At 44.1% G+C, this 72,089-nt stretch overlaps 2 protein-coding genes across 2 annotated transcripts; one reads left to right on the top strand and one right to left on the bottom strand.

Moving 5' to 3' along the window:
* Nucleotides 1–5,401: 5,401 nt before the first annotated feature.
* Nucleotides 5,402–44,113, bottom strand: NFE2L3 (NFE2 like bZIP transcription factor 3). The gene is given in 13 exon segments (XM_048837202.2): nucleotides 5,402–7,296; nucleotides 7,298–7,315; nucleotides 7,317–7,556; nucleotides 7,558–7,593; nucleotides 7,596–7,637; nucleotides 7,639–8,217; nucleotides 10,662–10,765; nucleotides 11,184–11,271; nucleotides 12,616–12,659; nucleotides 12,662–12,788; nucleotides 30,599–30,931; nucleotides 30,934–31,423; nucleotides 44,061–44,113. Coding segments are annotated over 13 exon segments (2,484 nt in total). The 3' UTR covers nucleotides 5,402–6,966.
* A 17,478-nt stretch (nucleotides 44,114–61,591) lies between these two features.
* LOC125631551 (uncharacterized) lies at nucleotides 61,592–67,293 on the top strand. Its single transcript, XM_075125777.1, has 3 exons — nucleotides 61,592–61,686; nucleotides 65,741–66,128; nucleotides 66,673–67,293. Exons 2-3 carry the CDS (start codon nucleotides 65,744–65,746, stop codon nucleotides 67,170–67,172), a joined length of 885 nt encoding a protein of 294 aa, XP_074981878.1. The 5' UTR covers nucleotides 61,592–61,686; nucleotides 65,741–65,743; the 3' UTR covers nucleotides 67,173–67,293.
* Nucleotides 67,294–72,089: the final 4,796 nt, after the last annotated feature.

Raw genomic sequence — 72,089 nt, forward strand, 5'->3', positions numbered from 1 at the left:
AAATAGGGTCTTATTTAGAAACAGCTTTGCATTTAGCATGTAAGATGTAATTTAAAACTGTGATCTACCAAAACCCAAGTTGACTTTTTTTGTTTGTTGCTTACTGTGTATAATATTACACCTGGGGAAATTCTGTTCCACTGCGCACACACAGAATTCATGTCCCCTGTAGATCTCTCTGCTTCCCTGCAGGAAAAATTACTTTCTGATGGGGAAGCAAAAGGAAGCTGCAAGAACTGTCACATGACCCCTCCCCAGCAACCAGGGTAAATTGTTTCAGGTGTCCAGAGCATTCGGTGGAGAGAGAAATCACTGCAGGGCTGGTGGCTCCTACCCTGCCCAGGGCTCAGCTGCTAGTCCCGGCTGGGTTGGATGGGACTCTCTCTCCCCTTGCAGTGAGGGGCTGGGGCCAGGTCAGACCCACCCCCAGAAACATCCCTCAGTGGCATGAAGCTCTGCGCACACAACCTCTCCCCCTTCCTCCCTACTCTCCCTCCCCAGTTTCTGTCTCCATTCTTCCTCAGCTGCAGGGAGAGGAGTCTATATGGGGAGGTGCAACCCTTGTGCATCCAGGACTCCCACCCACTGCTGAGCCTCACCCTCTGTATCCAGTGTCCAGTTGCATCTGTACCAGCCCACCTAGCTCCTTCCCCCCGCCCCCCATTCTTGGACCCCCATTCCACCAATCTCTATCACCCACACCACACTGCTGAGCCCCTCTACTGATCTCCAGCCATCTTCACCTGGGCCCCCTCAGAGTCCCATTCCCCCTGCACCCGGAATCCCCAATGAGCCTTTGTGCATCCAGATCCCTCTCCTGAGCTTCCTGCACCCAGATTGCCCCAGCCCTGGATTCCTCCACACATGGATCCTGCCAGGCTAAGCCTGCTTGACCTGCCCCTGGGTCAGGGGTCAGGGCTGGGCATGCATGCAAGAGACTGTCCCTTTCCCTTGCTATCTTGGTGCACTTGGTGTGGAGGGGCAGGGCCAGCCATTGCACCTCAGAGTCACCATGGTGGAGCTGCAGAGTGATCTCCCACCTCTGTCCAGCCAGTGGTCTGTGCTCTCCACTGTCATGCTGGAGCTTCCACATTTATTTTGTGAGAAACTGCAGAGTTTTAAAATACTGTGTATGGAATTCCCTCGTGAGTATAATGTGTATCCTCTGAATTACACATAAGAGGTTGAAATACATTCCAGCTTAGAAGTTACTTGGAAAGCTAAAGCATTTCAGCCTTGTATTGTTTGACTGTCCACTGCACTGAGTTTAAAACAAAGTTGGAAGCTATTATGCTTAGCTTTTCTATAGTAATAGACATTCTTATGTCTTTATGCATTCTTGAAAATAGTTTAAAATAATGTTTTGAGGCTTTAGTATAAAATTTCTTTGGTAAAACAATGTAGCAAACCTTGAATTGCATAGTTAATTGCAGGGCTGCACAGGAGACTGCCACTAATCATGATTGACCTAGGGTCAGACCTGTAGTCTCTTGGTATGCTTTCTAATTACTCAGGAGGCTTCCTTCCCTGCTTGGACATGTAACCTGATTTGAGCCAGGTCCGGTTTACAAAAATTTATGTTTTGCGTTCAGCAATTCTGTGTTCGCATCCCAACTCACTTGGCGACTTAAGGTGCAAATTGGAAGAAAAACATTTGGGGAGGAATTCTTGTGCCTTTTGTGTTTGTATGACTCCTATTTTCTATTTGAGATAAAATATATATATATATATATATATATAGCAGTACTTCGCCATTGTGTGAATTTAGCAAAGGTGAAAGCATAATCTGTTTCTCTGAGGCTATGCCACCTTCTCTCCCTGTAAAGAGGGGGTGGGGGGCGATGGGGGTGACATAAATGGGGAAACATGATGCTAAAGCTGTGGAAAGCTGCAACATTTTAATAGATTTTAAGGTGTCTCACTGTAGCATACTTCATTTATTTAGGAACATTCTTAAGAATCTGGACAAACAGGATTCTTGTGTTCAGTGGTGAATTTAGTGGAAAGTTGTGGTTTGTAGTCAACATAATACTAATTCTAGTAATTCTCAATAAGTCCTGCAATGTGTGGTTATTGCTCCTCTGTCTGTAAATAACCTGTCTTCCTTTTTTCCTTCAAACTACTATGAAGCCACTTTTTTGCAGAGTAAATCTTCATTTAAAAAGTTATTTTGCCATTCAAGATACATGCTATGTCTCAGTAAAAGTGAGTATTACTGCTAGTACTTCGCTTTCATAAAACTGTACAATAAAGAATAAGGAAAGATCATGTTCATTCACTTAAACAACATCAATTTCTGAAATTACCTGTGTCTGCCAAGGAACTTCCAATATGCTGCAGACAACTGAGGACCTGGTTGTAGATTTTGGGATTGGGTTGCCTCCTGTTCTGTGGGGCATTTTAATCTTAAAATGGTCAAGAGTAAGGCTTTCCTCCTTCATTCTTCAAGGTGGAGGTGAATGAATGCATTACTTTGGATGGCTGGAGGCCAGCAATGGACCAAAGGAAAGCAAACTCCTAAGTTGTGCAGGAGTGTGGCATAGCAGTGATCAAAATTACAATTGATGCAGAGCCTGGTGTGTAGGCAGAGAAGCAGGAATTTGCGGCCAGTTGGCCCCTCTCTTTCCAGCCTCCTTTTCTGTGCATCTCCTAAGAGATGGATGGGATTCTTCAGATTCTCAACTACCCTGCTCTAAAGGATAAAATTTACAATCTGGAGATCTGACCTAGGACCCTCTGCACTACATAAGCTGGTTGGTTGAGCAGCAGCACAAGAGGGGTTGGTCTGGGCTGCTGGAGAAGGTCAGCTGGGAATTCTGCTCAGCCCCTGGGTCTGCTTTTGTGTGCATCCCACAGGCCCCTAGGGTGAAAGTTCTGTGGTTCCAGTCCAAGGGTTGAAATAGCAGCAACCCCAATCTGGGACCAACATGTGCGGGTGAATTTTTGCCTGTAAATAGTGAGTTTGGGTAGGGAGTTGGCTGCATAATTCAAGTCTATTGTGCTACGTATGGCATATGCACATTGGAATATGTTAGTGACAATTCAGATTTCACATCTGTTCCTTTTTAGGTGCACTACGTTTCTACTTAGGCTAATATTCTGGCAACCTGATTGATTAGGAGAGGCAGATATTGGATGGGAATGCAGTGAGGCAATAAGTGCTCCTTAAACTGTTCTTAAAGTGTGAAGCAAAGTGTCTGCAAGTAAAGGCACTTCCATCCCAAGGTGCATTGGAGCTCAGTTATGTACTTCATTATAAAATTATCACACTGATATTTGAAACGCTGTTCCCCATAGAGGATACATGTTGGCTCAACATTACCTTCATTTTGTGCCTTTAGGTTCAGTTTATAGTAATAGTCATTGCTTTGGCAAAGTAGGAAAAGAAATTACTGGAGTTGAAATTTAAGAAAGAGGCTAAGATTAACCTCTTCTAAAAGTGGTATAGGTAGTCAGCACTTTATTTCAAAATATCTGTATGACCTCTTCAATACTCCTTTGTTGCAGAAGTGAACAAATGAGGCTTCAAAGATGGGCACTAGAGGGAGAGGAGCTCTAAGAGAATAGGCTAGAAACCATGGGAAAAGGTGAGGACATGGAATCTATAATCACTATGTAGTATACTTGTAAAACCAGATTTCAAATAACCATACTAATCTAGATTAGCTCATAGCTACCAAATAGATCAATTATCTACCACAAGAGATGTCACTACCTGGTCAAGAAGGGGTTAAAGATTTAAGGGATAGGAAGAAGCAGGTTAGTTAGATTTGAGGTGCAAGGGCAAACTTTTACAGAAGCTTGCTTGCACTTGTACTTAAACAGTATTGGGTCAGGTCAAATAAGCCATTTTAGAACCTGATGGCCTTACCGTTTTCCATGAAACTCCTAGGTATAAAATATCTGCAAGTCTGATTTTGGCAAGCAACTACATTCTCCCTTTAAGATTCCTTTCTTCTGTGTGTCTACAAGTTAAATTCACTTGTAATAAGTGTTTTTTAAAGGGCCAGTCAGATTTAAAAACTACTGTATTGTAGGTACTACTGATAACTCTTTAAAAAGAGAAACCAAGTGTTAAAAAATGAATTTAGCAAAGTAATAGTCACAGGGTTACTAATGTTTCTATTTTGAGCTTGACATTAGCCTTTTTCATGGTATTCTATTGAATTATACTAGGGAAAAGGTAGTTCTCAGTGAAAGTGGTTGAAGCCCAGAGAGTTTCATATATGCGTTATGAAATAAAAAAGCCTTGAGAGACTTCAGTCATATATCCTCTTAAATGTTAATACAGGTTCGACTAGAATGGCAGACTTTTAAAGATCTAAAAGGGTAAAAGTTGTGGGTCTGTATACAGCTATTTTTAAATTGTATGGTGTGCCAATTAAATTCCTATTGCTGTGATCAATGCCAGTGATTAGCAGAGATTAAGATTTAATCTTCCTAACCTTCTTCAACCCTCCAAAGTTTTGTCTTCAAGGCTAGATCAAATCTTAATAATTCCTTCAGAGATGCAGAATGGGACTCTGCTAATAAGTCACCTTTTGAGAAATCGAAAATACTTGTATAGGAGGAAGCGGCCTGTTCTGTCCTTAATATTAGATCTTGCCTAGGAGCCAAACCTGCTGCTGGCCACTTCCGGGGCACAGTGCGGTCCGTGGTGCCAGGACAGGCGGGAAGCCTGCCTCTGCACGCCAGCTGTGCTGCTGACCGGGAGCCACTGGAGGTAAGTCTGTGCCCCAACCCTGTGCCCCAATCCCCAGCCCTGAGCCCCCCAAACCCAGAGCACCCTTCTGCACCCCAAACCCCTCATCCCAATGCCTGCACCCCCAGCCCAGAGACCTGGTCCCCAACCTCTTGTCCCAGCCCAGAGCCCTCTACCACATCCTGAACTCCTTATTCCTGGCCCAGCCCTGAGCCCCTCCCACACCCCCAAACCCCTCATCCCCAGCTCCGTTGGATCACGGGCATCAACAATTTTCTTCAACTGGGTCCCCAGGAAAAAAGCTTGAAAACCACTGTTCTGGGAGGTGTGACAGTTGTCCACTAAAAACTTGGACATATATAGCAATTTTTAATGCACAAATACAGTGTGAATGGAGTATTGTATAGGAGCAGACTGTTACTCTGTCAGGGGTAAGTTTTTTGCATTATGAGGAAAGTAGGTACTTGGTTAACAAAATATGAATTGATAGCCTTGCATCTGCTGCTCTAATTACTGTAAACATAGCTGTAGCAAATTTAACACTGTAGATTCGTGCCATGATAAATGGCATACCTTCGTCCAATTTTTCTTTGAAATAGAAGTCATCTTGGCATTTCCTTTGTATGTACAGCATCTTACTACTTTCGTATAGCACTTTTCTGAGTTACTGGACACTGCTGCTGTGGTGTGCTTATACTATTCCTTTTTTTTTTTTTTTTTTAATGAACAAAGTCCTAATTTTTGTGTTAGGATACCAGATATTCACATAACTACATTCTGTATCGGATGCTTATAATACTTAAAAGGTAACATTTTTGGTGTAAGTTCTTATCTCACCGCTACATACTTATTTCTTAAAATACCTTTTCAGACCTGTTTTAGGATATGTATAAGAAAGGGAAAGTGATCTATTGTGAATAAGGATGTAAATACCTTTGCAGATTTCATGGCACAGATAAATCCACTAAAGCTAGCATGTCTTCACTGTATGCAATCATAAGGCAAGTAAAATAGTACAGTTGATTTTACCTGGGAACATTTGAGAAAACTCTTGGCAAATCTGACCTCTAATTTGTTTTTAAACAGAATTTTTAAGGTGTTTACAAAAGATTTAATTTAGAACAATGTAAAAACTTAAAAAAAAAAAAAAAAAGTAATTTTCCTTAGGATAAAAGAGAAAAGTCAAGTTATCCAGACTTTAAAAAGACAGTAGATAGTACATTACATATTTGAAAACATACAAATCATAGGAAGTGTCTGATTCACCACTGCATTCTTTCATGTTTACATAGAAAAGTGAATGGTGTAATAGTGGCATAAGACTAGGGTAACAGATTGTACCTGCTTCAACAATTTCAATATGTACTTAGTGGAAAAAATGTCAAAATAAGTATAAAATTAATGAGCAATCCTAGTTTGCTTGAGACTACAAGTGTTTGTGTATGTGTATGTATATATTTTGTGGGAGAGAGGAAAAGTCTGAATAGCCTCCATGACCTCTTCAGAAAACTAGTACAAAAAGTATAATTTACACCCACAGAAAAGAGAAATACATAAATAATACATAAAACTACACAAAATTTAAGCCAAACCTTTGCAAATCTAAGCCTTCAGCTTTTTAAAAAAAAACTCTGCCAGTGCTAACAGACTAAATCAAAATCTAAGGCTTTACCTTCCAAGAGTCACGTACTTAGGAAGGAAAATACGTTTTTCCCCCTCCATTTGCAACTCCTCTCAATTTTTGTGCCGATCCCCCACCCCTTTTTTTTTTGCATTGATCCTTCAATTTCTCTACCAAATAGGGAGAACTCTCCTAGTTCCGACTGTGACAAAACTTATATACCTGTCTGCCCCCTACAACCCTTTTTCCATACAATTATATCAATGTAATATTTATTTGCAAATACTGTGTGCAAACTCATTTTAAAGGCAATAAATCCACACTAAGTAGAAATTATACTTCTGCTGGTGGCCTGGCATCCTCCAGTAACTCTAATTACATCTCAACAGCTCAGTCAAACTAGCAGGTTTTTACTGCTGTAGCTTCTAAGTGTTGACAATTTATTTATATATAAAAACTATCCCAATAATTAAAGATGCAGGCCACCTGCACAAGTCTCAAAATACTAGTTTGGGTCTCTCTCTTTTTTTTTTTTCTTTAACATGTTCATAAGCATTCTTGGCCTCCAGCGTTTGTTACTATCTCCCTCTCCCCCCCCGGTCAGCAGAATGAGTTCTAAATAATGTAGTGATCGTAATATTACTTATTTTTGTTTCCGTTCTTCTTGGTTATCTTGTTTCTGTTCTGATGTGACTGGTCTCTTAGGTATTATCAAAATGCTGCCATTACTACCACAATGAAGAGCATACTGGCTTGGATTAACAGGTCTTCCCTGGTCATCCCTTAACCTACTGAAAACTACATGATAAAGGTCACTTAGTTTTTGCTTCATAAGACTAATTGATTTATTACACTGAAATTTCTGCTTCTTAAGGCTCTCTTTTTGGGCATGAAGCTTGCACACATCCTCTTCCAAGTTCAGGATCACATCTAGTTTACATTTGCGGCAGTTCTGAGCAGCAACCTTGTTTTTTTCCTTTTCGCCTTATGTCACTTATGTATAAGTGATATTTCAGTATCTGTCAGATAGAACTTTGATAACAAGTTGTTGAACGCATCAATAGGCATGCTCACAATTTCATCTACAGCAAATGGAATTCTCAGGGCTTTGACATGGCTTTCATCATGGCTAAGATTATCTGTGCTATTGAGGCAACTGCCCTTTACTTTCTTTGATTTCCTAGATGATGAAGAATGATGCTCAGAAGTGGATGCTAATTCATTTGGCAGCTGCCAAATAAGTGTGGTTATGAAGAATATGTTGAAGTGGGGGGACTCCCCACAATAGTCTGAATCGCTTTGATAGTCCATATTGGCAGTGTTTACTATGCTCTGGGTAATGACCCCCTACAGCTCCTAAGCCATCATGGGAAGTATATTCTATATTGCTACTGTAGCCAACAGCACCTTCATTGCAGATTGAAACAGAAGATAAATCAGAATTGCTTGAAGAGGTTGTGCTCTGGCTTGAAAGTCCAGAATCTGAGTCAGGTTTTTCAAAAAGCTGAGAGACTTCCCTGGGATCAAAACCTTCCAATGCTAATGCCATTAGATTTATCTCCTCAAATATGTTCTCATCAAGGTCTGAAAGAAGATTCTGGTTTGTTAGGTTCCTAATGTCAATAGATGGTAATAACCCCCAATTAGTCCCATGAAGTAATGATTCAGGGTTTATGATGCTAGAATTTAAATGCAGAAAGGAATCCTGTCTCTGTATACTCCTTATTTCTGGATTTACCCTAGTGCTGTGGTTTGATCTCAGTAACATAGCTTCATGGAGGCTGACATCATGGCTAATAGCCTGGGTCAAATTTACAGTGTAGTGAGAGGATGATGAATTCATGCCTCTACTACTACTGCAAGCAACAGGTTGAGTAGCTCCCAGTGAAATTTCCTAAAAGGAAATGGAAAAAAAATACAGAATCAGCAACTTTTCACTCACTCACTCACTCTCACTTTTTTTTCTTTCAGTATTCTCCCTACTATTAGAAAAGTTTAGTGCTATTATGGATTCTATTACCTGATCTGGAAGCACTATGTCCTACTTGCACACAGGGTCTATCTAGTCTACGACTATAGAATTTCCCACAGACTGCATCCTTTAGCACAGAATTGTGCTCTAAAATTTAAGAGATTAAAAACATGAGCAGAGTCCAACCACTACAGTGCCGTCTTCCTAAATCTGCCGACAGCTTGAAACAAGCTGTGTGAGTTATGAACTACCCCATTCAGCATAATGGCTTGATAAATGGTCCTGTTTAGTTTTAAGATGTCAACATTAGCTATTTTACTGATCATTCTGGAAGACATACCCTGAGAGTGAGAGACAAGCACGTTGACTGGATATGTCCTCATTGCAGAGAGAACTCAGGTGAGCGGTACCTAATAGAGCCTAGCCCAGGCAAGAACAGCCATGCTGCAAAGCTTTAGTCAAATTACTGTGTCCTGACTGGTGCTGCACTCACCCATGTGTGTTGCTGGGACTTCTGGGGGCATGTCCCATAGTTCTTTGTACTTTCACAAGCTGAGCTGTGAATGGTGGGAGAACATGTCTCCCATTTTGGGCAGCTGGGGGTGGGCGGGGGAGAGGGGGGAGTTGTGAGAAGGCACTGAAGGACCAGCATTCTAGTGGCTTAGCCTGAGTCTTCCCTGCAAAATGGGCAGGGGTCCAGCCTCAATGAAAGCATCACTTGGACTTTAGTCTATACAGAAGGATGGACAGTTAGCCCAGTTTGAAAGCACCATCACGCTTGGGTCAGATATTTGAGTGTGTGGATTGTAAAGGTGTTAGCGGTAACACCTGAGTAACCGTGTGGGTTAACTGTACAGTAAAGACACACCTTTAAACTGCCTGCCTTCTCATCCACTAAAACAGTCCTCTCTCCTGCTGTCAAAACCTCCAGGTTACGGTCTCCTTCAACATTTATATATAAAACTTCTAGAATTTCCAGCTAACGTAAAATAGGGGGAGGCAAGATTGTATTATTCATTATCATATTGAATTCATTATTTTCTTTCAATATAAATGAAGCTGCTGCATAACCTCCAATTTCCAAGTGCTAGATTGCCAAAGAAGCCACGGACCTTTGTCATGGCATTTAGATCCTTACTGTTGCAGAGTCGACAGGCCTTGGTTATATTTTGTAACTCCTAATAGTACAAAATAATTATAACAGATTGTAATGTCCTGTTTATTGACTCAGGCTCTAGCACTCAGTGTAGCTGCTCTGATTTTTATCAAGTCCAATGTTCAAAAAAATAGTCTTAAGACTAACTGAAAGCTGGTGGGTGGTTTTTTTTTTTTTTTTTTTTTTTTTTAAATGAAGTAGCTTTAAGCCCCAGACAAGATCTGGCCAATGTCATTTTAAGCCACATTTTCTTTCTTGGGGGAGGGGGGGAACAACTTGCTATGCGAAAGACTTGGGCAAGCAGGAAAGACCACACTGCACTCTCACTGCATGCAAAATACTATCAAATGCACAAATTAAAAAAAAATTTGAAAAAATATTTTCCCCCTTTAATCTCTGTTACATACCAAATGTTAGTAACATTTATGGAAAGTCAGACAAAATATACTTTGAAATGTAAAGTAAGGTTTGAGAATTTAGATAAAACTCTGATTCCTTTACAGCTTCATTTGACGAACAGTGCTTCATTGTGAATATATCACAGTACATAAAGATAACACCTTTAGTAACATAGGATTTTTAAAACATTAAAAATTAGCTGAGAAGTGGGACGAGACCCTTTTATCAAATAATGAGGTTTTAATATTTTTCAGATTTATGTCCTCTGATATTCAGATTTCTGTTTACATGCTGAAGCTATGCCTGTCCCAATATTGCATATTTTGAGGGCCTATTTCTGCTTTCAGTTATGCAACTGCAACCCCCTTTGCAAACAGTGGGATTTACAAACACATAACAGAGCAAAATTAGACCTACCCACTGGTCCAGTTACAGAACCAAGTCTGGAGCCAGAAGCTGGATTTGAAACAAAAAGTATTATGAATAAACTAACAAGCATATAACAGGTCATCTCTACCAGAACAGGAAAATGTTAGGTTATGAAGTTCTGTCTTATGGTTATTTAGGGGGATGGTAGGAAGGATTTGTTTAAAGTCCGATGACAGATGCTTGGCTCCATCATCTAGCTGGAGTCAAAGATGTTCTCCACCTCACCAACTGTGAAGTGAATGTCAAGGTGTCCCCACAGTTAAATCCTACATATTTTCTCTTACAAGTGGGCTTATCAGACTGCAGCTCATTAAGCAAATAATCTCAGATGCATTTGCACAAATCAGGTGTGTGTATATATAAAGTTCTCTGCTACGCTTACCTGTAACTCAGGTGACCGAAAAAAGTCTTGCCATGTTTCTTCTACGGAGTTATCACATACTAGCCCTGCTGTAGACTGGGAGGTAGAGCTGGTGTTTTCAATTTATGCCCTTAAAAGAAACAGAAGTTTTTTTTCCAAGATCTGTTGTTATTTTTTTAAACTGTTCGCAGTTAAAAGGCCCACGGTTGCTAAACACAGACTGTGAAAATACTGTCATGAGTATCCTGTTTTACATAGATAAACTGTCTTGTTGAATATTACCAAGGGGCACTGGGAAGAACTGGAATTTTTAAACAGTTTTCAAATGATAAGTTATGTAATTTTACAGATTCAGGAAGCAGGTAAGTAATGACTATGCTAAAAGGTAATGACCAGAGTAGCTTTTTACAACAGAGTTTTCAGATAAATTACTGAACTGACTTGTGACATACTCTCTGCTTACTCTTTAATTAAATGGACTATCCCAGTTATCCAACTATGCCAGTTATAATCCATTGCTAATACAGCTGCGAGTTTTCACATTTACCTCTAGTGCATTTTCTGTCGGTGATGTCAGCAGCAGCAAATAGTCTCCCAAGAAGGGAGAGGAATCTATGGAATTTCTGTTGCTCTGCAGTGGAGGAAACAAAAACACTTTTTGAAAAGCACAATTCTTTAGAGACAAACAAGTAAAGTAAGGGGTGCGGGGGAAGGGAGCACAGTCCCTTCTCTGCTAAAAACAGAGGGAGAGCTCCCTCTCCTCCCACTCTGGTTTCAGTCCAGTGGGCTCTAATCATCAGACACAAATGAGTGCAAGTTAGCTAATGCAGATTCAATGGTTTGTAATTTTAAGCAAGGGTCTGAAATATAAAAACTTAAGCAAATCTTGACTTTCTATCACATCCCCACCATCACGCAGATGCCACACTAGCAGTCAGTGGCATCTCTAGGTTGAAGTTTTAGGTGGAACACTGTAATCCATTAAAATTTAAGGTGTCCCTCAAGCCCCTGATGGGGCTGCTAGAAGTACAAAAGAGCACAGGTGCTCTCCTTAGCTTGCTGCTGCTTTGGAACAGTGCAATATGGTGAAGTGTGCTGGAGCTGTTAACCCTGCATGGAGCCATCGTCTGGAAGAGAAAATGCTATGCTGTTAGGAGGGGCAGAATGATCCTATAACTAAAAGCATCACTCCTGCCCCACAAATGGCGCACTTGTGCTTTCCTCCTTGACAAAGTTGCACCCACCTGACAAACAGTGGGAACACATTTGAAGCCTCTAAGTCCAGTAAAAGACTGTAATAATAATATAATATACAGACTGGGTAATGACAGGCAGGGCTGCTGGCGAAATAACTGGAAATTAAATTCTCAGCTCTCTTGGAAAAGAAGCAATCCCTTTATTGCAGATTGCAAGGAGACATAGGCCACAAGTGCTCACTTGACTTTTTAAGTCCGTGCTTTAGTGTAACTGTAAAATGTGGCAACCTTAGTGTAACTCCCCCCCCTTTTCAGTATACAACAATACTTGGATATTGGCAACCAAGTCATCCAAAATTTAATCCTCTAGGGACGAATCCTACTTCAAACATTGAATCCTGTGGGCATACAGCACCATCTATACCTTGATAAACCACATAGTAAAGTGAAAACATAATTTAGCATCCTTGTCTCAAATATTTATGTGCCTAACTTTGAAAGCCTGGAGAGAGAAGGTCTGCTATCTTCAGAACTAGAATAAATAGAATAGAATAAAAACTAATTTTAAGATGACTGATTTTGGAAGGATTAGAATGTTTCAAGGTGAAACCATATTTGTAAAGGGAGCCTAACTTTTGAGAAGAAGAATGGGGATGTCCTATTTAGAGTATCATCCAGACATTGCCTCTTTACTAATTTTCCTAATAGCACTCACAGAACGAATGATAAACCATTTACCCAGGGGTTATGTGGGTTTTTTTTTGTATCATTACACTTACCTCAGTGTTAGAACCTGTATTTTCTCTCTTCCCCCTCAGTTTTAGCCTTTTTTTCCATTTTCTTCATCATTCACCTGCTTTATCTTCTCCCCGTCTTGAGATTCTGATTGTTCACTTCCTTTATGCAGATAATAGTAATCCAAAGCTTCCTGACCAGTTTTCAAGTCTACATCCTGAAGAGTCAGAAAAAGTATATTCATGCCAAAAATAATCTTTAAAAAGACACCCCTGCTTAATTCAGTCATATTATATAATTTCCAGTGAAACATATATCTGATCATATATAAATGTCATAACATGACAAGCTGAGAATAGGACTGAAGTAGGACAGAATCCTGCATGTGTAATACATTAATGTACGCTCTGTATCTCCAGTTTTATATGGGGATACTGAACCTCCTTATGGTATAGCTTGACATTCTTCTGCTTCACTCACCAGCAGGGGGTAGTTGAATTGCATAGAGCTGCAAACGATGACCCACAATTGCACTGGACATAAAAGCAGACACTACCATAATTTTTTAATATACAAACATGCTAAGCTGTGACACACAAATTACATGAAATTGTGCTCATGGTGATATGGCAGGAAGGGGTTTGCAACTGCTATTACAGTAACTATTTTGTTTCCATGTAGGCAAAGTCCAGGACGGAGGGGGTCAGAATAGTTACTTTTGTAATTGTCTACATATGACTTAAAACTCCATTGCACGGTAGATACATTGTGACTATATTCCATCCCAGTGTGTTATTGTGGAATGTCATCCAGAAGACACTGAAAGCAAAAACTTTTCAATATTCTGAAATCAGAATAATGTTGTTTCTGGTGTTTGAGACACGCATACTGGAACTTTCAAATGAGAACTAAAAAGACAATGTCTACAATGGATAACTCCATTCTCTAGAATGGAATGTTCTGCAACAGCAGAAAAGGTAGGTTCATATTGAATAGCAAGTGTTACCTTCTCTGTTCCAAAATCATATGTTGGAGCACCATGAATTTAGGTTTAAGGCTTTATTGATCCCCAGACATGAAGTGTATAAATTCTCCAACTTGAATCAGTCTCTCTCCTATATAAAGCTTTTTCTGAACTTCAAAAGGTGTCTGTTTTTTTTTAAGTACAACTTGATACAAAACATAATCAAAATCATCTGAAATGTCAAGAAGCTAAAAACATAGAAAGACAAAGTATTTTAAAATATACTAAATGTTCTTGGGAAACAAAGTAACTTAGGACCCTAATTTTATTATATGACTTTTGAAAAAGTTGTAAGGGAACCCTTAATTTTAAAAATAGACTTTTCCAATGGTAAACTGGCATCAAGTGCATTAATCAATTCCTCTGATGCAAATCTTTATCCAGTATATAATATACAATTCCCAGATACTAATAAGGAGACTTCAATATAACTGTAACTGAGAAAATAGCCAGATATCTGGAACTGATCAGAGAACTTGCTTGTTATGAACAAAGATCAGGAAGTGATTTGTTTTTCCAAACACTTGCAAATTTTTCAATATAAATTTCCCCCCCTCCGTAATGGAATGCCAGTGGAAGGCAGTTTAGGATGTGAGATTTTTAGTCTGCAATAACTAAGGTCTTGTTCCTGCACATGCTTATGAGTTCAGTGGAGCTACATCTGGTGCATGCAGTTATTCACACACACTAGTGTTTGCATGATCAGAGCTAAGTCTTTCATTCTAGAAAGAACTGGCCTATATTTGACAAATATTAATATAATTCATTACTATCTCAATCAAAAACTGAGATCTAAAATCAGGGGTAAATAGGTATAAAAACCTGCAGCAGCTCCCCTGGTCCAGCAGGTGTACAGCATGTTGAAAGCAATACAGAGTGCTCAGCCCCAAAGAAACAAACAGCCTAAAAGTGCTCAGCCCCAACAAACAGCCTAAAAGAGCAAATCCACCCCCCCCCCCCCAAGAGCAACCTTTCTGGATGACTGAGGAGTGGCATGAAGGAATCTTTAGCTTGCAGGATTACAGCCAAAACGTGGTATCCCGAAGGGTAAGCATAAATAGAAAATTATGAATGGGGAGGCAACATAGCATCCTCAAGATTCCTAGCAGAAAAGTAAAAGTTGCAACCTCATCCCGTCTCAGGGGGTGGGGTGGGGCGGGGCGTGGCGGAAATCGGCCACAGCAGCTTTGTGAACAGTAATGGACACGTGTTTGCAGTGTAGATAATGCAAAGCATTTGAAATTGCATTAGCCTACAATGGACATATGCAACAGCTGATAGCCTGCTATAAGCCTATTGTGGAGTTAGGCTAGCCTTTAACAGCTGTTCCATCATCAGGAAGACAACTCTTTTCTGATGCTTCAGAATGGTTAGTTCCTTTATAAGGGCAAAACCAGTGGTCAAATATTTCTACAATCTATAAAAGTCAGTAGTTTTCATACCTTTACTGTCACCACCAATTCAAAGATAGCTTTCAGATCCTTTCCTATCACTTCAGGAGGCCAGGACCAGTTTAGGCTTTAGCGTTCACATCCAATGAGATCAATGGGGTGGGAAAGTTCACACTTCTCAGAGCCATTGTTTCAGATTGTCCGCAGACTCAGGAAGACAACTCTGCAGGAGGCAACATTCAGTTCATATTTGGAAGATTTTCTATACAACCATAAGGGCTAGAGCCATATCATATTGCCTCTATATAAATCTATGGTATGCCCACATCTTGAATACTGCATGCAGATGTGGTCGCCTCATCTCAAAAGAAAAAAAAATGTATTGGAATTGGAAAAGGTTAAGAAAAGAGCAACAAAAATGATTCAGGGTATGGAACAGCTTCCACATAAGGAGAGATTAATAAGACTGGGACTTTTCAGCTTGGAAAAGAGACGACTAAAGTGGGATATGATTGAGGTCTATAAAATCATGACAGGTGTGGAGAAAGTAAATAAGGAAGTGTTAGTTACTCCTTCTCATAACATAAGAACTAGGGGTTCTAGAACTAGAACACCAAATGAAATTAATAGGCAGTAGGTTTAAAACAAACAAAAGGAAGTATTGCTTTATACTACGCACAGTCAACCTGTGGAACTCTTTGACAGAGGATGTTGTGAAGGCCAAGACTATAACAGGGTTCCAAAACAACTAAAGTTCACGGAGGATAGGGCCATCAATGTCTATTAGCCAGGTTGGGCAGGGATGCAAAACCATGCTCTGAAGTGTCCTTAGCCTCTTTTTGCCAGAAACTGTCAATGGGCAACAAGGGATGGATCACTTGATGATTACCTGTTTTGTTCATTCCCTCTGAAGCACCTGGCATTGGCCACTATCAGAAGACATGATACTGGGCAAGATCAGTGGTTCTGATCCTATTTATCATTGTGGGCCACATATGCAGCTCTCTATGTATTATGTAGGCTGCAGCCACATAATATATATACTACCTGTATGGCCCTGAGGATGTCACATGGGCTGCAGCTGTGTGCTGATTGGGCTGTAAGCGGCCCACAGGCTGGGGGTTGAGAACCACTGGGACAGATGGACCATTGGTCTGACCCAGAGTGGCCATTCTTATGTAAAGACTTACTCTAAAAAACAAAACAAAAAACAAAACAAAAAAACCCTTCAGATCTATAGGTTTCAGAGTAGCAGCTGAGTTAATCTGTATTTGCAAAAAGAACAGGAGTACTTGTGGCACCTTAGAGACTAACAAATTTATTAGTTAAGCTCACGAAAGCTTATGCTCTAATAAATTTGTTAGTCTCTAATGTGCCACAAGTCCTCCTGGTTTTTTTTTTTCAGCTCTACAGGTTCTGAAAATGCTTCATCATGTTGAACAGGTTGAGTGTTTGACACCTCTGGATTAGTGCACTAAGCACAATGCTGAGAGCCAGGGAATCCCAAATTCTGTTCTCACCTCTGACACTTGTTGATTTTAATTACACTAGACAATAGAATTTGGGAGTGAGTCTGGTTAGTGGATTAGGCATCAGCCTTGCATCTAGGAGACCTGGGTTCTTAATCATGGTTGTGGCATTTGCTTGGTGTGCAACCTAGGACAAATCACTTAAACTCTCAACTTCAGTTTACTAATCTTTAACATTGAAGTAACAATATGGACTTAGTTCATAATTAATGTTTAAAGAGTTGAAAGTATTAAGACACAGGTGGGAAAGAGGTCTCATCTCTAGTAGCAGCAGACAGTACAAACCAGCATTCACTGCCTTTAATTGCTTCAGAGCATGCATTTCACAGTGAGTCAGACGTTCCAAACTCGGCCCTCAGTTATTTGTGGACATTGTTTTTATTGCTGGTTATTCGCTTTCCATTATATTTCATTCTAAGCCTGGATTGGAAATATTCACTCCATTGTTCTTGTTAATCTGTGTGTTGTTTTGCTATGGGTTTTTTGTCCCTTTTCCTTTGTAAAACTATAGATAATTTTATCAAAGATTAAAAATGGATGTTAACAGATTTCTCAAGCTACAGCTTGCTCTTAAGATAACATGCATTCTCTGTCCTGCTAAATTGATTTTTTCACCAAGTTCTCTACACTTTAAACAAAGTCAGATTGCACTTTACACAAGTTTACACCACACAGTACAAGACAGACCTGTGCAAAAGAGCTACAGATACTGGTTACACAACCAGCAGTGTCTATTTTACTATGCTTTGATTAAGTAATAAAAATATCTAGTTCTTATACAGCTGCTTACTATCTGATTACTGCTGCTATTTGTCTGTGTACTATCAAGTCAGTTCTCTACATTCATAATGAAACAAAACATCCTTTTTTCCTCAGACACAGATGTTGGATCATATTAAAGAAGTCCTGTATTAAAATCACAAATGAGTTTGATTCCCCATAGTTTAAATTCCAGGGTATTACTAATTAAGAGGAAGGTCTCTTGGTTTTTGGCTGCTAATTGTGTTAGTACATCCTAAGACAGAATCTATTCTCAAAGCAATACTTTGTAACAACAATAACTCACACAGAGAGAGACTCAAAGCGATACTTTGTAACAACAGAAACAGCATACAGAGACTCCCCGCCCTTTTGTTGTATTTATCTCGCTTTGTTAACAATTATGATTAAAACAGAGATAGAGGATGTATGTGGATGGATGCTTGGTGTTGATAATAAATGAATGATCAGGGAGGTGCCAGTCTAAGAATCCAGTGTCGATCAGCCGAAGAAGGCGTCAAGTGGAAACAACCAGAGGACCCCGGAGGGCAGCTGGAATCCACCCAACAGCCTCAAGAATGGGAGAACCAAAGAACAAGATAACATCTGGCAGCACGGAGCCATCAGGACTGTGCCATCTGCTGACTGAGTCAGCAACAGCATGATGAAGCAATTCCCATAGACTGGCATAGGAAGAAATTCCTATAAAAATGGACTCTAGAAACTGAGAACTTTGGGGTCCAATTCTGCAAACCAACTTCCAGGAGCATCAGATGAGCATCTGAGAAGGCCCTGCTCCCTCCTCATGTCCAGGCCACCTGGCCAGTGGCTTGGCACGAGCAACTCTAAGGCTGATAACTATGATGATAACCTTGCAGAACCTGTGTGTGTGTGTGTATGAATGAATGCACGAATAAATATGAAATTGAATGGAATGTTTATAGCTATAACTAACTGCTTACTATGATTCTTTCTGTATTCATAATAAATGTGGCATTTTGCCTTTTCCCCTTTAATAAGATCCTGCTGGTTTTTATTTTATTGGTATAACACAGACATTTAAAGTCCTCTGAAAGGGACATTATCCTTTGAAATATAATCACAGTTTAAAAAGTTTGGAAGATAAAACAGTAGCACAGGAAATATCAGGATTATGACAATCAGGCTGCCTTGGATTACATATTTTATGTAATGCTATGTCTAGGCATTTTATTAAGATTGCTAAAATTAGTCAAGTGAGTTATTTAGGCTAACCGAATATTACATCCGTGGTTTCAAATGCTGCACCTGTTTAACATCTATTATTATTTTCAATATCTCAATCCTGAAAATTTACTCTGGGCTGCAAATAGGCACACGCTATTGAAGATACCCTTGTTGGCTTCAGAACAGTCATGACAGTCTATTGGATCAAACAAACACTTGGGGGCTGGGGAGTATTTACACAGCACTGGGTCTACTATGTCAACCATCATGTTTACTTGAAAACACACTATTAAGTGTGTGTATGCAATATGTCACACACATTTATACATACGACTCCTCCCCCCGAATGCAAATAGTGATGGACAGAATTAGAAGCGAAATACATAGCGCTATGGTATTTTTATTAACTTCCTGCAGATTTGTAAACCACTCAAATTCAGTTACCGTATAGTTCGTAACTTGAAAAATCACTGACATCCCTTTAAAACATTCAAAAGTTAGTCTTTTAAAGCATTTCTAGAAAATATTTAATAGACCTTTAGGTTTTCAGTCGAAGTGTTCGGGGCTGCCCAGGGTGGGGGGGGGGAGTGGAAGTGGGGCAATTTGCCCTGGACCCCGCAGGGGTCCCCACGAGAGTTTTAGATGGCATTTCGGCGGCAGGGGGTCCTTCAGTGCTGCCGAACACACCCGGAATGAAAGACACACTCCGGGTCTTCAGCAGCAATTCGGCGGCAGGAGTCCTTCTACTTCATGTCTTTGGCGAAGTGCCCCGAAGACCTGGACCGGAAGGACCCCCGCCGCCAAAGACCCCAGGCCCCCTGAATCTTCCAGGCGGCCCTGAAAGTGTTTGGCCTTGCATTGGCCCTCTACACCATGAGTTAATTTCAGCCTGAAGGAAGAACTATTAATAGAAAGGATGAAGTGATGTGTAAAATTGATTTTGTTCTGTGTTTGTGCAGTGCCTAGCCCAATAGGAGTCATGGACCAGGAAGCCAGGTGCTACAGTAATACAAATACTAAATAATAAACCTTGTGAACTGTACAACAGCTTGTTTATTTACTATTCTCTTCTAACCCACTGATGCATCCCTTCAAACTGTATTCCCTCCAGAGTTCTCTTCATCCACTACCTATGAGCAAATCTACAATAGAAACTTTTGCCAGTATAGCAATGTCAGTTAGGGGGTTGATTTTTGACAACATTTCTATACTAACAAAAGCCCTCATGTAGTTGCAGTTATACCAGCATAAGAGTCTTTTGCGACTATAGCTTATTTTGCTCACCGAACCGGTTTAAGCTATACAGGCTTCTACATGCAATTTTTTGCCAGCATAAGAATCATAGAATATCAGGGTTGGAAGGGACCTCAGGAGGTCATCTAGTCCAACCCCCTGCTCAAAGCAGGACCAATCCCCAATTAAATCATCCCAGCCAGGGCTTTGTCAAGCCTGACCTTAAAAACTTCTAAGGAAGGAGATTCTACCACCTCCCTAGGTAACGCATTCCAGTGTTTCACCACCCTCCTAGTGAAAAAGTTTTTCCTAATATCCAACCTAAACCTCCCCCACTGCAACTTGAGACCATTACTCCTTGTCCTGTCCTCTTCTACCACTGAGAATAGTCTAGAACCATCCTCTCTGGAACCACCTCTCAGCTAGTTGAAAGCAGCTATCAAATTCCCCCTCATTCTTCTCTTCTGCAGACTAAACAATCCCAGTTCCCTCAGCTTCTCCTCATAAGTCATGTGTTCCAGTCCCCTAATCGTTTTTGTTGCCCTTTGCTGGACTCTCTCCAATTTATCCACATCCTTCTTGTAGTGTGGGGCCCAAAACTGGACACAGTACTCCAGATGAGGCCTCACCAATGTCGAATAGAGGGGAACGATCACGTCCCTCGATCTGCTCGCTATGCCCGTACTTATACATCCCAAAATGCCATTGGCCTTCTTGGCAACAAGGGCACACTGCTGACTCATATCCAGCTTCTCGTCCACTGTCACCCCTAGGTCCTTTTCCGCAGAACTGCTGCCTAGCCATTCGGTCCCTAGTCTGTAGCTGTGCATTGGGTTCTTCCGTCCTAAGTGCAGGACCCTGCACTTATCCTTATTGAACCTCATCAGATTTCTTTTGGCCCAATCCTCCAATTTGTCTAGGTCCCTCTGTATCCTATCCCTGCCCTCCAGCGTATCTACCACTCCTAGTTTAGTATCATCCGCAAATTTGCTGAGAGTGCAATCCACACCATCCTCCAAATCATTTATGAAGATATTGAACAAAACTGGCCCCAGGACTGACCCCTGGGGCACTCCACTTGACACTGGCTGCCAACTAGACATGGAGCCATTGATCACTACCCGTTGAGCCCGACAATCTAGCCAACTTTCTACCCACCTTATAGTGCATTCATCCAGCCCATACTTCTTTAACTTGCTAACAAGAATACTGTGGGAGACGGTGTCAAAAGTTTTGCTAAAGTCAAGAAACAATACATCCACTGCTTTCCCTTCATCCACAGAACCAGTAATCTCATCATAGAAGGCTGTGTCTTCATAAGCTGTGTCTACATTTCTAGTGTAGACCGTTAATCCTCACTTTCCCATCTACAGCCCCATCGCCCTCCTCTCTCCACCTCCACAGTCCTTCTGCAAGTCTTCTTCTCCCATTTCCTCAGTTTCCTCTCCTCCATCTTTCTCATTGACCTACACTTTGACTTCCAGCCTGTTGACTCCTCTAAGGCCATTCTCACTAGGTTCTCTGCCAAGTTCAAGGACCTTTTCTCTAGCCTCATCCTGCTCAAGCTGTCTGTTGCCTTTGACTAACAGTTACTCAGTCCTCCTTGGGCTTTTGTAATTCTGTGCTTGACAGGATTCTCCCACTCTCTTTCCCTTGGTAGCTTCTCCTCTCTAATAGAGTCTCTCAGGGCTCCCTCCTCTTCCTCTTCTCCTACAACACCATACCCCTGAGCAAACTCATCCATTCTCATGGTGTTAATTACAGTTTCTATACTGACAACTCCCATATCTACCTCTGTTCCCTATCCTCACCCTCTCTGTTCAGTTCTACATCTGCAAGTGTCTCTGGACATCCTGGAAGAAATATAGTCCCTCCCTCAGGCTGACCAAGTGAACAAGGAACTTCTTTTCTCCTTCACCTGTCCTCCTCCCCAAAAATATCCATCTTCCCAATCCCCTCTTTATCATGGTCAATAATGCCCCTGTTCTCCCAGTTGGTAAATCACACAACCTTGGTACTATATTTGACTGCTCTCTTTCCTTTTCCACTACTCCCATCCACGCTGTCACTAAATCCTGCCAGTACTTCCTCTATAAGAAAATAACTTACCTTTCCTTACCATCCTTACTGCTAAAACCCTGGTCATTTCTCATGTCAGCTACTGAAGTCTCTTTCTTTGATCCTTTCCAATTAGCAGTGTATCCTTCCAAGTCTATCTAACTTGCTGTAGAAAAGTCCTCTTCCCTGACCACTGCTCTAACTGGGTCACCTTCTCTTTGAATCACTGGTCCTGACTGCTGATCTGCTTCTACATCAAATTCAGACTTCTTTGACCTCACCTTTGCTCCTGTTTGCATTTCATTTCCTGCAATTCGCCCCCTAGCCTCCGCCTCCCTGGCATGCCTCAGCACTTCCCTGACTCTCTCCCATAAATAAAAGGAGTACTAGTGGCACCTTAGAGACTAACCAATTTATTTGAGCATAAGCTTTTGTGAGCTACAGCTCACTTCATCAGATGCATTCAGTGGAAAATACAGTGAGGAAATTTATATACACACAGAACATGAAAAAATGGGTGTTATCATACACACTGTAAGGAGAGTAATCACTTAAGATGAGCTATTACCAGCAGGAGAGCAGGAGCGGGGGGGTGGGGAGGGGAGAAAACCTTTTGTAGTGATAATTAAGGTGGGCCATTGCCAGCAGTTAACAGGAATGTCTGAGGAGCAGTGGGGGGGGGGGAATAAACATGGGGAAATAGTTTTACGTTGTGTAATGACACATCCACTCCCAGTCTCTATTCAAGCCTAAGTTAATTGTATTTTCCACTGAATGCATCCGATGAAGTGAGCTGTAGCTCACGAAAGCTTATGCTCAAATAAATTGGTTAGTCTCTAAGGTGCCACTAGTACTCCTTTTGTTTTTGCGAATACAGACTAACACGGCTGCTACTCTGAAATCTCCCATAAATGCCTCTTATGCACCTCCTACACCCAGAGTGCCCTCCCACATTTTTGAGGTTGCATTGCACACATCAAGACACTTCCCAAGGTTTAGCCCTACGACTCTGACCCCCACTCTACTGTTCTGGCCCTCTTGCTTCACTTGGCTCTTTCAAGCCCTAGACACATTGCGGCTTGCTGTAAGACGCACAATCAGAACACACCATCACCAAGTCTTGGGTCCAGCATTAGTCAATATTTTCATTCATGGCACAGAGAGCATGCTTATAAAATTTGCAGATGACACTAAGCTAATAGAGAGTTGCAAGCACTTTGGAGAACAGGATTAGAATTCAAAAGGACCTTGACAAACTAGAGAATTGGTCTGAATGTGACAAGATAAAATTCAATAAAGACAAGTGCAAAGTACTTCACTCAGGGAGGAAAAATCAAACACACAGCTACAAAATGGGGAATAACTGGCTAGGCAGTAGTTCTGCTGAAAAGGATCTAGGGGTTATAGTGGATCATAAATTGAATATGAGCCAACAATGTAATGCAGTTGTAAAACAGCTAATACTCTGAGGTGTATTAACAGGAGTGTCATGTGTAAGACAGGGGAGGTAACTGTCCTGCTCCACTCAGCACAGGTGAAGCCCCAGCTGGAGTACTGTGTCCAGTTCTGAGTGCCACACTTTAGGAAAGATGTGGACAAACTGGAGAGAGTCCGGAGGAGAGCAATGAAAAGGATAAAAGGCTCAGAAAAATCTGACCTATGAGAAAAGGTTAAAAAACGGTATGTTAGTCTTGAGAAAGGAGGACGGCAGGGAAGGGAGGAGGGAGAACACCTGAAAACAGTCTTCAAATACGTTAATGGCTGCTATAAAGAAGATGACACTCAATTGTTCTCCATGACCAATGAAGGTAGGACAAGAAGTAACAGGCTTAATCTGAAGCAGGGAAGATTTAAGTTAGATATTAGGGAAAATGTTCTAACTATAAGGGTAGTTAAACTCTGGAATAGGCTTGCACGTGTTTGCAGTGTAGAAATCCCTATCATTGGAGGTTTTCAAGAACCGGCTGGACAAACACCTGTCAGAGATGGTCTAGGTTTACTTGGTCCTGCCTCAGTGCAGTGGGCTGGACTTGATGACCTCTCGAGGACCCTTCCAACCCTGCATTTCTATGATCATATATTGTTACCAGCAATATGAATTTAAGAATTGCATTACAAAAACCAAATCTGCATTACTTCGCTGAAACGACAACACTTATCGGAAAAAGCAATTATACTGTACAATTCAAGTAGTTCTAATTCCATGTAAAGACTTTCAATAAGTTTAAAATTAGGGGTCAGGCTATATCCTTACAGTAGCTTAGCTCCCTCAACTGCTCTTGCCTTAAAAAAAGATACCAGATTTTATTGGGCACTATTAACCAGCCATATATAATTCCCCTAAAATAAGATCCCCAAACATGGACTTGTAGACAATTATGAAAACAAACAATAACATTATTGAATTAGCACTTGCTTCCTTGACTTTCACAATTTATAAACAATGTAATTAAATTAATAATTAAAGCAGGCATTTTAAAATTGTGTGTGTGAATTCAGTACTTGCACAAGGTACCAGACAAACACAGCCCTGGAAAATGGAGCTAAACTACACAGCAAATCCAGCTTGTGTGTGGGCTACAGCTTTCCCAGCACTGCCTATGTGCCTCACCCCTGAGTTGGACAGAGTCCCATACAGGAGTGAGTCAGGAGTTCAGCTTCAGTCCTCACTCGGGTCTTCAGCATCTCTGCCAAGACTGCCAAATGTCAGGTGTAATACTGGTTTCTGTGATGTTGACCATATAGGCAAGTAATACAGTTATCACAAGGCTCTATATCCCATTACCAGTCTTCTGACCCAAGCAGTCCCCACCTGTTTCTCTTGAATGAAAAACAGCAAACCCCAATGCCTCGGAAAGGAAAGTTCTACTCCAATTCTTGCATCCCACTCCTGCAAACACTTACACGAGAGTACCGTATGGATGTACGCAGTCCCGTTAAATTCAGTGGGGCAACTCTCATGCATAAGTCTTTGGAGAACAGGGCCTTAGGTTGTGAACTTCTTTCTTGGACTTTAAGCTCCTTGAGGCAAGGATTGTCTCTTCCTGTGTGTTTGAGGATAGATGCTATTGCAACATGAATAATAAAAATAACACCATAACTTGCTGTGCTAAGATCTTTAAAACTCCATATTTACATCTTTTAAGGTGTTTTTTGAAAACGGGTCTCTGGCGTTACCTGATTAAAATATGACCATATAGATAATTGTTGCAACCACTGTTATATATTTGCAACAAATCTTGTACAAAATGTGGCATGTAATATGTCTATAAAATGGTTATGATTTGCTGGTTATGATCATGCTATCTGTATGCATGTATCATTTTTGTATTTGAAGTTATGAGTATTGGCTCAAAACCTGGATTTCAAATGTTTGCTCTTGGGGTAACGCCCACAAAGTAGTTAGCCAGCACATCTTGGAGGGACTATGTAAATTAGGTGGCCCATCAAAAGGACACAACTCACAATGGACCACGGGAGACACCCATCTACACTGAATGGACTTTTCTGTGAACTTTTCCATTTGAAGTATAGGTAATGGTTCCCTGCAATGATTAAGCAAAATTATGCATGGACATGTGACTTGCTCATGTGACTCCAAACCCCATCTTTTACCTGTAATTTTCCACTAACTGCTGAGGGCTTTGTTTGAAACAATGGGTATCCCTCCACATGGCAGAAGCTATGAAAGACCCTGCAAACACCTCCATTTTGTCTCTTTTCTGCTCAAACCTCTGAACTATGGACTTCTATTAATGGGAGCATTCTAACCAAGGGACTAAGGTCTTTCCAATGATTTCGAAGCAACCAGAGACTTATCAAGCCAGCAGTTCATTCCATCACTGCTACAAGCCTAATGGACGAACTTTGCATTTATTTTATGTATTTGATTCCTTTAAACAATTTAACTCTCATCTTTCTTTCTTTCTTTCTTTCTTTCTTTCTTTCTTTCTTTCTTTCTTTCTTTCTTTCTTTCTTTCAACCTTTAGATTTTAAATACCAAAGGATTGGCATTAGTGTGATTTTTGGGTAATATCTGAGTTATATATTGACCTGGGTGTGTGGCTGGTCCTTTGGAATCAGAAGAACCTTTTATTTGATGAGATTGGTTTTAAAGAACCACTCATCTTTAAATACAGTGTTTTTGGTGGTAATACAAGGACTGGAATGCCTCAGGAAATTGCTTCTCTGACTTCTTGTTAGCCAGTGTAGTGAAACAGAAGTTTACTTTTGCTGCTGGTTTGGTATATCTTATGGGGGAATAACCACCAGTTTTGGGATGTACTTCTCAGCATTTTCTCCTGAATTTGGTATTCTCATTTGTGACCCATGAAGGCACGGTTACAGTGCTAAGATCTTTAAAACTCCATATTCGCACCTTTTAAGTTGTTTTTTGAAAATGGGTCCCACTCATTCGTTATATAAAATTCCAGCATAACCCAAAATATTATATTCTTTTTCTACCCTGGTCTTGGTCCCTTTCCAACTTTGACTTTTCTCCCGCTCTGCATTCAAACCCCTCCTTTCTTACTTCTTGAGCAAATTTTTCAGTAAGAATCCATGGGACATCAATTTATAATTTTTGCATTGCTACAATTTTAAGTCTTCTGCCTATATAATATAATCGTATGTGTGTGATCCAGGAAAAAAAGACGTACACTTGTTTAACTTTACCCATGTAAGTAGTATTGTGCAGTGAGCAGCCCACTCACATAAATAATGTCACTTTTAACATGCTAAACATAGTTCCATTAAGTTTACAAGGCTATTAGTCATTTATACCATTTTTTACTTTACAAGCCATATTTTTTTACCAGTGCTACTATTTGATTGGTTTGATTAGTAAGGCAACACAACATTATTGTGAAGCCTATATTTTATTACAAAAATCAATTTAATGACAGTCTGGTTCCACAATAGTCAATACCAAGGCTACGCTGATCTCAGTTTGTTGTAAGAAAAGGAGTACTTGTGGCACCTTAGAGACTAACCAATTTATTTGAGCATGAGCATGCTCAAATAAATTGGTTAGTCTCTAAGGTGCCACAAGTACTCCTTTTCTTTTTGCGAATACAGACTAACACGGCTGTTCCTCTGAAACCTGTCAGTTTGTTGTGTAACAATCTAATGCAGAAACACGTACACAGCTCTACTTGTTCTTAAAGACTGACCAGCCTCCATAATACTACTCTGTCTCTTCTCAGAGCACTAAAGAGAAAAACAGGTCAAACTGTACTGTAAATGATTGCATGCCCAGATAGGACACATCAGCAACTGTACTTTTCATTGACATTTTTAAATCCATTTGTCTCTCAGGCCCATGAATATCAAGTTCCCCAAAACTGATATTATCTGATCCATGAGAATCCACAGCATGAACTTTGCTGGCAACCCCACCCCCAGTGCTGGATGAACAAAGTAAATCCAAAAAGAAAAGGAGTACTTGTGGCACCTTAGAGACTAACCAATTTATTTGAGCATGAGCTTTCGTGAGCTACAGCTCACTTCATCGGATGCATACCGTGGAAACTGCAGCAGACTTTATATACACACAGAGATCATGAAACAATACCTCCTCCCACCCCACTGTCCTGCTGGTAATAGCTTATCTAAAGTGATCATCAAGTTGGGCCATTTTCAGCACAAATCCAGGTTTTCTCACCCTCCACCCCCGCACACACAAACTCACTCTCCTGCTGGTAATAGCCCATCCAAAGTGACAACTCTCTACACAATATGCATGATAATCAAGGTGGGCCATTTCCTGCACTTGTTTTTCTAGTCAGTAGTTACCTAAGTCTCTTGACTTGTTTTTAAAACCTTACTAAACCAAACAAACAAAATACTTCCTTTAATCCCCTTACCTAGACTCCAAGCTCCAGTCCTGATTTCTGGTGGGGAATCTAAGGCTATGTCTACACTGCCACTTTCAGCGCTAAAACTTTAGTCATTCAGGGGTGAAACCCCCAACCCTCCCCCAGCCACAAAAGTTTTAGCACTGAAAAGCGCCAGTACAGACAACACTTTATAGGTGGGAGCCCGGTTCCTGGCGACAAAGCCACCACCGCTCGTGCAGGGTGGGCTGTTTTTTTTTAAATCGCTGGGAGAGCTCTCCCCGGCGATAAAGCGTGTCTACACTGCCCACTTCACACTGTAGCCATGGCCGCACTGTAATGTGGGGAGTGTAGACATACCCTAAGAGTGGGAAGCTGCCAATAGCACTGGACTGCTTTTCATGAAAGGCAGAAGTAAAAGCTACAAATTAGGTGAAGTGCCTTGTAATCCTATTTATTACTGCAGCCATATTTTTACAATACAGGTGGCCTTTATTTAACGGTATGGAGATAATCTTTTGTAAAAAGGCTGAAACTTCCCTTCTGTCTTTCATCTTGTGCACAAATGCTGGCCTTGAAAAGACAGCAGGAATTTCCCTAGAGGATGATTCAAAAACATATTAACAAAAGAGAAAATGACCATACATACCATTTTCAATATGTGAGAATTTCCCCAAAATCTGTCTGTTTGATAAGGTAACTACCATAATAGAATAAATATAAAGAGAAAGGGTCTTTAATCCTATGAAAGAGTTTCAAATTACAATACATTTTATGCCTGTTAATTTATTAGGAAGCTAGATAAATTTGCTGGAGAAGACACTAGATTTTTCATTCTAGGAACCCATTTATGTTTCAACTGAAGAGCACTGAGATTTGGGATTCAGTTTACTAATCTCTCTCTCAACCACGCTATACTTTAGGGAAGTAGGGCTCCAGAAAGGTCCCGAGCTAAATTAGCACAGAAAATGAATCATTCCTCACTCCAGTACAAGTGATCCCTTTAGGTTAGGGTGGAGAAACTAGTTCTGCAACTACCTACACAAATAATATCAATACAGTACAGAATCATAACTAAGCTAATCCTTGTGCAAAATCCTAATATTAAGAAAAATTAAGAGAGTTTTTTTACAATATAAGTATTCTTAATAATTAGACAGCATCAGTTGCTGCTGATCACTGACCTCAAGTTATTGAAAAAATCTTAGCCCTCAGAGATTAAAATCTAGTATGCAAAAGTATTGTCATGTAAGTATTATTTTACTTTAGATTGCAAAATATGTCATATATGTTTGCACAACTCAATGTTATTATTCATCTATGTATCACTGCTTGCCACCACGGTATCAGATAGTGGGTTTGTAAATTATTTAAAAATCAAAGCACTGATTCTGCAAAAATTACACGAGTAACTTTACTCCTGGGTGTAGTCCCGTTAAACTGAATGGCTCTACTCACATGCATGAAGTTACATGCATGTTTAACTGTTTTGCAGGATCAGGGAAGTGGATTAAATAAGTTGCTGATGTTAGTAAAGGGACACATATGGCATGTGTCTATAACTGAACAATCTAAGATAAACTGATCATGATTACCAGGTACAACTATATGTTCTGACGTGGTTTATGTCACTCATCAACTACTGTAATAAACCACAGACAGTTTGAAGTGTTTCATTTAGCACTGGTGAAGCTGGAGTTCAGCTCTGGCACAATAAAATGGCTGAGATTTATGGTGACAGTATTATAAAGATATTGACAAGACCAGCTATTAGACAGTGATGTACATATGCAAAAAGAAAAGGAGGACTTGTGGCACCTTAGAGACTAACCAATTTATTTGAGCATAAGCTTTCCTGAGCTACAGCTCACTCCACCACAAGTAGTACTATATAGTGCAGTCCCAGTTTTGATGGATCATGGATAAATTACATTTAAAAGTGTCCATGTGCACACATTAAGAAAATACTTAAAGCTAAGGCCTTAATCCTGCAACCCTGATTTCAACAGAATTTAAAATGAGTAAAGTAAAGCACACGGTTAAATCTCTGCAGGATTGGGTCCTCATGGATATTCATGTGTCCCTGCTTATTTTGTTAAAAACTGTAGTCTGCTTGCTGACCCAGTTGTTCATCAGCTTTTGTTAGATTATAACCTTTGCAGAGCTAAAATTACTTATTTATTTGGTCTACATTACTTACAATCAGTGTGTACAGTTATGGTGCTAGAGTGAATAAAGTAGATAATGGAACCTTGTTATCAGTATAGACTTTTTTAGCACACACCCAAGATCACTTAGAACTGAAGGTCTTTTTACAGACAGCAGAAAAGTCACCCTGTCTCTTCACTTCTTAAAAAAGCTCTGACAGTTTAAGAAGCTGCCTCCTTTTCCTTCCCTTTCCTCCTTTTGTTACAGGATACACAGTATTATGTTCAGATTAAACCTCTGTCTCCTCCTCAGCTGGGGCATCATGAAAGAAAGAAGCATTTTGAGATCCAAGCTTCCTGGAAGTTCAGCATAGGTGTGTCAGCAACGTAACATTTAGGATTTGTCACATTACAGGGGCAGGTGCAAGTTGGGGCATTCAGATCCAAACCAGAACCACCTCCTGCCAAACTTTGTTTTGTGGAAGGGGGGGAGACCAGCTGGTCCTAGCATTCCAGGCCCCTCCCCAGCAGTTCTGCAACACGATGTAATACCCGGTTATTTCATAAGCAGAAAAGGGGAAAGTGTGAGGAGCATCTGCCCTGGATGCATCCTCGAGGTAGGGTGGGGATGTGTGTGTCGTCCCCAGCCCCCTTTACGCTTGGGGTGTCCCCTTGGCAGGCGGGACGCCTTCTCCTCCTCTCCGATCTGCAGATACCCGCTTTCAGCCGCAGAAGGTGCGCGAAGGGGAGGCAGGTCTTCTCCCCGGCCCTGTCGGTCCCCAGGCTACCTCTGGACTCCAAACCCCAGGCGCCGAGCGATGCTCTGTGTCCTCCCCTGCCCCTTACCTCTAGGGTAGGACAGTCCCTTCCCCCAGGACTGGGCTCGGCTCCGAGGGCTGCTGCAGCTCCTCCAGCCCCTTCCTCCTGGGCCTGCTGCTGCAGGCTGCTCCCCCGGGCGGAGCGGGGGCGGCCGGGGCCCTCCTAGGCACCGCTCTCGCTGGGGGCATCTCCCCCGGCGCCACTGACTGGCGAGGAGGGGAGCGCCCCATTCTCCTCGCCGGCCACGGCGTGCACCAGCCAGGCGTCCAGGCGGGTGCGGGGGATGTAAGGGGCCCCCAGCGCCCGCACCTCCCGGAGCAGCAGCAGCCGGTCCCAGTCCCGCTCCGGGCTCTTGGGGTGCCCGCGTGGAAAGCGTCCAGGGCCCGGCGCCGGGGCAGATCCGGGTCCAGCCGCAGCCCCGCCAGGCTGAGCAGGAGGGCGACCTGCAGCAGCAGCCCCTCCTCGGAGCAGCAGCGCCTAACCAGGGGCTTCAGCTCCGCTCGGGCAGCTCCCCCAGCGGCTCGCAGCAGCCGGCCCCAGGGGAGGCCGGGGCAGCACGTGTCTGTGCCGGGAAGGGAAAGAGAAACCAGACAAAGGAGCCCAGCGCGCTGCGGCCGCTCGGGCTCCCGCAGCAGCCACAAAGGGACCGCCCCCCCCCCCCCTCCGACCGGCCCTTCCCTAGGCGGGCGAGGGCGAGGGGGCGGGCTGGGGGCACCCGGTGCTGGAGTGCTGCCACCCACCCACCCACGCCCGCCGCCACAGGCAGCTGCGCTGGGCCACCTGCCCCTGGAGCGCACCCTCCGGCCCTGGCCGCGGAGAGAGGCAGCCGGAGGGTGGGGCGGAGCCTCCCCGCTTCAGGCCGGCCCGCAGCCCTTGGAGCCCGCATGTGGCCTGGGGGACGACTTGCCCCTCCAGCGGCACGTGCTTGAGACACTCAGTCGTTCCGGCTCCCCAGAGCCAGGCGCTCCGAGTCATTCTCCGGGCCGGGGCCGGGCTCCACGACTTGGCGTGGCAGGATGCTCCGCCGTCGGACGCTTCGTTGTTCTCCTGTCACTGTAACTCTGCCCTGCTGGCGCCGCTCCGAGAGCACGTGAGCAACTGGGGCTGGTTCAACGGGCGAGGCTCCAGGCGGAGCTGCGGAGGGGGGAGAAAGGGGCCTCCTGTCTGTGTAGCCTAATGAAGGGAGGAGACGGAACAGGCCGGCGGCCGGGGAAAGACACGCAAAGCTCTCGGACTTGCAGAGTGACAGGGTTCAGAGCAGCAGCCGTGTTAGTCGGTGTCCGCAAAAAGAACAGGCGGACTTGTGGCCCCTTAGAGACTAACCAATGTATTTGAGCATAAGCTTTCCTGAGCTACAGCTCACTGCATCGGATGCACACTTTCCACCGATGAAGTGAGCTACAGCTCAGGAAAGCTTATGCTCAGATACATTGGTTAGTCTCTAAGGGGCCACAAGTCCGCCTGTTCTTTTTGCAAAGCTCTCTAGGGATTGACGTCCTCCTGCCCCCCCTCCTTTTTTTTACTCTGCATCGCCCCTTCCACAGCCTGCAACTTTCACAGCTCTGCGACCCACTGGGGGTTGTTAGTCACCGGCTACTCCCTGCTCGTGTGCCACTGTCACCTCCCCCTGTCCTTGTACTTGCTGGATTCTCACTTTTCCAATTCCCCTAAGTAGTGCTCATTGGTTCAGCCATATTGCAGGTTCTGTAGATTACAGGTTGAATTCAGCCCCACGCCTAAAGCACTGTATACATACTGATTTAACCCAGAATAGAAAAATACCATGTGAATTTAATGAAACAGAATTACCACGCTTGTTGCATAACACTTTCATTTTCTGACAGATGTTAAGATTGTATGCTTCATATTGCACTAAAGGATTTTATGCGTTGCATTTCCATTTTTAAAAGCAACCTACAAAATAATGAGACTGTGCTTAATAATGTTAGCATGTTAAGGCCTAGAATCTGCTCTGTGTGGTAGTCCCCTGTGCCAATGCCCGGCCCCACTTAATTCACTTCGGCTTTTGTGCAGTTGTAAGCGTCCGCCTGTGTACAGCACCTTGGTGAATCAAGTCCTTGGATTTTACTAAAGATGTGTATTACTAAGGAAACACCTACTTATGCTACATTTTAATGCTAATACTTTTTTCTTAATGCTAGACCTGAAAGCTGGACTCCAGGCATATCCCCAAGGAGAAATTCTGAAGAATTCCATAGTGTGTCACTCTCTTCTTTGGCTCTCCAGCTAAGCACTTGTCCCATCCCAGCACACAGTTACTTTCCTTCCCCCAGGGTTAACAGTTTTCAGTCATTCAAACCACAACAGATAATTTATAATCCCACTCTAACCAGGAAAAACTCAAAGAAATTCTCAGTTTGCCTATGAGCTGCATTGTTCCACTGAAAAAAGAAAAGGAGTACTTGTGGCACCTTAGAGACTAACCAATTTATTTGAGCATAAGCTTTCGTGAGCTAGAGCTCACTTTTCTTTTTGTGAATACAGACTAACATGGCTGTTACTCTGAAACCTGTCATTGTTCTACTGATTATAGGGCAATCATTTATGACCCTAATAAAATAATAAAACGTAATGGTATATAGACACAGATTTTAAATACAATTCATTTGGTACCTAAATATCTTCAATTGTTTAAATTCTCTCCCCCCCCCACAGTGTGACTATAATTTCAATAACTATCTACTTTGCACTATTTTAACTCACTTTGGGATTTATATACCTTAGAGTAGTTTGCTATTTTTGCTTTTTCCTTGTAATTACTTTGCTTCTACTCTTTGGGTCTTCTGAACAGGTCCTTTCCCCCTCCTGTTCTGCAGAATCTCTCCTCACTCCAAATCAGTTATGTGTCTCAAACAGTTGTTTTGACACTAAGAGGGACAATACCCTGCTGCACAGACACTGAAAGAGACATTTCCTAAACAGAAATTTCTGCCAGTAATGGGTCATATTTCTCATTTTTCTTTTGGCAGTGGTGATATTTCCCTTTTTCAGTTCTGCTAATTATATGCTGTTACTCAACACAAGAATCTAAAAAATATCCTCACTACAACGATTGATACTCTGTTGTCATTGACTTTTTTCAGTAATCCAAAGAAAAAGTCCGTCTAATACAGTGGTTCTCAAACTTTTGTATTGGTGACCCCTTTCACACAGCAAGCCTTTGAGTGCGACCCCCCTTATAAATTAAACCCACATTTTTTTATATTTAACGCTATTATAAATGCTGGAGGTGAAGCGGGGTTTGGGGTGGAGGCTGACAGCTCTCAACCCCCCCAGGTAATAACCTTGTGATCCCCTCCGGGGTCACGACCCCCAGTTTGAGAACCCCTGATCTAATAGAACCATGTACTTACTACCTATTAAATTTTTCTAGGTAGGATGAGACTGATGATTTCATTCCTGAATGGGTTCATTTAAGTTCATCTAAGGTTCACATTGTTGCTGCAAAGAAATAAATTATGGAACGATCTATACAAAGCTAAAAGAACCAGCTTTATTGCAATGCAATCTGTCCTCATTCTTGACAGCATAATGTGTTGTTGCTGTCTAAAGAATACATTTAACCAGTTTATTGTCTCTAGAACACTGGTGTGCAACCTGCGGCCCGCGAGTCGCACGCAGCCCGTCAGGGTAGTCCGCTGGTGGGCCGTGAGACAGTCTGTTTACATTGACTGTCTGCAGGCACGGCTGCCCGCAGCTCCCTCTCTTACATAGTAATACCATGCAATACAGGCTTACAACAAGGGTAGGGTTCCCAGCAGCCCTCACTCCCCAGTCCAGGCTCACCTTTTGAGCCCCTTCTGAGCTGCCCTTGCTTCCTGTTTCCTCCCCTTATATTCTCCCCAAATGGCTTGTTAGCCCAGTGATTGCCACCCAGGTGCTCACTATCCCCCAACAGAAAGTGTATCTAATTCTGGTTGGATGTATTCCTGGAGGTGTCGTCACATGACATAATCTTTAATTAAAGATTAATCTTTAATTCCTGGACACTCCAGGACAATCCCGGAGGGTTGGCATTCTCTAACCTATACTGGGCCTGCAACCAGAGGCGCCACCTCTCTGAGTTGCTGGGGGGTGCTAGACCTTCACCCCAGACCCTGCTCCCCAGTCCACTCTTTCCCACAGCACCTCCTGCACACCACTGAACAGCTGATTGTGGCGGATGGGAGGCGCTGGGAGAGAGGAGGAGGAGCTGATCGGGGAGGCTGCCGGTGGGTGCTTAGCACCCACTGTTTTTTTTCCATGGGTGCTCCAGCCCCAGAGCACCAACGGAATCGGCGCCTATGCCTGCAACCTTCTCCAGGCTGCAGCAATGTCAGTAATCAGGGTGCCCTTGCCTCATTCACTGCATACCCCTTACCTCCCCCATGAGCCCCAATAGGCTATTTTGGATCTTTGAAGTCGTGTGAGACTTCCAAAGATGTCCACATTCACAAGTAACCCTGCCTTGTGAGGGGCAAGGGGAAAGGGGCAGGCACTCTGGAGGTCCTGGTTGGTACATCCTAGGGAAACATCAGTAGGGATGATGTTTTGGACACCTTTCAGGAGTAGGAACCAGTGTTAGGCTTTGTGTAACTTTTTCTTTTATCGCCAATAGTGAGTGCAGCTCCAGAAATACTTGGAACATAATCTCAGCAAGGTTTGTGGCATTTTCTGTGCCTGAGTAAGCATTCTGCATGTTGCTCACCATAGTTATCTTATCACTGCTCACCCCAGAGGAAATAATGGGTGTTTGGGGAAAATGTGGGCCAGTGCAGTGCTTACTGTAGCATATTTTAAATGCTCAGTAGTGAGTAATTTCTTTCTTTTGACAAGATGGTGGCTCTTTAGAAAGTCTCTTTGCGCAGATGCTCTCCTGTGGCTGCTGTTTATGGAGCACTGTTGCCAAGGATGACCCTTGAATTCAACTCCCTGAACTCAGAGAAATGGCCTAGCCATGAGAGAGTAAGTCTACTGAGATTGTGGAGAGAGAAATTGGAATCCCCTGCCAGTCACTCATTAAAGTGGAGTTAAAGCTGCTGTCACAAGTGCCTTATGCTCCCCGAATCCCTCCAGAATGTGGGACTTCAGACCCTTAAACCCAACTATTGGAAAACTAGGAAATGCTCATTTAGGAGTGACAGAAGATAGACTTTGGTGCCAACAAGTCTTAAACCAATAGTGCAGCTATGGTGCGTGTCTGTTACTGCCTCAGATTACAAAGGTAGGTCCTACTCCCTCTATCAAACTGTCTGGAGTGGCTCATGAGCATGACTACCAACCTCAGGGCAGATTGTGAAGAAGCAGGGCACAAACCCCAAGCTGGTTATGAGTTCTATACTTAGATGTCACCAACCAAGTATCAAGTGTAAGCTCCTCAAGCAATATAACATCCTTGACATGGATTCACAGACAATCCTCTTGGGTACTCCGGTATATCTTGCCACCCAAGGAAGCTTGCCTTTGTGATAAATGGCTCCTTACACCAAAAATCACAACAATATTCAGGTTACTCCCAGTCCCAAAGGACCAGCCACTTATCCCAGGTCAGTTTGCACCTTAGATCCTCCATCAAAGACAACACTTGTAGCCAATCCAATAATAAATTAACTAAAGATTTATTAAGTAAGAAAAAGAAATGAGTTATTTACAAGGTTAAAGGACATAAACATACACACACAAATGAGTTACAGTCTTAGGTTTCAAAAGGTGATAGAAGTTGCTGTGATATGCATGCTCTGTGTGTCCTTTAGGGCTAACCCCTTGGAAATCTTTGCCCCTTAGAGTCCAAGCAGCATAAAGAGATACAGTTCCTTCTTGTCAGGGATTTTTATAGATTCATAGATATTAAGGTCAGAAGGGACCATTATGATCATCTAGTCTGATCTCCTGCACAATGCAGGCCACTGAATCTCACCCACCCACTCCTGCAATAAACCTCTCATCTATGTCTGAGCTATTGAAGTCCTCAAATCATGGTTTAAAGACTTCAAGGTGCAGAGAATCCTCCAGCAAGTGACCCATGCCGCGGAGGAAGGTGAAAAACTCCCAGGGCCTCTTCCAATCTGCCCTGGCGGAAAATTCCTTCCTGACCCCAAATATGGTGATCAGCTGAACCCTGAGCATGTGGGCAAGATTCACCAGCCAGATACCCAGGAAAGAATTCTCTTTAGTAACTCAGATCCCACCCCATCTAACATTCCATCACAGGCCATTGGGCCTATTTACCATGAATAGTTAAAGATAAATTAATTGCCAAAATCATGTTATCCCATCATACCTTCTCCTCCATAAACTTATCGAGTTTAATCTTGAAGCCAGATAGGTCTTTTGCCCCCACTGCTTCTCTTGGAAGGCTGTTCCAGAACTTCACTCCTCTGATGTTTAGAAACCTTCATCTAATTTCAAGTCTAAACTTCCTGATGGCCAGTTTATATCCATTTGTTCTTGTGTCCACATTGTTACTGAGCTTAAATAATTCCTCTCCCTCTCTAGTATTTATCCCTCTGATATATTTATAGAGAGCAATCATATCTCCCCTCAGCCTTCTTTTAGTTAGGCTAAACAAGCCAAGTTCCTTGAGTCTCCTTTCATAAAACAGGTTTTCTATTTCTCGGATCATCCTAGTAGCCCTTCTCTGTACCTGTTCCAGTTTGAATTCATCCTTCTTAAACATGGGAGACCAGAACTGCACACAGTATTCCAGATAAGGTCTCACCAGTGCCTTGTATAATGGTACCAACACCTCCTTATCTCTACTGGAAATATTTTGCCTGATGCATCCCAAGACCGCAGTAGCTTTTTTCACGGCCATATCACATTGGCAGCTCATAGTCATCCTGTGGTCAACCAATACTCCAAGGTCCTTCTCCTCCTCTGTTACTTTTATTTGATGCGTCCCCAGCTTATAACTAAAATTCTTGTTATTAATCCCTAAATGCATGAGCTTACACTTCTCACTATTAAATTTCATCCTATTACTATTACTCCAGTTTACAAGGTCCTCCAAATCTTCCTGTATGATTTCCCGGTCCTTCTCTAAATTGGCAATACCTCCCAGCTTTGTATCATCCGCAAACTTTATTAGCACACTCCCACTTTTTGTGCCGAGGTCAGTAATAAAAAGATTAAATAAGATTGGTCCCAAAACCAGTCCCTGAGGAACTCCACTAGTAACCTCCTTCCAGCCTGACAGTTCACCTATCAGTGTGACCCGCTGTAGTCTCCCTTTCTGACCAATTCCTTATCCACCTTTCAATTTTCATATTGATCCCCATCTTTTCCAATTTAACTAATAATTCCCCAGGTGGCACGGTATCAAACGCCTTACTGAAATCTAGGTAAATTAGATGCATTTCCTTTGTCTAAAAAAATTTGTTACTTTCTCAAAGAAGGAGATCAGGTTGGTTTGGCATGATCTACCTTTTGTAAAACCATGTTGTATTTTGTCCCATTTACCATTGACCTCAATGTCCTTAACTACTTTCTCCTTCAAAATTTTTTCCAAGACCTTGCATACTACAGATGTCAAACTAACAGGCCTGTAGTTACCCAGATCACTTTTTTTCCCTTTCTTAAAAATAGGAACTATGTTAGCAATTCTCCAGTCATACAGTACAACCCCTGAGTTTACAGATTCATTAAAAATTCTTGTTAATGGGCTTGCAATTTCATCTGCCAATTCCTTTAATATTCTTGGATGAAGATTATCTGGGCCCTCCAATTCAGTCCCATTAAGCTGTTCGAGTTTCGCTTCTACCTCAGATATGGTAATATCTGCCTCCATATTCTCATTCCCATTTGTCATGCTACCATTATCCCTAAGATCCTCATTAGCCTCATTAAAGACTGAGGCAAAGTATTTGTTTAGATATTGGGCCATGCCTAGGTTATCCTTAACCTCCACTCCATCCTCAGTGTTTAGCGGTCCCACTTCTTCTTTCTTTGTTTTCTTCTTATAGAACCTTTTACTATTGATTTTAATTTCCTTTGCAAGGTCCAGCTCTACTTGATTTTTAGCCTTTCTCACTTCATCCCTACATGTTCTGACCTCAATAAGGTAGCTTTTCTTGCTGATCCCTCCCATCTTCCACTCCCTGTATGCTTTCTTCTTTTTCTTAATCACCTCTCTGAGATGCTTGCTGATCCAGCTTGGTCTATAACTCCTGCCTATGAATTTTTTCCCCTTTCTTGGGATGCAGGCTTCTGATAGCTTCTGCAGCTTTGACTTGAAGTAATCCCAGGCCTCCTCCGCCTGTAGATCCATAAATTCTTCAGTTCAATCCACTTCCCTAACCAATTTCCTTAATTTCTGAAAGTCAGCCCTTTTGAAATCAAAAACTCTAGTTGCAGATTTATTTTTGTTTATCCTTCTGTTAAGTTTGAACTGAATTAGATCATGATCACTTGAACCAAGGTTGTTCCCTACAACCATTTCTTCTATGAGGTCCTCATTACTCACCAAAACCAAATCTAAAATGGCATCCCCTCTTCTCGGTTCAGCAACTACTTGATGAAGGAATCCATCAGCTATCGCATCTAGGAAAATTTGAGCCCTATTATTATTACTAGCACTTGTCCTCCATTCTATATCTGGGAAGTTAAAGTCTCCCATGATCACGCAGTTTCCATTAGTATTTACTACATTAAAAACATTAAAGAGGGCTCTATCCATATCCAAATTAGATCCCGGTGGTCTATAGCACACCCCAAGCACTATCCCAGGGGAGGGTCTAATAGTTTTCTTCCCCAATGTAATTTTTGCCCAGATGGACTCTGTCTTATCCATTCCATCGCTTCTTATTTCTTTACATTCTACCTCATCATTGATACACAATGCTACTCCACCACCTTTACCTTTATTTCTGTCTTTCCTAAACAGCACATACCCTTTAATACCTGTAGTCCAGTCATGACTACTATTCCACCATGTTTCTGTTATCTCTATATCTGGATTCACTTCCTGCACCAGTAGCTCTAGTTCCTCCATTTTGTTACCTAGGCTCCTCGCATTGGTGTACAAACATCTTCATTTTTGCTGTTTGGCCTAGCTCACATTCTTTCCCCGATTAGGCATGGACATTCTACACCCAATATGACCTATTAGACTGGTATCCACACTGCCCTTCCTCCTTATGTCCATCCTCCTACCCACGGCTATATCCTTTCTTACTTTATTTTCTTCCCTCTCAGTGTTAACATCCGGTGTGGAGATTACCTGGACATCTCCCAACCATCTCCCCCAAATTCCTAGTTTAAAGCTCTCTTAATCAGTTGTGCCAGCCTCCATCCTAGAAGTCTATTTCCTTTCCTACTCAGATGAAGTCCATCCCGAGATAACTGTCCTCTGTCCATGAATGTCTCCTAGTGGCCATACATCCCAAAGCCCTCCTTATAGCACCACTCCCTGAGCCATCTGTTGATAGTCATAATCTTGTCACACCTTTGTTGCTCTTCTCTAGGAACAGCCAGAATTCCACTGAAGATCACCTGAGCCTCAATTTCCTTAAGCGTCTTCCGCAGCCTGGCATAGTCTCCCTTGATACGTTCCAGCGAGAATCTACCGGTATCATTTGTTCCCACATGAAGGATGATCAGTGGATTCTTTCCCGCTCCCTTTAGGATCCTCTTCAACCTCAGGTCCACATCCTGTAACTTAGCACCTGGAAGACAGCACACCCTTCTATTCTCTGGATCAGCTCTGGTTACAGGCCTGTCTATTCTTCTCAATAAGGAGTCCCCGATCACATAGACCTGCCTTTTCCTAGTGACGGTGCGATTCTCCGGTCTATCCCCCGTTCCCTCTGGCTGCAAGTTCTTTCCATTTCTATTCTCCCTTGTAATCCTCTTCAACCCATCCTGTATCCTTCTGGGGCTCATATTTGATGTAGTTTCCATTGACTCTTCCCCTTTTTCTATAGAACTATTCGCTCTTCTCTTCTTCTTTGCCCTTCCACCTTCAGTGACTACCTGCTGAGCCCCTTGTTCATTTTCTAACTCTGCAAACCTGTTCTTGAGCTCTATTTCTCCTTCACTAGCCCATCTTTTCCTCTGCCTGGTTCTCTTAGTCACATGCTTCCACTGTCCATTTTCTTCACCTAGCAGTCTCCCCTCAGAGTTCTTCAGTCCTGCTTCCATCTACAAGTCTGAGCTTTTGCCTTCAGCTGCCTCATGTCTTCGCTCCATAATCTGCTCGAACCCCGTTCTAAACTCAACCAGACTTTCCACCTGTATCTCCAGTCCTCGGATCTTTTCTTCCATAAGCTCTATCAGACGGCACTTCATGCAGACAAAACTCTTTCCAAGTACCCCCTCCAGGATCATGTACACACTGCAGCTTCCACATCCAGTCATCTTCATGGTGTCTTCCACTACATGGGTCACTCCCACTGCTGCCTCTGTATCTGTCATAGCCTTCCCACCTAAATCCTGTTAATCTGGAAAACACAAACCACACCAAAACACCAGCACCCACAGCAAAAACAAACCCCAAACAAGCACCGCAATACAAACTCCCCTTTCAAACTCCCCTGTTTACAGCTCTGTTTGCTGGCTCCTGAGCCGCTGCAGCTGTCCCTTCACCCACAGTTCAAGATGATGGAATGAGTGTACCTGCACGTCTCCTCTTCTTGGACATGGGGGGAGCAATCAACAAAGTCTTTTGTCCTCTGATGTTCCACAATGGCTTGTCCGGTGTCTATGGGCCTTCTTCTGTTGGGCAGGAGATGACACCTCTTGTGGAAAACTAGTGTTTCACACTTGGTGATGCTTCTCTCCTGACGGTGGCGGTTTACAGTTTCAGAGAAAACACTTAAATACTATCTTATAAAGTGGGATGCAGATAGTATAAGTGAGATGAATGCATGCAGCAACTCACAAGCATTTTAGGAAGTCTAAACACTGAGTATATTTTTTATAAATCTAATACCTATTTTAACAATATTCTCACACAGGCGAACCAGACTGGTTTCCAGCTATGCATTTGTCAGTGTTCAGTGAGGCCTGGGGGTCTTGGCATGAGCTAGAACCTGGTCTGCCAGCATCACACACAAGATAGGCTTTGGTGTCAACAAGTTTGGGCATTCTGTCTTAAACCAACAGTGCAGCAGCTATGGTGGGTGTCTGTTGCTACCTCATCTTAGAAAGGTAGGCTCTACCCCTTTCATTATTATCTACTAGACAACTGAGCAATTTATTTCTTGTTTGTGCACAGATTTGATTAGTGAATTAGTCCAAGACCAGTACAGAGGTGATGTTCTCATGAAAGACTCCCAAGCTGTTAAAAAACACTGTCATCCTCACCAGGTTTTGTTATTTCAGCAATTATTGAGCCCATTACCAAAGTGTTGCTTTTATTTGTATATCTGGGGAAGTCAACGGCAAGTGTGGTCATTGCCAGGGTATCGCAGAGCCCTTCATATGAGGTTCTGTTACCATAAATCAGTTTCATTGCCTCTTAAGCAAGGACTGCATAACAGTGATAGTTTATATCAGTTTGTCTGCTCCCAGTAGCTCATTTGTCACAGGGAGCACATCTCTCTTGGATAATGCTGACTGAAGGCTTGTTCTCCTGGTAGCTTGAAGATTATTGTTCCAATGAGTCAATAGTTCAGTTACTTGGTGAACATTTATGAAGTAAACAAAGGAGGCTGATACTTTGGATCTTATTCACCTCTTTGATTTTGTCCTGGAGTAACTCCATTGACGTTAGTGGAGTTTCTCTTGATTTACACCAGTGCAAGTCAAAGGAGAAATGGACTCTAGACATCTAAGTTCTTCAAAGCCAGCCTTTTTTTTTCTTCTTCTTGCTGACAGTTTTATCTGGTGCATATCATTATTATAAAGAGTTTTGCTATTTCTTCTGCTACTAAATTCAGATCATCATTTACTTCCTGTAATATCTTATCAGCATACCTTTTTCCATGGAGCTCCCTATGCTTTACACCTCCCTTATCAGGTCCATTATTCCTCTGTATAAACACAAACACACTTTTTCTATCAAGATGTTCAATAATGCCTAATGCTCCCCCAGAGAAGTGTTAACAAACATCCCACTCTGTTATCAGTTGTTGATCCTGCTGGTAAAGGGTTAAGTGGGTTCTACTGACTGAATGCATCCGATGCAGTGAGCTGTAGCTCACGAAAGCTTATGCTCAAATAAATTTGTTAGTCTCTAAGGTGCCACAAGTCCTCCTTTTCTTTTTGCAGATACAGACTAACACGGCTGCTACTCTGAAACCATTCAGATGCTACTTTACCTCACCCAGATATAAAGGAGGTGGGGAGTGGCTCTTTAGAGAAAGCAGATTTATGGTGTGAGATAAGTGGTCCTGAAGTAGGAACCTTTGCAGCAGCCAAGGTTAGTGAAGCCAAAACCCATAAGAGAGCAAGTTTTTGATTCTATACAGCGTGTGGACTTGTTTCAGAGCAGTTTGGGAAAGAGATGTTCACACTCACAAGATTATAGATTTCAAGAATTTGTCTCCAATGCTTTGATGGCCTCTTAGGTTTGCTAGCTTATTAGCTAACTGACTTCTGCCCCACTGATTAACTTGTCAATCTGACTCAGTCTGACCAAACTGGCACACTTTTTAGAACCCTCTCCTCCGGTCCTTGTGGCACCACTGTCTTACTTTTCGTTGATCCTAAGCTTCTTCCAGCATAAGAGATCTTACTACATCTACTGTTTGTCATTCCCATCTAAGTCCTTGCAGTACTTCCCATTCCTGCCACAGCCAGTTATCAAAACAAAATTCCTAAATGCAAAAATATAATAATCTCCTTCATTAATGTATTGTCAAAATCTGGCCCTACCCTTTATTTTAATTTGATTTTTTAAAGGGAGGAGGTAACTGCAGTTACTGGAGTCAGAAGATGCTGACTTCTGTCATGGTGTATTTAGGATCTTGACCCTGATCATGTGACTGGAGCCAGCCCTCCTATATGTCAGGTATCAGATATTACAGTGATTAGATCCTCATAAATACCTGGATGGAAAGAGTCCCTTATTGCCCCTGTGTCTGTGGAACTTGAAATCACTGCACAGTGCTGCTGGGCTCCACAACTATAGAGGGAGTGGGGCATTAGGTTACCCATAGGCATCCATGACCACTCATCCTCCCAGCCTTACCCCTATCTGTTACCTTGCTAAGACTGGCCTATAAGGTGGGTGAACCCCTAGGGCTATGGTAATTTCTGCTGCCCCAGCAGGAGGGAGGTAATCAACTGGGATATATATATAGCCATAGAGGGCTGCTAAGGGATTGGGAAGGGGAAGCCAATTGCTTTGTCATGCTCGCTGCCCGTACAGCAAATGAAGATCCTTCAGAAATAAAGAGGTCTCTCACTTGCACACCAGGCCAACTGTCCACAGGATCAATGGGCCCTGTGTGGAGCCAGTTTATAGAATAGTAAAAAGCTGCCATGCTCCTACACTATGCAAGCCAATCCCTGAGTTCATCCTCAAATGACAGACTGGCTATCAACTTACTCTCTTGCTCCAAACCCCTCCTCAAAACGCCCTTCTTCCTTCTGGTGCTCCATACATGCTCTCATGCACAGCTGCCTCCAACAGGAAACTGAACAGCCTGAGATTTTCCTCTCCAGTGACCCAGCTCAGATTTCTCTCTGCCATCTGGGGAACGAAAAGAAAGAGCCAGTAGATTCCTTTCAAAATCAGGAAGGTGTTTGATTTCCTACTTTACATGAGTCTCGACAGTAGTGGACCTCTGACCTCACACATTGTCTCCTTTATGGTCTGTCTGGACAGAACCCATCTTACTATTCTTTCTTCATTGGGAGGCCATTTGTCCTGCTCTCGAGGGCGTTGGTAGCCTGGCAGAGAGCTAAACTAATCAGAAAAGATTTTGTTTAGTCTGGAGTCCTGGATAAAGGCTTATTTTAGCTCTGAGGTTATTTATTTTAGCTGTGAGCTATATTATTCTAAAGCTACTATGCTAATTTTTGTAATTTATTTGATTTCTTATAGAACATACTTTTTTAAAAAAAGTATATTTCCTCCCTATATTTTTAATATTCATTTCTGCCTCTTTCCCCTTCTTGGTATTTGAGTCCATGACTTACAGTTTACCCATGTCAGATTGCTGTGTGCCTGGGGGGGGGTGTCAAAATATCCTAATTATTTGTGTGGCCCTATGACCCACCAAGGCACTTCAGCAAAGAGAGTGCAGAATATGATGGCATCTATGTCTGTCTTATCAACATATGTTCTTAATCACACCTATCACCTTAGTATCTGACTGCCTTGCCATGAGAGGAGACACGGACTCTATATGTCCACGAGTGTCTGTGGAAACTGGTGCTATGTATGTACATACCTATAGGGCTTACATCATCATAGTATCTGGGTTCCTAAAAGGCAGTTTGCAGAGAAAGGCAGCTTCTACCTATATTTCTGGCCTGGCCTCCTCTTGCATGGTCTCCATCGTCTGCTCTGACAATGCAATGCCAGCATCAGTACCCCCTGTGTCTCTTACAGACATCTCTGTGCCGTCCCTGTTTCTTCCATGCCATCCCTGATGATTGGGATGCCCTTCCAAGTCTCCGCCTTTGCCTAATTCAAACCACTCCTAAAAACTCTCTTCTGCAGACTGTCTGCAAAAAGTGAGTACGTTAAAAACCAAACATGATAGTTCAACCACCAAAATGTATGTGTGCCTAAAATGAGTAACCACAGAATCATATTTCTGTAGCCCACATCCTTCTTCATGCCACCTGCCTTAGTGGATGTTATATCCTCGCTGGACTGCCAAATACATCACTTAGAAGACTGTTAAGCGCCTCAGGGTAGGGACCTGTCTTCTTTGTGTTTCTGTGAAATCCTTAGCATGGGTGTGGTGCTATGAAGTAATAAGAAATTATTATAATAATGAAGAAGTGCTGATGGAGTGACTTGTCACTGAAGTTGCTAACTGTGTGTGTGAATGCTGGGTTCTCTCTCTCTCTCGGGATTGTAGGAGTTCCTGGGAGTGAGGCTGTGTTTGGTACATGCTGTGGGCACTAGCTGGATTTCTGTTAGTCTGTGTGTGTTCGTGTTCTTGTTTTTGTTACTTGCTCTTTGTTTAGGGGCTGTTGTTGTTCCCCCGTGATGGCACGCCTGCCCCACACTGAGCTTTAAGGGGTTAATGGAGCCTTATGGAGGCTGCACAGGAGCCAGCCAATCAGACAAGGGCTGAGGGGAGCTGCTGATCAGGTCCCAGCAGACCCCTATAAGAAGAGCTGCAGGGCAGAGCAGCTCCAGTCACTCCCAGAAGTTCGAGGAGGGAGAAGGACTGGCTGCCTTGCAGATTGAAGGCAGCTGGCACCCTGGACAAAGCAGTGCTACAGACAGAGACCTGGGGAGCTAAAGGCAGCTCCTGGTGCATTGTAGGGATCTGCAGGCTAAGGCCCTGAGGCAAGGGCAAAGAGGGTGCTGGGGCCGTGGGGAAGTGGCCCAGGGAAATGTACTGAGGAGTCAGAAGGGGTGCAGCAAGCAGCGGCATTCCACAGGGTTCCACCCCCCACTCCTCCTTGTCCCTGGGGAAGTGGCTAGACAGACTGCAGTTGCCACTGAGAGCAGTGGCTGGACAGGGATTGCAGAGACATCCCCCGGAAGGGGGGAGCACAGTGTGTGGCATGGCTGGAGGTCTCTGTCACTGAAGAGGATGCTGCAGTCCTTGAAGCTTCATGGGTCCAGGAACAGAAGAGGTGATGGATGGAACACCACCAGACTAGGGTGCACTGGCTACCAGAGCTAATTCCATATCAGTCATAAGGAGGTGCCGCAGTGGTCAGTAGACCCCATTAGACCCCCCCCTTTCTCCTGGTGGGGTGGGAAGTTTCTCCATGGGATCCACTGCAGATGGGTTTAGTGATCTGACCTGCAAGCATGGGGTTTGGTGTGTGCCTACTGTCTCCTGCACTGTGGGGGAGGTGTTGCTGAATGTAGGTAAGGTTATTGGCTGTGCTAATATAAAATCTGCCTATCAAATAAGTAAATCCATAGTGATTTTCCTGGCCCGAAAGCAGTCTGTCAGTTGGTTGGTACAGGAGGGTCTTTGGGTCAAGGAGTCTTTTGTTCCATTTTTTCCCCTTGTTTACTACTGCTACTAAAGTAATTTTTTCCAGTGTTACCCCTTGGTCACAATGAAACCCTAGTGTCTGTTCTCTCCCATTACGAGAAGGTGGTTTCTGCTGTTAGGATGAGTCCGTTGGGCTGCAAGAACCCAAGTGTGGGGTGTGTTATGTCATTTAGGTTTTGGTTTATGTGGTTTTCAAATAACCCTGAACAGCCATTGAGCCTTGTTTTAAAGGACCACATAGATGGGGCAGATGTACAGTGTTTGCTCCCTCTGAAAATATTAAATGTTTCCTGTGTGGTGACCCTGGTCATTGAGGGCTTCCTGCCCGTGCACTGCTCACTCTGGGGTCCCTGGTAACAAGGTGGGACCCCAGGATTGCCAGGAGAGGGCTGGGACATCAGGGGACCAGCAGAAGACAGCCCGCATCTGCACTGCTAGCATTCATCCCTCCCCTCACCTTATGTGGCCTGCTGTTGTCTAGGGAGCAGCCTTCCCCCTACACTCCCCTCCCACGAGGAACCCTCTATTGTGACCCCACCACTTGTCCTTGGACAGAAGTAAGTAGGTGCTCCTGAACTTCCAGGACTCACAAAGAGAGGTTCTAGAGAAGGGGGTGAAGAACAGATTGATGGAACAGATTTATCCAGGACTAGTCAAAAAAGGCTAAGACTTTAGAAACTCCTAAGCTGAAATGCAGTGGATGAGGGTGCAGCTCTGTGCTTTGAGGAGTGTTCTGGGTGGGAGCTCCATGACTGGTGCTCCCAGTGGGAATTTTCCCCTGGCATGGCGAGCCCTCATGTCCCTGATCCTGCATACTGCAATGATGATGCTAGGTCCCAGCCTGGACCTGCACTGCCTGCCACTCCTGGAAAAAATAGATATGCCAGCTGCTCCCACTGAATCTCTTACCTTCATGAATAATAAGACTGTAATAGCCCTCAATATTTTTCTGAGCTGGTGGTCCGAAGGAGATGAAGAGCACAATGATGAGCTGTCTGACTCCTCACTGGTTCCTGATGTCTCAGCCAGTCAGCTAGCCAGGAAGGGTGGGTACAGTGTGCAAGAGATTAGTGGCTTTTTGGACAGCACTAACAGGAAGTGGGGAGTTGAGTTTGAGGCCTATTTCTCTGATTTACAGCCCTTTAGTTGCTCAGCTGCCCTTGTCTTGAGAGAGACCTCAGTTGATCGTAAAACATTTCCATCTCAAAAAGTTGTTGAGCAAGGTCAGGACATGTGCAGGGACTGTACAAGATACACAGGCCTCCCCTGGCTCATTTTGTTCAAAGAACTTCCACTTTCCTTCGTTTCTTTCTGCTTCTTGGCTCTCTCCTTCTAGTCTCCATGGTGCTGCTCAACTCTGGCTCTCTAAGCATAATTTATAGTATATTACATTTCATAGACTTTCAGGACAGAAAGGACTTTTAGGTCGGGATGGTCATAAAAGAGCATCACTTTTTGAATTTCTAGACAAACACAGGCTGATGTCCTTTTGCAACAGACTAACTTAGACCCTGATAATCGGGGAATTGGTTGAAAGAAAGGGAAGGGAAAAGCTTTCTTGATCTATGGCGCCAGTGTCATAAATATCGAGCCCGTGGATGCTTCGGGGCTGGAGCATGCACAGGGAAAAAATGGCAGTCCCCCATCAGCTCCCCCCAGTGAGGCCCCACTGATCAGCACTTCCCCCCTCCCTCCTCATGCCCACCAGGATCAGCTGTTCCACAGCGTGCAGGAGGCACTGGGGAGGAAGGGGGGAGGACGCGGCATGCTTGAGGGAGGGGTTGGAGTGGGGGCGGGAAGAGGCAGGGTAGGGGTGGGGCCTTGGGGGAAGGTGTGGAGTGGGGGTCTGGGGTAGAGCTAGGAGTCAAGCCCCTTTTTCCCGCCCCCCCCTTTCCCCCGGCACATCGGAAAGTCAGTACCTGTGCCCAATATCACTGCTGGGGGAGCTGTTTTCTTTTCCCTGGGGTGCAGGGGCACAGATCCTGTCTGTGAAGGAGATTGTGCTGGGCTGGCTCCTCCAGGTATTGGCACGGTTGGTTTTTAATCTTTTTCATGTGTATGCCCCCATGCTAGGGTGAGACCTTGTCTCCTTTTAGCAGACATTTGCCCGTGCCATGCTCGGATGTGACTCTGATACTATTATTGTCCTGGAAGGGGATTTCAATTGCACTGTAGACTGTTTTAGACAGGAACCATGAAGAGCCACACCCTCAGTCAGCCAGGGAACTGTCTCTCCTGCAGACCTTTGGGCTAGTAGGTGTTTGGAGGTTCTCTCACCCGCTGTTAGGCAGTACTCTTGAAAATTACTCCCAATCAGGTCTCAGGGGGTAGATTGGATCACTTTTATACCCCAAGGCCAGTGTGAGTATATTTTCTGTCTTCCCTGTCTCCCTCTGACTTGTCTGATCATCATTATGGCTCTGTCAGTGTGTCTTTCCCTCTTCCTGCCTGTGCTTCCAACTGGTGCTTTAATACCAAATTATTACGGGACTCAAATTTCACCCAGATATTCCCTGTGGTTTGGGAGCACTGGTGGCTGCAAAAGCCACTGTATGAATCCCTGAGACAGTGGTGGGATGTGGGAAGGTCCAGGTCCAACTGGACATAGATGCTTCCAGGTGAGGTTTTTTTTCTGGGTTGGAGAAAGTCTATGGACCATTGGCAGATCTCTTGTCTGTGGCTGCTCGTTTGACACCTGACCCTGCTGAGATCCAGACAGCAGCTCTTGCCTTTTACAGTACCCTGTAATCACCCAAAGCCGGTGAAGTGCTGGCAATGGCGGAGCCGCACCAGGGGTTACCCCGTCTAGTTGGTGAGGAGCAGCAGTGCCTGGATGCTAGGGTGGCCCCTCGCACAATCCTAGAACACTGGACATTCCGGTACTTCCGGGAACAGCGTGGGCCTGCCTCCGTCAACGTGACCCCACCCCCACCAGCGTGCTGCATGGCGGTGGGAGGGGGCACCATTTTGAAGAATATGCTGCCCTGCCCCGGCGTGACCTCGCATACACAGTATGTGTGAAGTCATACCAGCAGGGGCGGAGCAGTGCGCTCCCTGGTGTGGCGTCCCACGTCTGGAACCGGATAAAACCATGTCTGGTTTTGTCTCAGTGCCAGACAAGGGATACACATTACAAAAGCAGGACTGTCCAATTTAAAACCAGATGCCTGGCCTGCCTACTGGACATCCTGCTTCCATTACAGGAGCTCTCTGTTGCAGATCAGCAGCTCTCTACAAGCAAGGCTTCGGTACCTGAATTCAACAAGCCTTTCTGGTATCATAAGGTCCTGACTTTTTTGTAGTGGTGCTGGAACAGAGCCAGGAGGAGGAGCTTCCTGTCAGGGGCTGTAGGGCAGAGATCACCCTGTTTTCACAGAAAAGGAGACCTCTGTGACTTAAGGAATTGGAGACCTTTTTCCCTTCTCTGCTCTAATTATAAGATAATATCCAGGGCCCTACCAAGCCAGCTGAAGGACTGTCTGGATTCTTTGTTACATCCTGACCAAACATAAGGTATTCCTAGCTGCTGCATACTTGTTCTTAATTCGTGACGTTTATACTGTCAGCAAACCTTTAAATCTGGCTTTGCGGCTTATTTCAACGGACCAAAAGAAGGCCTTTGATCAAGTTAACCATAGCTATCTTTTCAAAATATTAGAAGCTTTTGGGATTCGGGCAATGTTCACTTCATATATTTCTTTATCATAACATTTTTAGTGTCTTAAAGATTAATGGGGTCTTAGCTGCTCCTTCCCAGTCTGCATACGTCAGGCTGCCCTCTGTCTGGGACGTTGTATGCCCTGAGTCTGGAGCTATTCATTCATCTCCCAAGAAGTCATTTGACTGGCCTGTTTGTGCCAGGGTTGCTAGATGCTTTCCCATTTTATCTGTCAGCCTGTGGGGATGACATCTGTTTTCATCACGTCTGAAGGTGACATGCAGGCAGCTTGTGCCTGTTTACAAGTATATGAACAAGTGTCCTCTACTTGAATTAACTGGGCAAAGAGTAATTGGATCTTATTAGGCTCTTGGCTGTGCAGCGCCCCCCGTATTGTTGCCCCAACAAGTACAATGGGGTACTTCTGGGATTTAGGTGCTAGGGGTTTTTTGGGGTGTTTTTTGGATCTGAACAATACATGTTAAGGAACTAGGAGGGGGCTGAGGAGAAGGTGCAGAACCGCCTTCAGAGATGGCGCTGGCTCCTTCCTGGATTTTCTTTTTGAGGATGGGTTTTGATGGCTCTCAGTGGTTTGAGCATTAGCCTGCTAAACCCAGGTTTGTGAGTTCAATCCTTGAGGGGGCCATTTGGGATCTGGGGCAAAAATTGGGGATTGGTCCTGCTTTGAGCAGGGGGTTGGACTAGATGACCCCCTGAGGTCCCTTCCAACCCTGATATTCTATGAACCTTGTGACCTCAATGTTGTGGCACCAACTGGTGTGGCTGGATCCTCCCCCAGGCCTCTTGGACCAGATTCAGAAGAACATTAACCATTTTTTGGGGATGGTTACCACTGGTTGCTCCCTGCTTTACTGTTCCAGCCACTAATTGAGGGTGGACAAGGGCTCATTGGCCTGGTCAGTAGGATGGCAGCTTTTCACTTCCACTTTGTTCAGTGGTTGCTGTACTCAGACTCCTGTTTGGCCTGCAGGTCCCTTGCCCTTTTTGTCCTCTATTGCGCTGTGTGGATGGGCCTTGACCTGCACCTGGTCGATTAGAATGGAGGCAAATCTAAACTCTGTAGTGGCCTTTTTAACAGTGCACAGCCGGACTGAGCCTTTTTTAGACTGTGACTCTTGGAAGAGCCACTGTTTTTTTAACCCACTTTTTCTCTCTGAAGCTCTTTCCTGCAGGAGCCTATTTTCTGCCTTTACTCAGCCTGGATTGACCAACCTGACCCACCTGATTGTTCATTGTTAGTCACACTGGAAATAGCGGCAGCTCTGACATTTTTTGGATAAGGTTCTCGCTGAATTCCAGGTGGTGCTCCCTCAGTGGTCTGCACAACATCTGCAGAAAGTTTTTGCAGGGACTGTGCTTGCAGGGTAGAATTCTGTGTGCCCCTCACTGGTGGTCTCCCCTTACACAGATGAGATCCTTGTGCTTCCAGGCAGATTATTTTCCTGGTAAATGTTCCTTTTGTAGCCATGACCAAGAAGGAGCTCTACAGTATGTGTCATGATGTGGCATTATCCCACCATCTCTGATCTCCCTGATATAACCTGGAGCATGGCTCTGTCCCTGGGTGACTCTACATGTCCCTGGCTTGGAGGATGCTGTTCAAACCTCCTCTTTCTAAGCACTCCAGTGACTTGTAGGGGAGGGTCCTGCACAGCATCCTAGCAACCAGTCATTTTGTGAACCATAGCACCTCTGAGGTGTCTGCACAGTGCCTTTTCTGTTAGTCCTCAGACACAATGTTTCATTTTTTCCTTTATCTCCCCCATTTGAATCCTCTTTTATTTTCTGCAACAGGTTTTCAGCAATCTGGGGTTGGCTTTCTCCAAGCCTGTGCTTGTTCTGGGAGTGAAATGCAGTGCTTGCATTCGGCCAGTTTCCTACCTGGCTAACTGGTTACTGGGTCAGGCAAAACTAGCCATTTTGAAATCTCAAGAGAAAAGAGGGGTCTCAAGAGGGGTGTGATGTGTTAGGGCTGTTCCTGGCACTGATTGTGGCCAGTTTTCAGATTGATTACACCTCCTATAAATGGACTTGGAATCTGGACACTTTTTGGTCAACTTGGTGTATTAACAATAGTCTGAGTGAACTTGGTGGTGGTGATGTTTTAGTGATCCATATGTAAGCAGTGTCAGGATGAGCTCCACCCTGACATCTGGTGGTGAGGTGTGGCAAGTTGTGGAAAAGAACTTCAGGGGCCGATCTCATTTGCATAGGCACACCCACCACGCCTAGAATGAGACCATAGCTGCCCAAATGGTCACTTTGGCTGCTGTGGGATCCCCAGTGTCTCTGTTATTGGGGCAGGAAGAATAAATTGTTATTACCCTGATTATGGGAACTGTGCTTGGAACTGTACGTGGCCTTTTGTTATGATGGAGGGATTCACCATCAACTAAGTAGCACTCGGTAGGCAAGGGTCATGGGTTCCAAAACTGTGTGAATGGAGAGAGGCTGGGGACAAGTATTAATACTTGGTGGCATGGGCCCCTTGGTGAGGGCCTTACATGCTAATTGCACTTCCTCCTCTCTCCACTGTGGAATATCAGAGCTAATTTTGATTTCATTAGAAGTCTAGTTATAGGCTGCTGAGCTCACTTTGGGCTGACAGTGCACCAGCACTGGGGCTCCCCTACTACAAGCTGAATTCACCTAAGAGCTGAAATCACTGAGTGTTGTGTTAAGTAGTGGGGGAGCCTGAAGATATATTGTGGAGCAGTTTGCGGGGCGGCTGGAGTGCCTTGCGGACCGGCTGGTGAAGCAGTTTGACGCGGAGCAGTTTGTGGATGGCAGGAGCTGCTTGTGGGCCGTGGAGCTGAGCGAAGGAGTTTGTGGGGCGGCTGGCAGAGCGGAGCGCCGCTATGGAGCTATGGGGCGGTCAGCTTCAGATCATGTAAGGTGCCTCTTACCCCCGTCCCATTTCCACCCAGGTTGGGAGGTAAAGCTCCGCAGATAAACTTTCGAACTCTGGGGCTGCCCTGACCAGGGACAGAGACTTTTGGGGCATTGGACTTTTGGGACTTTGGGTGATTTGGGGTTGCTGGACTCAAGAACCAAAGGGAAAAGGGCATGCCCCAATTTGCTTGGGGTGGGCTTTTTTTTTGCTCATGGGTTGTGTTATGAATCCTGTTGGTGGTGTTTCCCCAACGTAATGCCACATTGTTTTTCTCTGTTATTAAAAGGCTTTTGCTACAGTCAGACTATGTGCTTGCGAGAGGGGAAGTATTGCCTCTTGGAGGCGCCCAGCAGGGGTGGTATATATTTGTCCCAGGTCACTGGGTGGGGGCTCGAGCCGGTTTGCATTGTGTTATTGGAATGGATCCTCTAGATATTGAACCCGGGCCTTGTTGCTGCCAACTCTGACGGGCAGAAGGGTTACACATACTTAATGCTCACTTAAGAGGGGCTTTGTTTTATTTCATTGGTGTCTTTCTGTGTATAGATTGTAATTTTATAATATTTAAAATCAGATTTTATGTGAATAAAGGTGTTTTTCATGTCATGCCTCTCTGGTTGTGTGATTAAGCCTTAGTAATAATATAGTAAATTTACTGTTGAGTCTCAAATCTATTCTTAATTTTTAAATGTAAATGAAAAATGTACTGTCCTAATTTAGTAATCCATATCTTGCTCAACCCCTGTCCTTAGTCCCACCCTTTTCTTCCACAAAGGCTTTCAAGAATAATCCAAAGAGAAATTTAAATAAAAGCAATGGACACCATTTTGAGAATGGAGCTTTGCCTGGTCTCCCACTCTAATGTGCATTTAAATGTCTGAATTCTACCGTTCTTCACAGAAAGCAATTAAAAACGATTCTATCACTTGGTACATACAAGAAATACAGAGACATCTGCTGGCCGACTTGTGGAGTTACTCCTTTAACTGGGAACCTTTAGTTAAGTTTTTCCTTAAGTTTTCAAATGACCTTTTCAGTGTTTTGAAAAGTAATTTTCTTTCCAAAAGGACCTGGGTCTTTAATGTATAACTACTCCATCTAATTTATCTAATTCACTTGTGGCCTTATTCTGCTATTGGTTACACCAGCATAAATCCAAAATTGCCTTCAGTATGTTGCCACCAATTTATGCCAGAGAACAGAATTTGGTCCCTAAAATTTATCGCATTATAACTTATTCAGTAATGATTAAGAGTAGTAATTCATAGTACCTTTTTGGCAAAGCTAAACAATTCATTGTTGTCTCATTCACAAAACGACAATTTGAAAATAACTCATGAAGCTTTCTCTGTTCTTAATGATCACTGGACTTATATTTTAATTCTATATTTTAAATAGTCTTCTGCTGATTTTTGGCAGCGGCCTATGAACTATTCATAGCTGACTCCTTTGAAAATCATTTCATCACTGTCCTGGTATCTTTGCCATGCAGAAAGCTCTACCTAAATTATTTTTGTCAGCCCATATTTACAATACAAGGCCATTTATGCTTTTGACAAACATGTCCTGAAGCATTTTAAAAACAGTTTTAAAATTATGACATGAAACAAACTTTGTGTCAAAGATGACAGGTAAGTCTTCAGTCTGGTTATAACAACAGAACACAGTTGAGATACAGAGCACCAGGTTCTGGGGCCCAATAGCTAAGCCCATATGAGCTGGATATTTGCGTCTCCCATTGATGTTGATTGCAGGTGCTTAGCATTTCTAAAAGACAGACCAGTACTGTAGAGCCAGATTCTGACTGCATTTTAGTTTTATTATTATTATTTATTAATTTGTATTACCATAGTGTCTAGAGCATGGTGGGCAACCTGTGGCCCATTAGGGTAATCCGTTGGCAGGTCACCAGACCATTTGTTTACATTTGCACGGCCGCCCACAGCTCCCAGTGGCCGTGGTTCACCGTTCCTGGCCAATGGGAGCTGCGGAAAGTGGTGGCCAGGCTTACGGGCCACAGGTTGCTCACGACTGGCCTAGACTTAGGCCATTGTACGAGGTGATGTACAAACACAGAACAAAGACCCCTGCCCAAAGGGGCTGACAATCTAAGCAGAAACTAGAAATAACAGATGACTACTGTGATAGACCCAGGCCAGTTGGGTACCACAAAGTAGTAGAAGGCAGATATTCTGGCCACTCGATTAGCAGTTTTCTTTTCCCTGACTGACCAGAGCAGGGGATGCTCCAGGCTAATGAGAACACCTGACTCCAATTAACCTGTAAAGAGTCAGATGAGGCCATTAAGGTAATGTGAATACCTGACTCTAATTAAGGGACCTGCATGAAAGACCCCCTAAGCTTATTCTTACCAGCTTAGGTTAAAAACTTCTCCAAGGTACAAACTTTGCCTTGTCCTTGAACTCTATGCTGCCACCACCAAGTGTGTTAAACAAAGAACAGGGAAAGAGCCCACTTGGAGACATCTTCCCCCAAAATATCCCCCCTACACCCCCTTTCCTGGGAAGGCTTGAAAAAATCCTCACCAATTTGTACAGGTGAACACAGACCCAAACCCTTGGATCTTAAGAACAATGAAAAATCAATCAGGTTCTTAAAAGAAGAATTTTAATTAAAGAAAAAGTAAAAGAATCACCTCTGTAAAATCAGGATGCTAAATACCTTACAGGGTAATCAGATTCAAAACACAGAGAATCCCTCTAGGCAAAACCTTAAGTTACAAAAAGACACAAAAACAGGAATATACATTCCATTCAGCACAGCTTATTTACCAGCCATTTAAACAAAAGGAAATCTAATGCATTTCTAGCTAGATTACTTACTAACTTAACAGAAGTTCTGAAGAGCATTCCTGACCTGGTCCCAGCAAAAGCAACTGACAGACAGACCCTTTGTTTCCCCCTCCTCCCCCCAGCTTTGAAAGTATCTTGTCTCCTCATTGGTCATTTTGGTCAGGTGCCAGTAAGGTTATCCTAGCTTCTTAACCCTTTACAGGTGAAAGGGTTTTGCCTCTGGCCAGGAGGGATTTTATAGCACTGTATACAGAAAAAGGGAAGGGTAACCACCTATTTTTATGACAAGAGATCACTCCAGTCAGGCTGAGGAGAGCCAGGGAGCCAGAGGAGAGGAAGTGCAGCTGAAGGGCTGGTTAATGAAGACACCCTCAAGCCATCAGTAAGGGTGCCCTAAGGTAAGGGTGAAGAAGAGAGAAGTGGGAGAGCTGTGGGGAAGTGGCCCAGTGAAATGTAGCAACTCTGACAGGGAAAGGTTGGCTGCCAACAGCTGCTACCATTAGGGTCCCTGGGCCCTAGGTAGAGGGCGGGCCCGGGTTCCCCCCAGCCTGCCACTACAGAAACACCTCCTGGGAGGGGAAGACAGGCCCCTGTCAGGACAGGCTGCTAAACTGTTTGGGAATAAGCCCATAGGGACAACAGAGATTGAGGGAGTTCTCTCACCAACCTCCTTGCTGGCTTATGATGAAAAGGGGTCAGTAGACCAACCCTGGCCCTAGAGATAGAAGAGCTACGTGGAAGGTCACAGTGAGCCTCTGAGGCTAGCATAAACTGCCTAGAAGCACGGGACCCATGGGGACAAGGTTGGAGCTCTGCCATACTACAAACAGATGGAGGAGGACAAGGAAACAATGAGACAATACTGGTTAGAATGACAGGCTGTAGTCTCAGCACACCAGTACACTAACTTGTCAAGTTTTTTGCAGGCATCATGGCAAAGGAGAGGTTTCTGGAAGGATTTGAAGATGGATAATGAGATGGCTTTGTGGATGTTTGTGGGATGTGCTTCCCAAGAGCATGGGGCAGCATGAGAAAGCATGAAGGTGTGTTTTTGAGAGTTTAACAAGTGGGCAGTGGATGCTGACATCCCGGGTTGATTGGAGTTGAGAATCAACAGCTTGTTACCAATAAGAAAAGATAGCTAGGGTGGAGATGGACTATGAAGGGCCTTGAAAATGAATATCATCAGTTTTTTTGATACAATAAAGAAGGGGAAGCCAGTGGAAGGCTGCAAAGAGAGGGCTGATGTGGTCAAAGCGATGAACTATGAAAATGAGCTTTCCACAGCATTTTAAATTAATATGAGTGGGATAAGATTGCATTTCTCAATGCCAGAGAGAGGGATGATGCAGTAATCAAGATGAGAGTCTGGACAGGAGCTTTATCTGTGTGGATGAGTAGGAAAGACCATATCTTAGAGATGGTGTGCAGAAAGGATCAGCAAAATTTAGACATAGCCTGGCTATGAGGACCTAGAGAGAGGTCTGAGTCCAAGAAGACACTCAGATTATGGTCTGAGTGACAGGTCAGGCAGGATGGTGGTGGTGTCCATAGTGATCTAGAAAAGAGGTAGGAGGGAGGACTTTGCGGGGAGGGAGATCAAGAGCTCTGTCTAGCCATATTCAGCTCGAACTGGCAGCTAGACCTCCATGAGGTGATGTTAGAGAGACAGGTCAAGCTTTTAATTTGGACAGGAGATAGGTCTGGAATAGAAAGGTAGATCTGTGAGTTGTGAGCACATATATGATAGTTGAATTAGTGTTTGCAGATGAGATTACCCAGAGATAAGATGTAGAGGGGAAGAGAAGGGGACCAATGACAGGGCCCTGTGGGTCTCTCACAGAAAACTGGGGGTGGATGAGGAGGAGCCTCCAAATGACATTGAAGGAGCATTTAGAGAGGTAGGAGTAGAGCCAGGAAAGGGCAGGGACACAGAAGCCAAGGGCGGAAAGAATTTCAAGAAGAGCATAGTCAGCTGTGTCAAGGGTGGCTGGCAGGCCAAGGAGGAACTCCACTGGCTTCAGTGGAATTACTCCAGATTTACAGAGGTGTCAACAAGATCAGAATTTGTCCTCTAGAGATTGATTCTGCTCCGACACTGTGGTTAATCAGGAGTAACTTCACTGAAGTCGGTGTAAAACTAGTGTGATGGGAGAATCAGGCCCACAATTATCAAATTACTTTAAATGGGAATGAAGGAGCATATTTTTCCATTCTGTAACATCTCGGTTCAATGCAGTTTCGTGTGTGTGTGTATATATATTTATTACAAATCAGTTCAAATATATAATTTAAGCCTGCTTGTAAGGTGATTTTTTCCCCCCATGACATGGGCCCTGCTTCTGTTGAAATGGAGGAAAAAATGCATAGAAACATTTTTGGATGGAGATGACTTTTTATCTGTACTATGATAGTGAACTGGAAGAAATTACATTTCTCCAATATGTTAAGCAAAATGTTATTGTCTTGCTCTTGATGTAACCTAGAATGATGTATGGCTATTCTTAACTTGTGTGCAAGATGAAACTTTTCTTTAATTTTTCCAGTCCTTGTACACTAGCTATGGTACTGGGCTTGTTTTTAGTTCCCGTAATTCTTAATGTACTTTGCCTTTGTGGCCTGGAGATTTCCCTTTAGCAATTGTGCCAAGAACACTAGTTTTTAGTTTCATTTATGATGTCCATATTTATATTTAAGGACCATTAACTTCTCTCTGTTAAGCCCTTTTAATAGAGTACATGATTATTGATGTCTACATAGTTTCCTAAGTTTTTTAAAAATATTTTTACAGGTAATATATTTAATTCATAGTCCTAGATTCCAAGGCCAGAATCATCTAGTGTGATTACCTATTCTGAAATCCTGTATAACACAGGCCATAGAACTTCCCCAAAATTCTTCCTCGAGCAGATCTTTTAGAAAAACTTTCAATCTTGTTTTAAAAATTGTCAGTGATGGAGAATCCACCACGACCTTTGGCAAATTGTTTCAATGGTTAATTATCCACACAGTCAAAAATGTACACCTCATTTCCAGTCTGAATTTTGTCTAGCTTCATCTTCCAGCCATTGAATTGTTACACCTTTTTCTGCTCGATTGAAGAGCCCATTATTAAATATTTGTTCCCTGTGTAATTATTTATAGACTGCAATCAAGTCCCCCCCAGCCTCTTTAATCAGCTAAATAGATAGGCTCAAAGAGCTCAATCACTAAAAGGCGTGTTTTCTAAACCTTTACTCATTCTCATGGCTCTTCTCTGAACTCCCTCCAATTTATCAACATCCTTCTTGAATTGTGGGCACCAGGATGGGACAAAGTCACAGCAGCAATCACACCAGTGCCAAATACAGAGGAGAAATAACCTCTCTATTCCTACTTGAGATTCCCCTATTTATGCATCCCATGATCATATTAGTGTCACGACCATTCTCCAATGCAATAGTTCTTGATATCTGTCTCCGTTACTAACTGTCAGTTAACTTGAGGTTATTGTGCATTAAGAAATAAAACCATTTCACAAATTTCTTTAAACATTTTGAAAAACCCTTTTCCTTTGCTGTTTTAAAAGCATTCCTGTTCCACATCTTGGTCTGTTGAGGTGTATCTGCTTGTTTCTTGCACGAGCATCCTTTGATCAAGGTTCTTAGTCTTCTGTTCTTGCACAGCCTCAGGAGGAAGGGGATTCTGAGGCATATGTAAGGGTCCTAACAACCAGAGCTGTATTTTGGAATGGAGAAGCGGCAATGGTAGTGCATGGGAGAGGAGGTAGGCAGAATGTCTCAGGAGGTGCTGAAGGTAACAGCTGTAGAAAGGATGTAGCCCTACGCTGCCTCCAGTAGAGGGCTCCTGGTGATTTTTAGTGAACAGGGGACACCGTTCCATGGCCATGCAACACACCCAGTAAAACAGCTTAGAATCATAAAATATTACAGCTGGAAGGGACCTCGGGAGATCATTTAGTCCAATCCCCTGCTCAAAGCAGGACCAACCCCAACTAAATCATCCCAGCCAAGGCTTTGTCAAGCCGGGCCTTAAAAACCTCTAAGGATGGAGATTCCACCACCTCCCTAGGGAACTTCTTGTGTAGTGTTTAGTGCTGCTGGCAACACCAGCAGCACCCGACTGCTCATGCTCAGTATGTGCCAGCTGTAGCTGCCTCGTGCATGGGAATTTTGGGAAAGGACATTGGCACGGAGGCAAGTGTTGTTTGGCTCTGTACTTTGTGTGTGCTGCAGATACGTACACATGCTCACCTGCATGCGTTTGGCTGGAAAATGCCAGTGTTGTAAGGATTGTTGTAAATTCTGCTAACAAGTCATTTCAGGCTAGCATCTTTATTTCACTAGGCACTTTTCATCATAACATGCTGACTGATTCTAGACCAGGTGGTTAATTTTCATTGCAGCTGTGGCTAATCTGTTCCATAAAGCACTTTAGCTGATGATAGTTCTGTACTAGCATTTCCCGTCAGAATAAATATTGCAATGCTAAAGACAGTCGGTAGTGGGATTCTGGCTCAAGGTAGGTATAGCATTTATGGAACTTTGACTTTCAGTGACTGAAGATGAAATGGCCCAGCTGGATGACATGAGTTAATTTTGGAGAGACTATCAGATCTTTACACTAATTATGGGGGTTCAAGAAGAGTGCTAACTATCACTGTCACCCCACTGTCTAGTGGCCTGCTCCTGATTTATTTTTATTCTTTTTATAACACACATTAATGGCAAGTAGCATGTAAAACTGTCTAAAAACTGACTTCTTTGTAATCTGGTTTAAAAGCGCTTTGCAGTTTTACCTGCTAATGTGCTATTTAGGAGCTAATCCCAATAGTGTTGCCAACTGTCATGATTTTTGGGAGGTGTTTTTCTTAAACTCTAGCTTGTGGAAGCATGTGAATAGGTGAGAATCTCATCTTCCATTGAACAAAAGAAAGTTTCTAGTCCTCATGGTTGGAAAGAAAAGCTTGACAACATGACCAGAGTGTACTTTAAGGCTCAGTAACTAGAAGGCAAATTCCCCCCCCCTCCCTAAATGTGTTTTTAAAAAAGCACCTTTAAAGCAAATCTCGTGATTTGGGGTGGGGTTGGGGACCTGACTCATGGTTTTTGAATGCTTGGGGAGGGAAATACAGAGAACAGCTCTGAAACGTACCATGACGATACTATAGGACCAGGGGTCTCCGAAAGAACAGGATGATTCCACATTGTCTTGAACACCAACAATCCTTTAATACAACGTAGGGTTGCCAAGTGTTCACTTTTTGACTGGAATGCCCGGTCGAAAAGGGACCCTGGCAGCTCCGGTCAGCACTGCCGACTAGGCCGGTAAAAGTCTGGTCAGCAGTGCTGCAGGGCTAAGGCAGGCTAGTCCCTACCTGTCCTGGCACTGTGCTGTGCCTCGGAAGAGGCCAGCAGGTCTGGCTCCTAGGCGGGGGGTCCATGGTGCTCCACATGCTGCCCCCACCCCGAGCACCAGTTCTGCACTCCCATTGGCCAGGAACTGCAGCTGAGAGCCTGCAGGTGAGAGCAGCACAGAGCCTCCTGGCCCCGCCACCTAGGAGCCGGACCTGCTGGCTGCTTCTGGGTCGCAGCGCTTTGCCAGGACAGCCAGGGAGCCTGCCTTAGCCCTGCTGACCAGGAGCCGCCGAGGTAAGCCCGTGCCCCAACGTGGAGTCCCCTCCTGTACCCCCCCAACCCCCTCATCCACAGCCCTGCCCCAGAGCCTGCACCTGAGCCCAGTGAAAGTGAGTGAGCGTGGGGGGGGGAGTGAACTACCGAGGGAGGGTGAATATGGTGAGCCGGGGGGGGGGGGGGGGGGGCATGGCCTCGGGGAAGGGGCGGGCCTAGGGTGTTCAGTTTTGTGCGATTAGAAAGTCGGCTTCCCTAACTCTAAAAAGTGGTGGTCTGCCCTAGAACTGGCTAATGGCTGCATCACACCCCAGAATACTTTTACTTTCACTTTCCACTGACTCTGCAGCTTTGCTCTTACTCTGTCTACGGCAACCCATCTAGTGGGAGACGGGAAACACATTCGAATGAATGGATTACTTGTTACTTAGATTTGCTCTTTTCTGTTTGACTAGTGAATCTTCTCCAAGGCAACGGTCTCCATTTTGCACCTTTATTTCTTTTTGACTGCAAATAGCAGACAGTGGCTGACTTTCCTGGCATTTTTCTCTTGTCTTGGCAAGCCTGTGTGTAATGTTTTAAAATAGGTTAAAAAGAAATCCAGAGCTGCAACACATAAAAATATATTTTTTGCAACTCATTTCATGGAAATGAGGTGTCTGATTCTAATTCATTCTGTCAAATTCAAATTTATTTTATTAGTCAGATTAATCACAGTGGATAACAAGGTTATTTCAGAAAATATATCAACTGACTAGCACACCAAGGAACAGAAAGAATTCAGTGTAAAAAAGAAACAGAGGTTGGCAAATTTAAAAGCGGCCTCTAATTTTGTACTTGAAATTTTGCATCCACAATTAATTGCATATGCATTCTTGCAAAAGCAATCTAGTTTGGAATGTAGCTGTTAACATACAGATCTCTAACTGCCTGATTTGTAGTCAGAATTGTCATATATCCCACAACTCAGATCATCAGGCATCTAAATTGATTGCACCTCCCATTAATTGCAGGCACAAAATTGTAGGTGAAAAATGTAGCGACCCCTTTTGAAAATTTGGCTCATAGCAGTAATTTATTACAAGCCTTCCTTTTGAGAATTCTGATTGCTTTTCAAATGCACATAATGACACCAAAACCTGAAATTAGACATGCATGACCAGTTGATGATACCAGAATAGTACATCAAAGAAAGTGTCTTGAGGATGACTGGTCAATAAATCTGCTTGACAATTTAATTGGTATAATTGATAAAATCCATATAACTACTAGGGAGGAAATTAAATTACTCTATACAAATCAGGTTGGGATTTAGATTAGTATTTTCTGGGTCAACTCTGTTTCATGCAAATTATGTTATTGAAGACCCCTTCATTCTGAATGCATGTGTTACTTTTCCCCATAAAAAGTTTATTAATTCCTCTACTGTGGCATAGGCTGGTACCCTCAACCAAAGCTGCAGGTGAGTGTGCATTGCCGAGTCACAATCATCAGACAGTGCACTGTTTTTTGTTTGTTTGTGATTAGATTGCACACACTTCTTCAAGCTGCAGTTCACAATAGGGCTCTAGGGTTTAGAGATGTCAAAGTACTATTAATCTATGTAATCCATGAGGCTTTATAACACATTAATCAGGAGCAAGTATTCACAGAAAGAAGTTTTGCCCTTCAATGGCACCTATTCAGTGCTAAAATAAAGAGATAAAATTCAGGAAGCACTCAGTAAAATTCTGCGGCCTGCGTTGTGCAGAAGGTCAGATGATCATAAAGGTTTTCTGGCCTTAAAATCTATGACACGCAATATAATATAAGCTTAATGCAGGGAACAAACTAGTTTGCTCTTATCTGATAACTTGTAGAAAAGCTGAACAATATTTTTGGTCCTCTAGTTTCCACAACAGTGTGTCTGAGCATGCTCCACCCTTGTGAAGCAGTGAATGCCATGCAAGGCACTGCAGCAATCCCCTTCTGTGGCTGATTCTGGACAGTTGGATGAGCTGCAGAGGACAGGGCAGGAATCATGGCGTGTAGCCTTGAGGATGCCTGCATTTCTGTTCATAGGAAAGTGGGGAAAATAGAGAAGATTCAGCTGGGCTCTGAAATGGGGGCGGAATAAACAAAGCTTAAAAGGGACACAAATTTCCGAGCATGCTCTGAGAGAGACTCCATTGCAGTGAGTGAAAAGAAGAGCCTTTTCATCAGAACATATTCTCCCCCCATTGTGAGGTAAAGGGAATAAAAATGCTCAGCGGTCTGCATGGCCACTGCATACCAGCTGTACAGTAATATTGTAATGAACTGCTTAGCCAATCATTGTTATGCTGGTGCGTTTAGCAGCTTGCTTCCAATATTGCATTATGAAAATTACATATTTCATGTAATCAGGTCTGTCTCTTACTTCATCATCCTCCTCCACTTATAAATCTTTAGAATGGATGGGTCTATAAATCACATGCATTTTTCATTTATCGTTTATTTTAAGCCAGGCAGTTTCTTATTTAAATTGCCATATGAATAAATCTAATAATCCTTATTCACTTACATCATCCCAAACTTTAAATCTTGTTCTGACTGAGGTCATAAGTGAAATCAGTATTAAGGGCAAAACTAGCAGCTGTAACAACTGTAATAGCTCGCCAAATTATATTAAAGGGCTCAAATAATATTAAAAATGAGGAAGAATTGAATTACATTATTAAAGCATGCTATGCTGAATCAGGCAAACATTGGCCCTAACCAGAGATCCTGAATGTGCATATACTGAATTTATCACCACACTAGTGCATATGCCCTGACTTAATCGAGGAATCAAGTACTTCCCTAAACATTTCTTTTTATGAACTGCATTTGTATGTGATTCTGTATAGGCTTTAATACAACACCTAAAGTCTGAACAGACATGGTGTTAAAAATCACAACACTCAGAGCAAGCCCATTTTAAGGTGTGAGGAAAATACTTGTTGGGAATTCTAAACCAATTTGCACACCCAGGGCCAGATTTTGTCACTCTTGCTCACATTGGGCTGATTCAGATGTTTTCACTCACCATGGGTAGCCCCTTCCTCTACAAGTGGTCTGTAGTGGGCTTCAGTTGGGGGCCAGCAGGCCTTCTGGTCAGGCTCTGCGGCTGAGAGCCTGCAGGTGAGAGCAGCACACAGAGCCTCCTGGCCCTGCCACCTAGGAGCCAAACAATCTCCCCAAACCTTGAGATGGCTCTTCCGGCCAGTCTGCGACTCCAGTGGCCAAGCCACATTTCATCGTACCCCCTTGGAATCCTCCAGGATCTCTCAGGAGTCTAGGGGAAGAGAGAAGGGTAAGGGGACCAAGGCTTTCCCTCTCCACTGAGTCCTGGCCCAAAGGGAGAGAGATGAGGGGTGTCTCAGCCCTTTTGGGCTGCCACCCTAGATCAGCCTCAACTTGAGCCTCTTCCTACCTTCCCTGTTTCCTTTCAGTTTAGGGCATGGCCCCAGCCTTCTGCTTACAGCCTACAAAGTTCAGGGCTTCAGATGCAGGGGATGGTGGGGCTGTTTCCCAGCTCATCCTCAGCCCTGGTCTACACTAGGAGTTGAGGTCAAATTTAGCAGCATTAAATCGATTTAACCCTGCACCCCTCCACATGACAAATCCCTTTTTTTCAACTTAAAGGGCTCTTAAAATCGATTTCCTTACTCCACCCCCGACAAGGGGATTAGTGCTGAAATCGGCCTTGCCAGGTCGAATTTGGGGTACTGTGGACACAATTTTATGGTATTGGCCTCCGGGAACTATCCCAGAGTACTCCATTGTGACCGCTCTGGACAGCACTCTCAACTTAGATGGCACTGGCCAGGTGGACAGGAAAAGGCCCACAAACTTTTGAATTTCAATTTCCTGATTGGCCAGTGTGGCAAGCTGAAGGTGAGTGCAGAGCTCATCAGCAGAGGTGACCATGGTGGAGTCCCAGAATTGCAAAGGAGCTCCAGCATGGACTGAACGGGAGGTATGGGATCTGATCGCTGTATGGGGAGAGGAATCCGTGCTATCAGAACTACGTTCCAGTTTTTGAAATGCCAAAACATTTGTCAAAATCTCCCAGGGCATGAAGGACAGAGGACATAACAGGGACCCGAAGCAGTGCCGCATGAAACTTAAGGAGCTGAGGCAAGCCTACCAGAAAACCAGAGAGGCAAACGGCCGCTCCAGGTCAGAGCCCCAAACATGCCGCTTCTATGATGAGCTGCATGCTATTTTAGGGGGTTCAGCCACCACTACCCCAGCCGTGTTGTTTGACTCCTTCAATGGAGATGGAGGCAACATGGAAGCAGGTTTTGGAGACGAGGAAGATGATAGCTCACAGCAAGCAAGCGGAGAAACTGGTTTTCCCGACAGCCAGGAACTGTTTCTCACCCTGGACCTGGAGCCAGTACCCTCCGAACCCATCCAAGGCTGCCTCCCAGACCCGCCAGGTGGAGAAGGGACCTCTGGTGAGTGTACCTTTTAAAATAGTATACATGGTTTAAAAGCAAGCATGTTAAATGATTAATTTGCCCTGGCATTCGCGGCTCTACTGGATGTACTCCCAAAGCCTTTGCAAAAGGTTTCTTTGGGGAGGGCAGCCTTATTCCGTCCACCATGGTAGGACACTTTACCACTCCAGGCCAGTAGCACGTAGTTGGGAATCATTGTAGAACAAAGCATTGCATTGTATGTTTGTGTTATCCTCAGGAGAGTGATATTATTCATGGTCACCTGGTTGAAATAGGGTGGTTTTCTTAAGGGGACATTCAGAGGTGCCTGTTCCTGCTGGGCTGTTTGCCCGTGGCTGAACAGAAATGTTCCCTGCTGTTAGCCACAGGGAGGGGGGAGGGCCTAGCCACACGGTGGAGGGAGGCAAAATGCGACCTTGGAACGAAAGCACATGTGCTGTGTATGTAATGTTAACAGCAAGATTTACCGTGAAAGAGTGTACCCATTGTTCTAGAAAATTTGTCTTTTTAAATACCATTGTCCCTTTTTTTTCTCCACCAGCTGCATGTGTTTCAAGGATTACAGGATCTTCTCCTTCCCAGAGGCTAGCGAAGATTAGAAGGCGAAAAAAACTCACTCACGATGAAATGTTCTCTGAACTCATGCTGTCCTCCCACACTGACAGAGCACAGATGAATGCATGGAGGCAGACAATGTCAGAGTGCAGGAAAGCACAAAATGACCCGCAGGAGAGGTGGCGGGCTGAAGAGAGGGCTGAAGCTGAAAGGTGGCGGCAGCATGATGAAAGGAGGCAGGATTCAATGCTGAGGCTGCTGGAGGATCAAACTAATATGCTCCAGCATATGGTTGAGCTGCAGGAAAGGCAGCTGGAGCACAGACTGCCACTACAGCCCCTGTGTAACCAACTTCCCTCCTCCCCAAGTTCCATAGCCTCCTCACCCAGACGCCCAAGAATGCGGTGGGGGGGCCTCCGGCCACCCAGCCACTCCACCCCAGAGAATTGCCCAAGCAACAGAAGGCTGGCATTCAATAAGTTTTAAACTTTTAAAGTGCTGTGTGGCCTTGTCCTTCCCTCCTCCACCACCCCTCCCGATGCTCCTCTCCTCCACCACCCCTCCCGGGCTAACTTAGCAGTTATCCCCCTATTTGTGTGATGAATTAATAAAGAATGCATGAATATGAAGCAACAATGACTTTATTTCCTCTGCAGCAGTGATTGAAGGGAGGAGGGAAGGGTGGTTAGCTTGCAGGGAAGTAGAGTGAACCAAAGGGCGGGGGGTTTCATCAAGAAGAAACAAACAGAACTTTCACACCGTAGCCTGTCCAGTCATGAAACTGGTTTTCAAAGCTTCTCTGATGCGCACCGTGCCCTCCTGTGCTCTTCTAACCGCCCTAGTGTGTGGCTATGCAAAACCAGCGGCCAGGCGATTTGCCTCAACCTCCCCCCCCCACCATAAACGTCTGCCCCTTACTCTCACAGATATTGTGGAGTACACAGCAAGCAGTAATAACAGTGGGAATATTGGTTTCGCTGAGGTCTGAGTCAGTAAACTGCACCAGCGCACTTTTAAACATCCAAATGCACATTCTACCACCATTCTGCACTTGCTTTGCCTGTAGTTGAACAGCTCCTGACTACTGTCCAGGCTGCCTGTGTATGGCTTCATGAGCCATGGCATTAAGCGGTAGGCTGGGTCCCCAAGGATAACTATAGGCATTTCAACATTCCCAACGTTTATTTTCTGGTCTGGGAATAAAGTCCCTTCCTGCAGCTTTTGAAACAGACCAGAGTTCCTGAAGATGTGAGCGTTCTGTACCTTTCCCGGCCATCCCACGTTGATGTTGGTGAAACGTCCCTTGTGATCCACCAGTGCTTGCAGCACTATTGAAAAGTACCCCTTGTGGTTTATGTACTCGCCGGCTTGGTGCTCCGGTGCCAAGACAGGGATATGGGTTCCCTAGGGAATCCCATTGCAGCAAAGCCATCCACTATGACCTGCACATTTCCCAGGGTCACTACCCTTGATATCAGCAGATCTTTGATTACGTTGGCTATTTGCATCACAGCAGCCCCCACAGTAGATTTGCCCACTCCAAATTGATTCCCAACTGACCGGTAGCTGTCTGGCGTTGCAAGCTTCCACAGGGCTATCGCCACTCGCTTCTCAACTGTGAGGGCTGTTCTCATCTTGGTATTCATGCGCTTCAGGGCAGGGGAATGCAAGTCACAAAGTTCCATGAAAGTACCCTTATGCATGTGAAAGTTTCTCAGCCACTGGGAATCGTCCCAGACCTGCAACACTATGCGGTCCCACCAGTCTGTGCTTGTTTCCCAGGCCCAGAATCAGTGTTCCACCGCATGAACCTGCCCCATTAGCACCATGATGCCCACATTGCCAGGGCCCGTGCTTTGAGAGAAGTCTGTGTGCATGTCCTCATCACTCTCATCACCGTGCTGACGTTGCCTACTCGCCCGGTTTCACTTTGCCAGGTTCTGGTGTTGCATATTTTGCTGGATAATGTGCGTGGTGTTTAATGTGCTCCTAATAGCCAAAGTGATCTGAGCGGCCTCCATGCTTGCCATGGTATGGCGTCTGCACAGAAAAAAGGCGCGGAACAATTGTCTGCCATTGCTGTGACGGAGGGAGGGGCGACTGACGACCTGGCTTACAGGGAATTAAAATCAACAAAGGGGGTGGCTATACATCAAGGAGAAACAAAAACAACTGTCACACAGAATGGCCCCCTCAAGGATTGAACTCAAAACCCTGGGTTTAGCAGGCCAATGCTCAACCCACTAAGCTATCCCTCCGTCTGGTAGTTCAGGTAGGACTGAATCTCCATTAAAGTTTCCAAGGTGCCCCTGACAGATCTCACCAAAATGATTGTTGGCCGTTGATTTCACGGAGGGAGGGAGGGGGGAGCAAATGAATACAAAACAAATCTGGTCTATTTCTTGTTTTGAACCACTCTGTCTATCTTTTACATCTTTGGCTGGCAGCAGACGGTGCAGTAGGACTGCAAGCCATCCACATCTCCTGGCTGCTCGGTGAAGATGGTGCAATAGAACTGCTAGCCATCCTCATCTCCTGCCTGCCCAGCAGAAGATGGTACAATAGGACTGCCTGCAGGACTAAAGAGAATGACCTGGTTGAGTCACTCCTAATTTAATCCCTGGGCCCATGTCTGCCCAGGCGCTCCTGACCAACCTTACCAAGGCGGCCCGGAGCACCTCAGACATGATGACGATGGTTTTCAGGCCTATTGCAGTGTCTGCTGCCGCAAGGCAATGGGTTGCTGCTGCTGTGTAGCAGTGCTGTACCAAGTCTGACAGCACCCAGGAGACATACGGTGACAGTGAGTTGAGCGGGCTCCATGCTTGCAGTGGTATGGCGTCTGCACAGGTAACTCAGGAAAAAAGGCGCGAAACAATTGTCTGCTGTTGCTTTCACGGAGGGAGGAAGGGAGAGAGGGCCTGACGACATGTACCCAGAACCGCCCATGACAATGTTTTGTGCCCCATCAGGCACTGGGATCTCAACCCAGAATTCCAATGGGCGGCGGAGACTGTGGGAACTGTGGGATAGCTACCCACAGGGCAACACTCCGGAAGTCGACACCAGCCTCGGTACTGTGGAAGCACTCCGCCGAGTTAATGCACTTAATGCACTTAGAGCATTTTGTGTGGGGACACACACAATCGACTATATAAAAACAATTTCTAAAAAACCGACTTCTATAAATTTGACCTAATTTCATAGTGTAGACATAGCCTCAGAGTCCAGTTGTGTGTGTCCTCCCCTTAGTCAGAGGGAAGGGCGATCCCAGCCGAGTCTTACTCACAATCACGGTACATCCCCTATAGATCAGTAGTTCTCAAACTAGGGCCGCCGCTTGTTCAGGGAAAGCCCCTGGTGGGCCGGGCCAGTTTGTTTACCTGCTGCGTCCACAGGTTCGGCCGATCGCGGCTCCCACTGGCCGCGATTCACCGCTCCAGGCCAATGGGGGCTGCGGTAAGCGGCACAGGCCGAGGGATGTGCTGGCCGCCCTTCCTGCAGCTCCCATTGGGCTGGAGTGGCGAACTGCGACCAGTGGGAGCCGCGATCGGCCAAACCTGTGGACCCAGCAGGTAAACAAACCGGCCCGGCCTGCCAGGGGCTTTCTCTGAACAAGCGGCGGCCCTAGTTTGAAAACCACTTCTATAGATTACTCTGCCTCAGTGGCTGCAACCTGCCTGTTTACTTGCAGCCAATCTCTCCTCCATGCTCCCCCCTGCTGGACTACCAGAGCTCCCTTTTAAGCAGGCCTTCCATAGGGAGCATGCTCAGCTTAGGGGCAGGGCCTTTTTGGCCGTATACTGTTGCACCACTCCTTTTTTCCATAGTGTGGGGTTTGTAAGCCCCATCACACACCTATCCTCTCAGGCTGAGTGCTGCAGGGTCGGCCTGTATGGATAGGTCTCCTCTGTCCCGCAAAAAGAAGTCCATGTTCTCGTGGTCACATCCCACTCAATGTAGTAGCTCAAACTTGTACAGGTACAGTGAGAGGTATGAGAGCATAATCCTCAAGTTATGGTCTTTTGTGGTGTTCTGCCACTGAAGAGCTGCATGATCCATCATGAGATGGAATGGCTGGCCCCATAAGTAAGAGCAGACTGCTTCAAGCGCCCATTTTACTGCCAAGGAATCCTTCTCTATCACTGAGTATGCCACTTCCCAGGGGAACAATTTCCAGCTAAAGTAAAGGATTGGGTGTTCTTCTCCCTCCACCTCTTGGAAAATCATGGCTCCAAGGCTGATATCGGAGGCATCTGCAGGATGAAAGGTTTAGAAAATCAGGGTGGAACAGGATGGGCTCCCAAGTTAGTTGATCTTTTAATTTTTTGAAAGCTGTGGTGCAGTCCAGAGACCACTGGACTGTCCTGGTATGGACAGTCTTTGTGGTGCGTGCAGGACATTCCACCAGAGCTTGGACCTGTCCTACCACAAAGGGGCATAGGCGCCCCCTCCCCACTGCATACCCCAGGTACATCACCTCTCAATTAGCCAGGCAGCACTTGGCAGGATTAGTTGTAAGTCCAGCACTTCTGGAGGGCCTGCAGGACTGTTGCAAAATGTTTTAAATGCTCATTCCAGGACTTGCTGTAGATAACGATATCATCGATGCACACAGCTGCATCCTGATCATGAGGCTGAAGCACCTTGTCCATCATGGAAGGTGGCTGTTGCTCCATGTAGGGCAAAAGTATTGTCTGGAATTGGTACAGGCCAAACAGAATGTAGAAGGCTGTCTTTTCTCAGGACTCCAGAATCAAGGGGATCTGCCAGTGACCCCTGGTTAGGTCAAGGGTGGAGATATACTTGGCGGCCTCTAACTTCTCTAACAATTTGTCAACCCTCAGCATCAGGTAGGCCTCCAATCTGGATACCCCACTGACCTTCTGGAAGTCTCTGAAGAATCTGGTCAACCTGTACTGTTTAGGTACCAACACTATAGGGCTTTGCCACTCACAATGTGACTCCTCGACTACCCTGAGGTCTAATATAGCTTGCAGTTAATTCTATACTGTTTCCCATATGCGCCTCGGCAATGGCCAAAAGTTCTTGCTTACCTTTTTCCCTGTTTCAGTCTTTATGTGATAGAACACTAGATGAGTTTGTTCTGCAACTGTGGAAAAGACTGCCAAGAAGGACTGGGCAAATTTTTGGATCTGCCACTTTTGCTACATCTGCAGGGTCTTCTCCAACCAGGACTTATTCAGAGCTGGGGGCTATGGAAGCCTGAGGCCTGCGTTCTGGAGGATATGGCATTAGCAGGAGCCCTTCTCAATATTTCCAGGCCTTTAGCAGGTTGACCTGGTACATCTTAATGTCTTTCCTTTTGCTGGGTTGATGAACCTCATAATTTACTGCCCCAATTCATCAGATCACTTCAAAGGGGCTTTACCATTTAGCCAA

The sequence above is a fragment of the Caretta caretta genome, chromosome 2, assembly GCF_965140235.1.
Source record: "Caretta caretta isolate rCarCar2 chromosome 2, rCarCar1.hap1, whole genome shotgun sequence".
Classification (NCBI taxonomy): Eukaryota; Metazoa; Chordata; order Testudines; family Cheloniidae; genus Caretta; species Caretta caretta.

Bases quoted from the DNA above. Each gene is read 5' to 3' on its own strand.
- LOC125631551 (XM_075125777.1), top strand. From the start codon at position 65,744: ATGAAGGACAGAGGACATAACAGGGACCCGAAGCAGTGCCGCATGAAA. The intron at 66,129-66,672 runs GTGAGTGTACCT...TTTCTCCACCAG, and splicing joins AGGTGGAGAAGGGACCTCTG to CTGCATGTGTTTCAAGGATT.